The sequence below is a fragment of the Mus caroli genome, unplaced genomic scaffold (genome assembly GCF_978045245.1).
Source record: "Mus caroli unplaced genomic scaffold, Mus_caroli_1 scaffold_7, whole genome shotgun sequence".
In the NCBI taxonomy this organism is placed as follows: Eukaryota; Metazoa; Chordata; class Mammalia; order Rodentia; family Muridae; genus Mus; species Mus caroli.
The window spans coordinates 118,912,199-118,969,141 of NW_028227262.1; the positions used below are offsets into that span (position 1 = coordinate 118,912,199).

Consider the following 56,943-nt stretch of genomic DNA (forward strand, 5'->3'; position numbering starts at 1 on the left):
GTTAAGAGAACATGAAGTTAGAGGAAATGATGTGATCAAAATGGGATTTTTTTTTAATAAAAAAGGTAGGAAAGTGTAAAAAAGAAAATAACATAGCTCACAAGTATTTTATATGCAGAATATGTTTAGTATCTTCCTTGATCATAAAACACCCTAATCTTCAAATTGAATAAACTTGAATAAATGCCTCTTCAAAAGAAAGCTATCTAGAAGCCAATCCGCTCCCTGCTCTTCTTATTGTATAATTCTTTCTCCATCCAATGTCTCCTGTTCTGCTGGAGACCCTCCTCATTACTCATGTGGAACTCCCACCCCACAAAGCTTTTGTGGTTGCAATTCCTCAATGTGGCAGCTTTGGAGGAAGCCTAGGGAACCTGTAACAGGTCATCTTTGGGCTTGAGGTCCTAAGGGAACCTGTACCAAGGGATGATGCTTTTCTTGAGGGACTAGACTAGCCAGCATAGGCCAGGTCCCTTCCACTTGGAAGGGCTGGTTTTTTTGTTTGTTTGTTTGTTTGTTTGTTTGTTTTTGACAGGGTCTTACTATGTAGCCCCAGCTATCCTGGAACTCACTCTATAGACTAGGCTGGCCTCAAACTCAAAGAGATCCACCTGCCTCTGCTTCCGAAGTGCTGGGATTGAAGGCATGAGCCACCACTGCAGTCGTTTGTTTTATTGATTTTTATGTGTTTGTTTTAAGATTGTTTAAAATTACTCCTGTGCATGTGTGTGTGTTTCTGTTTGTGGGTGCCCGAAAAGGCTAGAAGAAGTTAGATTCCCCAGAGCTGGGATTACAAGTAGTTGTGAGTTACCTGGTGTGGGTGGGAGAACTGAAGTCTTGTACTCAAGGAGAACTGCAAGCACTTTTTACACAGCGTGCCATCCCTGCATCCCCAAGCTCCTCCCACTCCTTGCTCATAGTGGCCCACCCTTGTGCTTCCCATTACGACGTTCAGCATCACGAGGGAGGCCCTGGCTGGAAGATGAGATGGTGCTGGTGCCTGATCTTATAACTTCCGAGACCTGTGAGACACGGCAAAGCTCTTTTCTTCACAAATAACCTCATATGGGGTATTTTGTTACAGTCACAGAAAGTGAAAATGAAATCTGTGCAATCTTCCCTGGGAGCTGAGCATGCTGGCTCGTGCCTAGAGTTCCAAAACTGGGACTGGGACAGCTGAGGCAGGAGGATTACCTTACATTCCAAACCAGCCTCTAGGCTACATAGTGAGTTCCAGTTCAACTGGATTTATGTGAGGTCAGAGAGGGGGTGAGGTTGGGTTTGGGGGTATTTGGCATGAATTTCCTAATTTGAAAAAAAAAAGTCCTAACCTGGCTTTTCTACCTCCACCCCCAAGTCCTGGGGTTGGGGCAAGTGCTGCCTTGCCCGGTCTTCCACTATTTTTGGTGAATCTTTGTCTCAGTTTGAAATGCTCACAGGACTTCTCTCCTGCCCAGCCTTGATCCATTTGATATCTCTTGTCAGTGGTCTCACTAATTTAGCATCTATTCAGTGGCGCTCGACCTTCATAATGCTGTGGGCCTTTATTATAGTTCCTCATGTTGTGGTGACCTACAACCATAAAATTATTATTATTATTTGCTACTTCATAACTGTAAAAGTACTACTGTTATAAGTCATAATGTAAATATCAGAATTTCTCAATGGTCTTAGGTGATCCCCGTAAAAGGGTCAGTTGACACACCCCCACAGGAGGTTGTGACCCCCAGATTGAGAACCACTGAATACCATTCATTGAGGTTCAATAGTCCATCAAGACAGCACCCAGAATAGCTATAGGTCTATCAAGTCATCAGTGGAGCTTTAGAGCATCTGAAATCATCCAGGCATCCATTCCAACCATTGATCTACTTCATCTTCTATTCCAATTCTGCTTGATGAAGTGACCCCTCACTCCCCAGACCTAGCTCAGGTCTAACCATCTCTCTGAAAGTGAGATTCCTCTCAATCCGCAACCTCTGAAAGTGACCACTGAAGTAAGTGAACTTACTGGGGAAGAACTGTGGTGTGGGTAGATAAGAACCGTGAATGAGCAGGGACCAGAAGTATGAAGAGGGGGAGAGGGCCAAGGACACACCCTGAATGTGTGCACTGGCAGTGGGTTGAGTGATGGAGAAGAGGTGAGCCCAAAGCAAGATGGGAGATGAGGCTCGCTCACGATCCTTTGTCCTCTGTCTACACTGAGGGAGGCAGGAAAACCAGGGGGAACAGGGCCCTGCTGACAGCCTGAGCAAGGGCTGGGAGAATGAGCACCTCTGCAGTCCCTGGGGTGTATAAACTGACTGATATATAAACCAGAACACTAATACATTCATATACAAAGAGAACTCTTCCTGCCAAACGGACCAGATGTTCATGCTGACTGGTCAGCGCATTCTCTCCTATTGGAAAATCTACATGGGAAGCCAAATTATAATCAGGAGGTTGTTTGTGAGCATGAAATCAGAACAAAGGGAGGGAGCTAGATGAGTCCTGTGGCTTCCATGGGGATATAGGGTGGACTGCATGCTTGTGTCTAACAGTCAAAAAAACAACCCTTTCCCTTGACAGGGCTGGAGACATCATGACAAATGTTTGTTCCTTGGCTCCACTCTTCAGCACTCCCTACAGACTATCCCCCTCCTGTTCCCATAGTCTTGCTTCAGCTGTTAAGACCAGTGATTAGGTTACAGCTCTCCTTCACATTCCGTCATGCCTTGATTAGATTTCCAGGCTCTGCTGCATTCTGTTACTTGGGGTGACATTTGCAGGCATTTGGGCATGTATTATGTGTGGGTCTCATTGGTCTAACAATTAAAGAAAAATATTATCACTTTGGGAGATGATTTATCATCATGCCTTATCGATACACTAGATAGTAGATAAAAAGGTTGAAAATGTCCAGAGTAACAAAGGAGGCCGCTTTCCATGTGTCAGCCTCCTGTGTGTCTTCGCAGGAACTGTCACACTTCATTCTTGACAAATATTGAGCGCCTATCTAGTGCCAGACACCAAGCCAGGCATGAGGAATGTGAAGAATGAGGCCCGATGGAGTGTCAGGTAGGGAGTTGGAGAATGAAGGAAACAGATAAAGAGAGCACAGATCCCAGGCTGGGCTGTTTTCAGGCATGTGTTGGTGGCCTTTGAAAAGAGTCCATCGCACAGTCTGGGGTGAAGAAAGAGGTCAATCATGGAAGGCTCCCAGAGCGAGGTGGGCTCCTATTTATCCTGAAGGATGAGTAGAAGGTAATCAAATGATTCAAAGTCAGACTTACCAAGCAAGAAGCAAGTTCAGACAAAGGACTGATCGACAAGAGATGTGATGGCATGCCGTAAGGGCTGTCCTCCAGGGTGACAAAGGCTCTCAGGACGGTGAGAGACTGTCCTGGCAGTTGGTGAGAACAGAAACCTCCAAAGACTTCACTGCAGAGAATCACTGCGTGGCGAAAGCCTAGTATGGCTTGAATGTACCCTCCAAAATACCATTGTTTGGGAACTTGATAGCCAGATTCATATGTTCATAACATTTGGAGATGGGGCATTTGAGAGTGAGAAGGGACTGATGGGGTCATGAGAGTGGGGCCCCGTGACATTAGGAACTTCAGACTCTGTGCTCCTGGCCTCTCTTACCACATGACCCAGGGAGAAGGGTCCCGACAGGTGCTGAGCAGATGCTGGTACGGTGCCTTTGAACCTCTCAGCCCCCAGGGCATCTATTCTTCATAAATTACCTGCTCTTGAGTATTTGGTTATGCACGCTATAAATCTCGTGAGACATTGTTACCACTTGTACTTAATGAATTTTCTTTTAAAGACAATAAAAATTGATGGGAAATGTCTTTTGTATTTATCCTCATTTAAAAAAAAAATCATGCCGGGCGTGGTGGCGCACGCCTTTAATCCCAGCACTCGGGAGGCAGAGGCAGGCGGATTTCTGAGTTCGAGGCCAGCCTGGTCTACAAAGTGAGTGCCAGGACAGCCAGGGCTACACAGAGAAACCCTGTCTCGAAAAACCAAAAAAAAAAAAAAAAAAAAAAAATCATTCCCATTGTTCTTAATGTCTTTGTATTTGCCACAGTGATCCCACTATAATCATGCTTTTGCATGATTATGTTAAATCATGCAAATATATATAATATAAATTATATTAAAGAAGCTCTTTAACTTCTTTAATATTTTGTTTAATCCTAGACAATTGTCAATGAATTTCCCAAATTTTGTCTGAAGAATTTTTTTTAATTTTTAATTATTTTTTATTGGATATTTTATTTACTTACATTTCATATGTTATCCCCTTTCTCTGTTTCCCCTCCGAAAACCCCCATCTCATCCCCCCTCCTTCTGCTTCTATGAGGGTGCTCCCTCACCCACCCACCCACTCCTGCCTCCCTGCCCTGGCATTCCCCTACACTGGGGCATCGAGCCTTCACAGGATTAAGGGCCTCTCCTCCCGATGATGCCTGACAAGGCCATCCTCTGCTACATATGCAGCTGGACCCATGGGTCCCTCCATGTGTCCTCTTTGGTTGGTGGTTTAGTCCCTGGGAGCTCTGGGGGTGTCTGGTTGGTTGTTATCGTTGTTTGACACTATACTGTGAGCCTGCTCCAGTGTAAACTTCTTGCTAGGATAGACAGAGATTCCCAAAATTATGAGCCCAAATCAGTCTTCTGCCCTAGTAACCAACCAACCAACCAACCAACCAACCAGCCAACCAGCCAACCAACCAACCAACCAACCAAATGGTCCCCTGATTGAAGAATTTAGAATTGACCCATCCTTTTTCTGTACTTAAAACATATCCCTTAGTTTTCTGTTTTGCTTTTGGTTTTTGGAGTTGTTGTTGCTCCCAACAAGAAGTTTGCTATAACTGCATCCTTGCTCTTCTCTGTATAGTATTCTTTGTCTTTTTGAGTGCATCGACTTTGTCTCCGGGACTACACCGTGTAGGTGACTCTGATTTCTGCTTTCATTTGGCTGCACTTACAACGTTGAGTTCTCAGACTTGCACCTTGGTTGCCTTCCACTACTTTTAGAAAACCATTCTCTGCTACATCTCTGCCATCTACCTCTGTCTTGCTTGCATGTCTTCTTGAGGACATTCCGGTGATTAAAAAAATAATAATAATTAACTCTTGTGGGTGCATGCGTTATGTCTGTGTGTGGTTGTGCATATTCGAGTCTGTGAATAAGGGCGTGCCGGCCAGGAGCAGAGCTCTATCAGCGAAACCAAGTCCCTAGGCCCAGGATTTTTAATGTTCTTTTTTGGACTTCTTTCGTAGACTTTCCTGTGTTTCATTTTGGATGATTCTCTTGCCGTCTTCAAAGTCACGTCAGCACTGCTGTTGATATTAGAAAAATTCTTTAACCTTTTATAAAATAGGTATTTATTTAGTGCATGTGTATTTTGGTCCGCCTCAGTCTCTCCAAGAATTATTTGCCTCATCTCCAGGGGCTAGCTCAGTCCCTTCTACTTTACCTGGTCAAACACTGTCTGGCACCTTGGGAGGGCTAGGCGGAAGCTTATTCCCTTGGCGCTCTCATCTCTACAATGTGTTGGTGTTGGTGCTGGGTCTTGGGATTTAGAGATTTTTCTTGACCCACCCCATCCTGCCCCTGACACAAGCACCCCCTACCCTCCCTCTCTCTAATACGGCAGATGTCTGTGGGATTCCTGGGAATGGGAAGGCCAGCTTCCTTCCTGGCCCCAGATGTTTCCCCCCCTTAATGGGGCCCCCATCCTGATGGTCTGTTTTATCGCTTACATAGGAGTCCTAGGATATGGGGAATGTTTGTGCCTGTCCCCGGCAGTGACCGATCACTTCCTGAAAATCTACTCCACCAAGGTAACTTCCCTTGGCTACCTTGTCTTGCTCCAAGCTTTCTGTGAGTAACCAGAGGACAGGGATGGAGAAGAAAGTGGAAATGTCCTCTTGTGATAGGATCTGTATCCTGGTCAGCACTCTCAGAGAAACAGAAAGTCGGGTGTGGATATCGCTACCCCATTTATCTACAAGAATATTTTTCTGTATGAGGGGAGGAGGACAGGAAAGGAAAGAGTTAACTGGTTTATGTAATTATAGAGGTTAGCAAGTCAAAGAGAAAAAAGTCTGCACAGGGTGTGCAAGCTGCAGACAAAGGGAAGAAAGTCCAAAGGCATCTTGCTGGCAAATTCTCACTTCCTTACGGGTGGTCAGTTCTTTTTCTCTTAAGGTTTTCAACTGTTTGAATGGAGCCAAACCACAGCCTTAGAAGGTTATCTACTCTGCTCAAAGTCAACCAATTAATCTCATCTTTTAAAACACTTTACAGAAATACCCACATTAATGTTTGACCAAACATCTGGGTGCCTTGGTGCAGCCAAGCTGACACACAGAATTAACTAGCACTGGTTCACCCGTTACTCCACACGGCTCTGCTAACCCACATGCAGCCTAAGGGCATGGCTTTCTTCTTCCCTACATCTAAAACCAGAACCTTTGTGTCTAGCCTGACCAGACAGCGTGGGGATCCGCAGGACTCTGGAGTTAGTTATGAGCACGAGCTCACGTCTCTGAGGGCTTCGGGAAGGCATGATTTTTATAGAGGAGTTACTTTCCTATTCGTTGTGATGGAGTGATGTTCCCTTGAAGGTTTTTTTTGTTTGGTTGGTTTTTTTTGTTTTTTCGAGACAGGGTTTCTCTGTGTAGCCCTGGCTGTCCTGGCACTCACTTTGTAGACCAGGCTGGCCTCGAACTCAGAAATCCGCCTGCCTCTGCCTCCCGAGTGCTGGGATTAAAGGCGTGCGCCACCACGCCCGGCTTAAAATTTTTTTTTTTTTTTTTTTGGTGAAGGTTTTTTTTTTTTTGCATACTAATTATGGAAGCAGAATGTCTGACAGTGTATTGTTGTTTTGTTTTTACCGCGGATATAATCATGATTGTTTAAAAATTATGGACAAGAATTATATTTGGCGGGAAAGGGGAGGAGGCAAAGAAAGCAAAGAGGGGGTGCAAGCAGTGGCCTCAAGTTTTCACATGGAACTCTGAGTTCTAATGTTATTCTGACAAATATGACCATCTGACACATTCTGTCCTTATGGCTGCTCTACTGACATGCAGGCCCACTGGCCATTCCTTGTGCCCACAGTACGATGGGTGCCTCCCAACTCTCACTCTACCTCCATTCTGACCCAAGCCAGATCATCAGAGTGCTCTTGGTACTGGGTCTGTGACAGAACATTGCTCCCCCCAAAATTTCAAGCCAGAGACCAAAACCTTCCTTGTACTATCCTAACATCCTGGATTCTGTCACAGGTGGAAGATCTTCTGGGAAGGGACATCATGTCTGACATGTCCAATTCATTCTGTCACAGCAAGGCAGTCAGTCCATGTGGCCCTCTGTTCGGGATTGAACATGTCTCCCAAATCTCATATGTTGACAATCATAACCCCCGATTTATATATTTATACTTGGCTATGGGACATTTGAGGGGTACTAGGATCCTTAAGAGCTCATGGATTAATAGATGAATAGGGTATCCGCTCTGGCAAATAAGCTCTCCAGGGCATGCCCTCTGCCATGTTATGATGCAGAAAGAAACCCATCACCAGGTTCTAAGCGAGTGCCTCTAAGACACTATGCTCTTAGAGTTCCTGGACCCTAAAACTCTGACTTAAATAAATGTCTATTCTTTGTAATTTATCTGGCCTCTAACATTTCATTATAAGAACAGAAAATAGACAAAGACACAGAGGTGGCTTCAGAACTGCACAGTAGGAACATGGACTCTAACAACAACTCACCCAGAATATCACGTCTTCATTAGAAAGCAGTAGAGTGTGTGACTATAGATTTGGGTGTCCATCACTCTCCTTGGACTGGCTGTATGGATGTGTAGGCAAGGGCCAATGTCCCATTCAGATTTGGTGTGTTCTTCCTTTGAATACATTTCACGCCTTTCATGGGGTAGAGGCTCACTACTTCAGCCATGAGTTCTATTTCTTGGGACCCAGGAAAGGATCCCAGGACTGGATTAGACTGGGTGGAACTATTTCCTTAACATCTGGACATGTATGTCATTTAGGAATTAAGAACAAATGAAGCCAAGGAATGGAGCCAAGGCCCGTATCCAAAATGGAACATCATGAGACAGGTCTGGCAGAGTGGGGAGTTTGGACTTTAATCAAGAAATAGACTTGACACCCAAGGGAGGTACAGAGAACAGTTGGATGGAGGATGCAGCACTGAACAAGAAAGAGGTTCAGAGTAAAGGAAGCATACGAAAGGACCAAGCTGCTGGGTAGCAAAACGCCCACTTAGCTGCAGAGAGAGTCACCTGGGACTGAGTGGGCCCAGGGATACCTAAATACAAACTACCTGTCTCTCACCCATGCTGACCTTACCTGAGGCTCCCTCCCCTCAAACTCAATAGAGACTAAAAGCTCCTGGGAGCCCATACAGGGTTAAAACGGAGACATCAAACAAATGGAAGTTCATAAGAGTACTTCTAACTTCGGAGAAAAATAAGATTAATCAGCGGGAGTAGGAACTTCTAAAGAAAAGAATCAGAACTTCTTCTCTTACAAACAAAGCTTAAAGCTCTCAGCAATCATCACTGATTGCAAGGGTCTTGCTCAAGTGCCTGGAGAGTCTTTTACTGCCAAGAACTGCCGCACTTCACATAGGGGAATTACTCAGAATTCCGCTCTGGTCTAAATCAGCGGAGACAAAAGCCATAGACAGCTTTCAGGATGCAGCCAGCAGCACGAGGGAGCTTTGTTTCTTAGGGGAAGAATGGGATTTTTAAAGTATGGAATGAGTACATGATCACTAAGAAAATCTGTGAAATTCACAAAATGTCAACCAAATAAAACAAATATCTATATTTTGTAATCTAAACATAGCCTTTATCTTTTTTCATTTTTTCCCTAAAGATACCTATATTTTTTTTTCTCCATACATTTCAAGATCATATTAAGTAAGAAGTTTCTCTGCATTCTTTTCATTTGCTGGGTCAGGAGTAGCTCTCTCTTGACCTGATTATTCCTTAAAATATATGTGTTCACAGTTCAGTAAATTACCTTTTATGAATATGACAGTATATAGTTTAACAATTTTCTTTACTTGATGACCAATTAGGCTGGTTCTAAATTTTCAGTGTTATAAGTAAGAGTCCAGTTAACATTTATGAATGCCACTACCAAACATTATTCTGATTATCTCCTTTTGTAAAATTCTTAGGATATTAAGATTTAAGGATTTCTTTTGTAGTTCTTATTGAATTACTCAACAGGTCACACTTTTTTATATGCACATTAGCAGTATCCAAAGGTGTTTATTTCATGAACTACTGGGCACTATATGGTTAACTTTTTTTTTTTTAAAGTATCTTGTCGGTCAGTTGAAAAATGAGACAGCTCTTTGCCTTGTTAGACACACAAATGTTTACTGAATGTTATCGTTCATGGATTATCATTTGATAGCACTTCGCTATTTTTCATAGTGAGAGTAAACACCTTCCTTTAATGTTGATCCAGTTTTGACACCGTAGGATCTGAAAGGAATCTTGATGCTAAAAGCCTTTTGGTTTGTAGCTTGATACTTCCAAGGAGTGCGATGGAAGCGAGGTGTGGCTCTTTCTGCGCAGAGGCTCTTCAAGAACCTTTGGGCTCTTCTCCGTCAGAATCCAGGGGATGGAGAAGAACCATGTGTTTAAATTGCTCCATCCCAATAACAAGGTAGCCTCAGACTGAAGAATACACACTTCCATAATCTTGCTATATGCCATGTATGCTGCCCTAATTTGATAAACACAATGACCATGAAGGCCAATAAACTTTATATTTCCATACCCCCTGGAACAAGAGTTTAACAACAGTCTTACAATATGCAGGACATTACATTTTCTGTTCTTGGAAATTGGATTGTTAGTCTGTACCTTTATGAATGCATTATCACCCACCCATTTGCTTGATTTCCAAGTTGAAGGCTTTATAGCTGCCCTTGCCATAGCCCAGGTTCTCATCTTGCTTACCCCACTTCATGGACCTCTATTGCTTCACCTATAGCCTTCAAGTTTCTCCTTTCTTCCTTTCCTCTAACCTCTGGGCTTTGGCCCCTTCTTATTCCTTTTCTCCCTCATTTAGTCTCTGAGTATGCTTGCGTGTGCACATGTATGGAAGTCACAGGACAACTTGCAAGTAGTTGGTCCTCCCCTCCCCTTCCACCAGGGATTGACCTCAGGTCACTCACTTTGGCAGCCAGGACCTTTGTCCACAAAGCCATCCCACATGTCCGTTTCCAAATTTTCTACCCATAATCCCTATGGTCACTTGAAGTGGAAATGTAAGGGTTCTCTGAGAAGTCATTTGGATGGTGTTTTGCTGTGACAAACACATGAAGGAAAGTTTCGTTAAAGTGGACACAGGTGGGAAAGGCTAAGGCTGACTCATGAGGGAACTGTGTCTAAAGCAGACACAGGAGAGAGGATGTTCTAAAGCAAGTGCATAAAAGGACAGGTGATGAAGGATTCTTTGCTAACAACAGCATGTATTGGTCTGCTTTACATTGTGAGCTACATTGTATTGTTGATCTGCATTTGTCAGGACACCGTAGAGAAAAATGCACCAAAAAACCCTTCTAGTGGTGTGCTGCAGTTTGTTGCGGCTTCCAAGGACTAGGGCTGATTGAATGCATGTGCTTAGGCAAGAGCCCTGCTGAGGTAAGACGTGTGCTGAGGCAAGGCACATGGAGGACACTTGATGTGTGAAAGGTATAAATGGGACTCCAAGGAGTGACGGAGACAGAGCCTGGCTTGCTCATACAGTTAGCTGTGCAATACTGGTGGGTCTCGGTAGTCTTTGCTGACCTTCACTTTCCTGAGAGAGGCACAGTAGAGAACTTCTCCTGGGGTTCCTGATGGTCCCTCCTGCTGACTCAAGCTGAGGCTGAGGCCCGGCTGTCTCTGCTAGGTCTTGTTGTCACCACTGTCTCGAGACTTTACCTAACTGGACCCCTGGTGTATCCCTGAGGTATTTGCAACTGGATCAAGCTGCCACTGCCTGCTAACCTGTGAATTGAACTGCTGATTTCCAGACAACACTGAGTTGCTCCAAAGAACCTTTCTAAAGGTCCATTTCCCCCATATCCTTTCTTTTCTACTACCTCTGGTGGGTGGTGGGCTACAAGAAAGGTTAAAGCATTTAAGAACCATCGTTAAAAATAGGATTTGAAAAAAAAATTAAAGTTAGAGTTACTCCAACTCCAAGCTGCACAGGTGTTTGCTATGCAAAGATGTGATAAATACACCCTATCTACTCCCTTCTAACCTTTGCAGCCCCCAATCCTTCATTCTAGTAGAATGATGAGTGGGAATTTTAGAAGGGTTAAAGGACTAGACATGGTAAAGGGATGTAAGATAAACCTTGGTAGGTATTAAACACTAAACACAGTACAAGGGGCAGTTAGGACAATAGTCCAAGATCCTGGAGGTCCAGTCTGAATGACTTGATCCAAGATCCGGCCCTAAGAGCAGGTTCCTGAAGTTGCTAAGAGGACAGGGTATGAGAGACCACGTTGTTGACTAGGTCATCTACATAGACCCTGCCATAGTTCACATGGATGTTGTTATTAACACAGAGCTAGCCAGTATGAACAAACCAATGGAACCTTTCTCTATTCCTAGAAAAAAACGACTTAGAGCACAGGACAAAGGGTTACTGTGCAGTTTCTTCCCTGTAAAAGGAAATAGTAATTTTGATGGATTTGGTGGGACATTTAGGAGCCGAGTCAAACTGTGTGGGTAATTGTTTTGTAAAGGTGCTAGGACTTAATTTTCAGATCTGGAATGAGAACAGGTGGTGGTTGGTGGCAGGAGTCACAATGGTTTCCATGACAACGGGATCGGATTTTAGTCATCTTTCCCATCCTCCACAAAACATACTGCAGCTTTCTTCCATAAGGTGCTTATTAAATACTTGTTAAATGAATGATGAACCACTGAACGGTGTGTGCTCTTTGCAATTAAGGTTGCTGTTCTTTCGCTAGACTAAAAGCTTTTAGAGCAACAATAATTACTGCGTTTACTCATGATATTTTGCATAATTTGCATAATAACTTAAGACCTGAACATAATAAACTATGTACTCTCGTTCCAGTTGAACATCCCTGGCACAAATCATGTCCTCTGCCGTGGAAGAAGTAGCCCCGATGTTTGGTTAGAAAGGCTTTACAAAGGGTTGGGGGGACCTGTGGTGAATTTGTGTTCTCTCTCCAGCCTGAGGCCAGACCCCTCTTCTCAGGTCTGCGCAGGCGCCGGAGCCCCTCCCCCTTCCTTGCCGCGCTCAAGCAGGAGCTGGGCGCCAAGATCCAAGCTGCGCTAGCGGGCGTCCCACGTTGCCCTTGGCAACCATTGAGCGGCTTCTCGCTCTCCCTCGCCCGGGTCGAAGCAGTAAACGAAGCCTCTATTGGCTGGCCTGGGCAGCCGAGCCAATCGGAAGAGAGGTTACAGGGAGGCGGCTGAGTTGGGGCTGGAGGGGGGTAGGAAGCTAGATTAGTGGCCAGACGTGAGGCTAGAACCCCGAGCGTGGTCGGTTGGAGCAAATATGTCTGCCCGGAGGCACATTGGGAATCCTGAGGTGAGGGCCAGGTCCGGACCCGAGAGCCGGAGGGGGCGGGCGCACCGGAAAAGGCGCCACGTGGGCAGGGACGAACAGCCGGCCACTTCCGCCGCCCGGAAGGCGGGAAGTGGCCAGCGTGAGGAGGGGGCCGAGCGCAGGGCCTGGGGCGGGGCAGGCCGAGGCTCCACGTCAGTGGCACCCGCCGATGCCGGCCGTGCTCGCCCCACAAAGACCCACCGGACACCGATGTTTGAGGCTTGGAGGAGCCAAGTACAAAAAGACACAGCCCCTGCCTTCAAAGAGTTTACAGTCTAGGAGTGACACCTGCAAACAAAGTAAAAATCAAAGACCCCCCCCAAACATGGAAGGAGGTGAAGGGGCCCATCAGTTCTGAGTGGGGGTACCCCAGACCAAGCCGCCCTTGCAAAGGGAGCAAAATAGGGCCCTTTGTTCTCCTTTACCGTCAGTGCCCTTGTGCATTTGTAGCAGATTAATGTCACCCAGTGTTATTTGACCCTTACCAAACAAGTAACCAGGCCTACAAAGATAACGACAGAGCCTCTACAGTAGAGTTCAGTCTAGTGATGGGAACCGGTGAGCTTCGGGAGAGAGATGTAGGCGGAAAGACAGCACTCAAGCTGAGAGAAGGAGGGGCGTTCTTGAGCTGAAAAGGCCCCAGCCCATCAAGGCCAGTCGTGAGTCAGGTGAAGAGCTTGCTAGAACACCCTGTGTAAAGCTACGGAGAGCTTCAACTCCGACCAAGTCCCAGTAGGATTCCGCAGAACAAAAGGCAATTTGAGAGGGGCCTTCTGCACCTTCATAGCAAACACCAGTTGTAGGTCTTGGATTTCTTGGTGAATGCCTGGTGTTTTCGGAAACTGTGGCATGTGTATTGGAGTGCCAAGATAGTAATGTCTGTTATTTTATTTTATGGTTTTGGTGGGGGGTTTTGTTTGTTTGGTTGGTTTTGTTGTTGTTTGTTTGTTTCTGAGACAGTCTCACTATGTAGCTCCTGCTGTCCTGGAACTCACTATGTGGACTAGGCTGGCCTCAAACTTAAAGAGATCCACCTGCCTCTGCCTCATAGATACTGGAATTTAAAGGCATGTGCCTCCACTACTAAGCCTTGATAGTGATGTGTAAATATTACACAGTGTCACTTACGTTTGGAGTCTAAAGTCCAACTCAGTGAAGTAGAAATTAGAATAATGGTCACCAGAAGTTAGGGATATAGTGTCTGGGACAAAGAGATGCTGGTCGCAGGGTAGAAAGTTTGTTAGGAGAACTAAACTTTTGAGATGGGACAGCAGGGTGACTAAAATATAAATTTAATGTACATCTCAGATTAGCCAAGAGAAAATTCCGAACCTCTCCTCACAACAAGGGAGGTAATGACGATACTTACTAACTTAATTTAATAATTGCACAGTGTGTGCATGTCAACCTTTTTTTCCTAGAAATAAATTATGTTTTGTCAACTAAAATAATATCAATATTAGATGCCTGTGATGGGGGGGTGGGGTGGGCTGGGTAGTTCAAGATTGGGGATACCATTGTCCTGCCTATTGGTCAGCACGCAAGAAGCTTTTAAGGAGTTTTAGTCATGTGCTCAGACTTGCATTTTAGGCACCATCATAGCCACGCTGTGGTGGATGGAGTTGGACAGGCCATGGCAAGGAGCGGAGACATTGATGCGGTGGTTATGTGGCCATATGTCTGAACTGATGCTAGGAAGTCGGGGCAGAATGAAAGAGAACTATTAGGTATAAAACCCACCATCAAGCATGATTGCCCTTGAGAGAGGGCATCAAGGCAGATGACTTCCATCCCCAGCTGGGACCATTCACAGGCTCTCATGAAGGAAGCCGGAAATATAGGACAAAGAGTCCGTCAGAAGAGGAAGGATGTAAACACTTGCTGTCTTTACTGCCTTCTTTGAGTGGAGGGCCGCTTCCAGGAATTCTTGAGAAAGAATGCATATGTGTTTTTGTACCCAAAATATCCTATCTAAAACTGTCTCCATTCTCCATTCTTCTTCTTCTTTTTTTTTCCCTGAGTGTGTGGCTGAAGATAGATTTCATGGTTGGAAAACAACATCTTGAAAACATTGTGCTGTGACCCAGCAGCCAGTGTGTCTGTAGAAAAATCCAAAGCCATCCTGTTGCTTTGTGACTTGTTCCTTTCAGGAAGCTTCATTTTGTTCCCTGTGTTAGAACACTTCACAAAAGGATCCCTTGTGATGGCCTGTTCTCATTCACTTTGGTAAACACCAGAACCTTATATCTTTCTAGTCTGTAAATTTTTTCTTGAGTTATTTTACAGTTGACTTCATTTCCTCCACCTTCTTTCTCGGGTTCAGCATTTTGATATTATACCCATGTAAACTGGTTCTGATTTTTTTCCACGTCTATCTCCTATTTTTGTCTTTCTGCTTTAAGAAATTTAAGTTTATGTTGGGTGATGGTGGCTTACACCTTTTATTGCAGCCTGATCTAGGACAGCCAAGGCCCTGCCTTGAAAAACAGGGAGGGAGAGAAGGAGGGAGCACGCACTTTATTTTCTAATTCTTGTATTGATTGTGATTTCTGCTGTGTTTGTGTGTGTGAGAGAGAAAGCCTATATATGTGTGTGAATATATGTATATATGTGTGAGTTTTATGTGTATGGGTATATGTGCAGGATCCATGTATATAGGTATTTGTGTAAGTGTATGTATGTATATATGTGTGAGTTTTATGTGTGTAGGTATATGTGCAGGATCCAAATGTATGGGTATTTGTGTATGTGTAGGTCAGCAACTTCGGGTACTCCCCTCAGATGCTGTTGATCCTGGGTTGTGTTTGTTTGTTTGTTTGTTTTTGAGACAGAGTTTCTCACTAGCTTGGGATTCAGTTGGGCTAGGCTGGCTGACCATACATCTCAGATCCATCTATCTCTGTCTTTTTAGCACTGGGATATCACCCCAGCCTTTTCACATGAGTTCTGGGAACCGAGGTCAGATCCTCAGGCGCCCAGCCATCATTCTTCTGAGATGTCTCCCAGACCCCCGTCATTTTCATTTTTAAGAGCTATTTTTCCCCCCGATGTTCCTTTTTTTTTTCAGTTGTCCCTTTTTTTTTAAAATATTTTTTATTAGGTATTTTCCTCATTTACATTTCCAATGCTATCCCAAAAGTCCCCGATACCCTCCCCACCATGTTCCTTTTTTAAAGGCGTTATTTTTATAGATTTGCAGAAAGGTGTTAAAATAGTACATAGGTCTCGTGTGCCCTTTAGTCAGCTTTCCACAGTGTAGTACGCCATCAGAACTAGAGTATTAAAGCTTGTACAACTTGTGTATAGTTGTAGGCTATCTCACCACCTGTGTGCATATGCACAGAGCTACAGTTACTTCATTACCACAATAGCTCCCTCATGGCACCTCTCCCAATCACACCCGTTTTCCTCTCTTACTGCTCTTATCCCTGGCAACCACAAATATATGTTTTCTGTTTCTGTATTGCCAGCTATAGGAATAGAGTCATCCAGTGTACGACCTTTTCAGATAGCTTTCTCTTTCTACTCAGGATAGTGTCCTTGAGACACCTCAGGGTGATGCATGTAGTTGACTTCTTAGTTGTTGACGAGTACTCTCAGTGTGGGTAGTCTAGTACTCTGTAGTCTGGATACACTGGTTTGTTCACTCATTAACTCATCCAGTCAGTGTAAAACATTTTGATTGCTTTCAGTCTGGGACTATTAGAAATAGAGATTTCAGCTTTTGTGTGGACATTAATCGTCATTTCTGTAAGATAGATAGGTACCCAGGAGTACAGTGGCTGAGTTATATGGTAAGCATATGTTTAGTTTTCATAGAAAATGTTGTGTGATTTTTTTTTCCAGAGAGGCTGTACCACTTTTCATTCCTGTTAATAGTGTATGAGAATTTTAGATTTTGCAAAATGTTAGTAACATCTGATATTGTCAATGTAGATACATCATGTTATTTCATTGTGGGATTAAAAACGTGTGGGGCGGGGGTGGGGTGAAGGTAAGAAGACAACTTATGAGAGTTGGTTTTTCTACCATGTATGTTGCCAGGTTTGGTGGTGAGTGCCTTTACCTCCTGAGTCGTCTCGCCAACCCTCATTATGGTTTTAGTTTGTAGTCTCTAATGGACACAAAGGCTGGCAATCTTATCATGTGATTATCTGTCAAGTAGAGAACGTCTTCAGTAAAATGTCTTTGTGGGTTTTTTTTTTTTTTCTTTTTTGAGATTGGGTCTCACACTGGAGCTCACTGTAGTCCTCCAGCCTCAGCCTCAGCCTCAGCCTCAGCCTCAGCCTGATGAGTGCTAGGATTACAAGTATGAACCTCCCTCCACACTCAGCTTCCTGCTAGAATGCTTGAGCCTTTTATTTCCTTTTTGTTGCCATTGTTGCTGACTGAATAAATATTGGGGTTGTTTTTGAACAACAGATAATAATTAGGATTAAAATTCCTTACTGCCTTTTGTTTTTCTTGGAGTTTCTATATACCTTTACTTTGACTCTATACTTATGAATGTGTCTACATCATTATCACTGTAATTGTTACTATCAAATTTTATTTTTCATTTTTATAATGTAGGAAAACTTCCTACATCACTATCACTATAATTTTTCCATAATTATCTTTTCCAAAACTTTCTCTCTATATACTATACTGAAAATTTTATGCCAGGTGGCAAAGGGAGATTTGTATTGTAATTTTGTTTTCCATAAATGCTATATTGTACATATGGTGTTTTGACTTACTTTTTTTCCCCACTTAACAATATGTCTTGAAGCTCTGGGTGCCAGCTGATCCCAGTTCTGGTAAGGACTGCCTTTGCTTATAGATGGCTGCCTTCTTAGGGTGTCCTCACAGTGGATATAAGGAGAGAGATGTTCACTAGTGTCTCTTTTAAAATGTTATTTTTGTGTTTTTTAAAAGTTGACTTGTGAAGCCAGGCACAGTGGTACAGGCCTTTAATCCCAGAACTCAAGAGGCACAGACAAGATCTTTGTGAGTTTAAGGCCAGCCTGGTCTACACAGTGGGTTTCAGGACAGCCAGGGCTACATAGTGAGTCCCTTCTCAAAAAAACAGACAACAAAAAGAGTTGATTCGTGGGTGTAGGTGTGGTATATGCAGGCACAGGTGTTCATTCCCGTGAATATCTGGTCAAAATTCAGCATTTAGAGTCTTGTTCTGCTGCTCCCCGCCTCCTGGTTGGAGACAGTCTCACTGAACCTGGAGTTCATTGCTTGAACTCAGCTGGCTGGTCCGTGAACTTCAGGAATATGCTTAGCCCCATCCTGGTTAATACCCTGTTGCCCATGGCTCCCACCATTAGGCTTACAGGTGCATACATCCCGTCATGCCCAGCCTTTGATGTGAGGGCTAGGGACTGGAGCACATGTAAGCACTTTACCAGCTGGCCACTTGTGTCCTTTCATAACGACACCGATACTGTCCTCAGATTTCTTTTAACCCCCTGCTGTCCATTTATGTCTCTGAGTAGATTTTAGAAGGTGATGGAGATATTTTTATTTTTTATTGAGAAGAGGCCTGTTGATGGTGAGCAACAGATGGTGACATTTACCAAGATGGGCAAGGGGTAATTGTCAAAATACAGTGGCGAGTCTGTGTGTAGGGTGGCCCAGCTCCCAAGAGCTTTCATGAACCCTTACTCAGCCACTCTGTTTATTTCCCATTGTAGGGGACACCTGAGGCAGCCGATTCTTTGGCCTGGGCTTTCCCTGGCACTTATTCAGCTGTCACAAGCCAGTCAAGTCATTTTCAGTTGTCAGTCTTGAGTTATACGTGGCCTGTTCCTCTGCCAGCCACGTAACTCCCTATTCCCTAGAATTCTGCCTCCATAGTCACCAGCTTCTCTGTGGGTCTGAGCAGGGTAGTGCTCAGTCACCATCACTTCCCCCTCTTTCTGCATTCAGGGTTGTTTATATCCTTAAGGTATTTCTTAATGAAGTCCTTACTGCAGTTTTGGGAGGAAGTGAAAGCCGGTGTGTCTGTTCTGTCTGTTCTCACTTCCAGACCATCATTGTCACCACTACCACCACCACCATCATCATCATATTACTTCCTTGTATGTTTTCTGACGTGCTTACAAGAACGATAAGTGTGATAAAGTTGCCTTGCCTAATCCTCACTGCCATTGTCAGCCACAGTAGCTCCACAGACACTTTTGAATAAGTGAATATATATCTGAAACGGAAAGAAGAAGTTAAGGGTAAAATCACACCATTTAGAGATTGGAAGTGTGTGAAAGGAAATCCGTGTAAATCTGACTCAGAGAGTGTCTACTGAGTGAGAAGATGGAATCCTGAGAAACACTGTAATTAACGGAATGAGTCATGTATCAGTGGGATGTTGAGGAGAGATTTCTGAAGCCAATGCAGTAGAAACAGGTGGAGGTTTTGTTGTTGTTTTTAATATTCTCTCCTGTGGTATAGGTGGATCAAGAAAGTTTCAGAAAAAGTATGCATTATGTTTGGCGAGTAGATTTTTGATGTTAGCTAGCTGGCATGAGAGCCATAATCAAATGGTGGGGACAGTAGTCACTGCAGTGGATGATAGTAAAGTCCAAACAGAGTGGTGACTTTTGCCAATGTTAGACTTAAGAATCTTGGCAGAAGAGAATAAGGGTAGGGCACTACACCTGTAATATGTTGATTTGTTACAAATAATACCCTTACTTAGTAGCTTGATAGAAACTCTTCTTTCTTTCTCTTCTGGCTCTGCTAGATGGTTCTCATGAAAAACTCATGTGACTTTGCAGGCAGCCTGAAGCTACAGTTTCTTGAAAACCTCCATTTATATGTATGTCCATCAATGCAGTCTGTTGGTTGGAGATAATAAGCTCTCACAAATGTCCTTTTCCCTGTGACCTGCACCTTTCCGTACTTGGTGGCTGAGTCCTAAGAGCAAGTGGCTCAAGAGAGCCAGGTGAAGCTGTACTGTCTTTCACCAGTGTGTCACTTCCCTCGGCGTCCCAGGGTCACCAGAATCTGGAGATGAGGAAAGCCATAGGCTTCATCTCTCAGTCAACAGACTGAAAAGCCACAGTCTACTGGGATGGGAAGTTTTGACTCCATCATGAGTAGTAGCTACTGAGGAAGCTATCAGTGTACATGGAGTCTGGGCCAAGATGGCTGTTTTATATTAACATAACTGGGTCAATTAAGACACCCATTTTTAAAAGTTCCTCTTTGAAGAAAACCTATTTTATGTGAGATTACCTAAGGACCAGTACTCAGTCCCCTCATTTGTGGACATCCAGGGAGGGAGATTCTGAAGCAAATGTACAGTGACATAAAGAAAAAAACAGAAGTGTGCCAACCAGCATATGAGTCCTCTGTAGAGAGACGGTGAATCAGAAAAGCACCTGTGGTTCAGGCATCTACTGCCGGTGGTTTTCTCTGTGTTATTGTAATTTTTCTTCAGAAAAGTCCTGTGCGAACTTTTCATTAATCTTTCTTTTCTAGCATTCATATCTTTACAAAGCTATGTTTTACTTTGCATAGTCTGTCGGTATGCAAAGCAGTGTTCTACTAAAATACTGTTGTGATTGTATCTCTCGGAGCTGGTCTCTAGTCAGGCTCATCATGTGGAGCCTCCCTCTCCAGGTCCAGGGTTATCACCCACGATCCCACATACTTACTAATGGCTATTGAGGTTCGGAGATTACATAACCCTTTGGAAATTTGGTGGCAACCCAGGATCCCAGCATACACAGAATTTTTCACGGGGCTTCATGACATTCATGAAAACGCACCAGCGAGCTCCCATGAAAACCCTGACAGGAGGTCAGATTCACAGTGGCTAACAGTTAAATGCTTAGTCAGATGTCAAACAACATAGGACATGCTTACTAAATGAAAGGAGCAGTTGCCATTTTGCTTTCAACTTTCTTCAGCAAATAGAACAATTTGTTTTTCAAACATCCCCTTAAAATGGCTTTGCTGTTAGAATTTATTTCCACTTGGAATACTTTTTCCACCTCTCTTATTATCTAGTACCCATTCTTCCACGAAACCTGTTTTCTCAACCCAATGTCTGAATGGCCTTTTTTTCAGACTTCTAAGAGCCTCAGATGGTGTACTACTCCTGTGGTACTGATATGTGCATGGGCCTTCATGTTTTGTGTGTGTGTGTGTTTATGCATGTGCCTTTCTGTGTGTTGAGTTGGGGGGGCTGCATCTTACAAAGTTGCCCTGGTTGGCCTAGAACTCACAATCTTCCCACCTAACCTTCCAAAGGTGCTGGGTTACAGGTGTGCAACATTGTGCTCAGCTTCATTGTATTTGGCGGGCATTTCCATTGTAATAAATACTGAGAGAGGTACAAGGTTGGGCCCCTGTTTCAAGGTGGACAATGGTCAGGGCATGTAGTCAAATGACTTCATCCTCCTGGGGTCGATTTTGGTCATGGTATTTATCACAGACACAAGAAAGTGACTTAAACACTGCCTCTCTAGTGATGTGCCCCTTTGACATATTTGGTTATTTCCAAAAAGCCTGTAGTAATTTATAAACATGAACTTTCCCAACTTCTTGAACTCTCTTGATGAACTTCAACATGACTGCAGACCTTACATCTTTATTTTAAATATGTGTGAAAAGTTGTCCTTCCTACCTGGGCTCCGGGCCTCTGCTCATTCACCTGTAAGTGTCCTTAAATCTCTCCTTTCTCCTCCCATAACACATAAACAATGCCAGGCAGAGAGAAACAGAATGAGTTCACCTTGGCAACTCTGGGGAGAAAATACAAAAGACCATCTGGCTCCTTACTGCCTCCACCCCTTCTCAGACCCTGTCTGACCCTTTGATTTTGTTTCTGCCCATGTTACTTTTACAATAACTGCTCCCATCAGGGCACATCAACAATGACCTGGTGGTTTGTTAATCCAAATTTGAGTGTTCTGTTGCTTGATCTGGATTCCTGTTTGCCTGCTCTCTTGTGACCTCTTGTTGTTGGGTTTGACAACTTTGTTCTGTGTTGGTTGCTTGCTTCTTCCAATAACTCTTCTGTAATTTGTGTAATCCACTCTCTTTGGCCTATTCTGAATCCCAGCCAAGGCTTCTCTTCTCCACCTGAAGAAATTTCTGCTCAGTGTACACTGTGTTTCCCAGAGTGACATTGGTTAGTCCCATGGCTTTGGTAATTCCCAAATCGTTTTTTAGCCTGGCTCTCTCCTGATCTCTACATCCATATCGCCAGCTTTTTGGTAACCTACAAACATCTCATACTTAATATGTCCCCAAATGTCACACATGATGCTTTTGCAAATATGCTTCTTTGGCTGCCTTCTCTGGGGCTTATGGTGCCCCTGCCCTCTTTTGTACAGTGGTCTGTGAGCAGCCATGTTGACTTTACATTTTAAAGATGGGGGCACTGGGCAAGCACTCTACCACAGAGCTACAATTCCAGTTCCCATTTCAAAGATTTCTTGAAACTTCTTTTTAGGGCTTCCTATCCCTTAACATAAGTCTCTCAACTGGTTTTTATACTTTTCTTGACTATGATCATATTCTCCATATTGTGCAGATCAATCATCCCAAAAGATAAATAAGATCTCATCACTCCTCCCTAATCCTTCAGTGGCCTCCCATCATCTTCTCTTGGGCTCCTCAAGTTCCACACTGTTGACATCTGGGCTGGCTCAGTGATATATAGGATGTTGACCAGTGTCTCTTGTCTCTCCTAGGAAATGCTAGGGGTACACCCTACTACTCTGTTGTGACAATCCAAAATGTCTCCAGACCTTGATAAATGTCCCTGGGCACAGAGCTGGTGAAATTGCATCTATTAGAGTCTACTGGTTGACAGAACACCATGCAAGTGCCTTAGGTGTTTTGGATAAAAGGCGCTTTGTGATGTCCGCCCTGGCTCTGTTCTCCAGTGGCATTTGTTCTCTCATAGCCCACAGTACCCATGCCTTCCACTGACCACTAGATTCCTTGAGAAGTCACCTGCATGTTGTTTTCATGCTCTTCTGTATGTCAGGGCCTTAGAGGGCCCACTGCTACTTTTGACGCTTGACTAATCTCTACGACCTTCAGAATTTGGTTTAGCAAATACCTTCTAGGAAGCAGTTCTTGACCCTTGGTCTTGTTAAGGGACTGGTCTCGAGTTCCCATCCCCCTCTGTTCCCTCTCTTTGTTCATCACATTGACACCTATATATCGGCAGGCAGGGAGCAAGAGCTGATAGCCAGGCCTGTTTTTGCCTCTGTGTCTCACATAGGGACCTACTTCTACTAGGCACTCAGGAATAGATGTCCTTGGAATGAATTGTACTAAGTCTTTGTGGAAGGAACGGTTAGTCTCCTTTGAAACAGCTTCTGCTCACAGCACTTTCAGTCCTCACCATTCCAGCCTGTGTATGTCCTGGAAACAAAGCCAGTTAGTTGGTCAGTAGGTCAAGAAGCCGCCATCCCAAAGGCAGGAGTTTTCAGGAGGAAAGTGTGCCTCCTCTTTAGAGCCTGTGGTACCCTGCTGGAAAAGCAGCACACAGAGCTTAATGTCGACTTGGGTCCCAGATCAGGCTGAGAAAGTGAACTGAAACGAGAACTCTGGAAAGAAACCTGACATTTTTCTCCAGCAGCATATGGATTTCTCATTAGTCCATGTAAGGGAAAACCGGGGGCGGGGAGGCCTCAGCAGCTGCAGCTGTCCACACTCCCTTCCCGTACCATCCCACCCCACCACACCTGCTCCCCAGAGGCACCCTCACTTCTCAGCTATTTTGGCTTAGGTATGGACAAATCTCCATGGTTCAGCAGAGACCAGCCTGGAATTTTTCAAAAGAAACTCTGCTAGGAAACAAAACAAAAGTAAAAAACAGGAAATATGGTATAGAAATGATAAAAATATAGACTGGGGGGGAACAGTCCCTCAGCGTAAGATAAGTGAAACAGTGTGTACATGTGTGTGTGTGTGTGTGTGTGTGAGAGAGAGAGAGAGAGAGAGAGAGAGAGAGAGAGAGAGAGAGAGAGAGAGAGAGAGAGATTTTGCTGGACTTAGTTCACTATTTAATTTTTCATGATATTGTCTGCCTGTGGAAACTCCACCTAAGTCTCTCTCCATGTTTGTATTCCATTCTTTCACCATCTTTGTCTTGGGAAAGTATTGAAACTGACATCACAGTGGCTTGCTCTTCTAGGCAGCCATTACAGATCACAATGAGAAACGGGTTTTCCCCCATTTTTTCTGAGGGCAGGTCAGCTTAGTGCTTGCAAGTAGTAGCAGAGGAGTGGTGCTCAGTGTTAAGTGTTGTCCTTGCCTGGTGAGGAATGAAGAGCACAGACAATATAACTGGCTTTTTAATAGCATGAAGGAACCCAACTCTTTACCCTGAGGGCTTTGTTGTTGTTGTTTTCTTTTCTTTTTTGTTTGTTTGTTTGTTCTTTTACCTTTCAGGTAATTGAAGTGGCAGACGGTGGGGCTGAGAGTCTTATAGTGTGGTTACCTGGCATGTGAGAAGCTCTGGGTTCAATCCTCAGTGCTAAAAAAAAAGCAGATGGTTTTATGTTTCATGTGGTGAAAGTAAATTTAATTAAAAAGTAAATATACTTACCTTAAAAACAAATTAGCAAGTGGAAGTTGTGAGGAGTTTATGTACTTACTTGGCAAAATTAAAAATGGATAATTTTCTGTAGGTGCCCCAATTTTGTTTTATAAGCTTTTAAAAAATGACATTGTGTGTGTATCCTTGTATGTGTGTATGCCACAGTGCTGAGGTCAGAGGACAACTTCCCAGAGTTGGTCCTCCCCTTCTACCATGTGGGTCTTAAAGATGGAATTCAGGTCATTGGATTGGTAGTAAACATCTTTTCTAGTGCCTCTTGGTCTCTAAAATCCAAAAACATTGGCCAACAGGTATTACATGAACCACAGAAGTGGACTAGGCTATATATTTTTTTTACTGTGTAGGCCATTTAGAAAGGTATTCTGATGTGTGATTCATTTCACAGTCCTCCCAACTGCATGCTTGCCCCTTGCTGTTTTCAAAGGGAAGTGATACAGTCTTTGTAAGTTTGATATTCTCTCCTTAGGAACTAGATAGGATGGTTCAGTCCTCAGACAAATGATCACTGACCTACTGTAGCAATAATAGATGTACTTATGTCCCACTCACATGAGTCGGACATTGTCCCTGTCTTCGAGAAAATCCTAGCTCAGGGGAAAGCTGTAGTTTCAGAGGATGGGGTGGGGTCCATATTTTGCCAGCCAGGGGGCAAGAGTGCCTGTTTCCAGGCAGCCTCACAGTGGACAAAGGTTTTGCCAAGGAGAAGCTGAGGAAAGGCACTTTGGGCAGTTATAGGGTTGTAGGGTGGGGAGGAGAGATCCCCACGGGTGTAACATGGGGACATATGAGGAAGTTACCTGTACAAAACACATGCATGCTTTCCGTATCTCTAGACCAGAGACAGGCCAAAGCAAGAAAGCTCTTTATTCTGAGCTTGCCCTTCCTTAGTGGCTTTTGCATTCACCACAGGAATTTAATATGGGGGATTGTCTGCCCTTGGATTCACAGAGTTAACTACCAGAACCCAGCATAACACAAGGCAAGTCTGACATAGACACCTCTGCCGGCCATAAGCTCACCCGAGCCCAACATGAGCCTCAGCTGCTACAGAACGAATGCCATAGCTGACATCTGTGGGGCTCCAAAGAGCCTACAGAGGGGACCCTGGCCTGCCAGCATCTGCAGCATCTGGATCCCGCTTGCCATACTATAGGGAGCTGTGGACAAAACCTAGAAGTGTCCCGAGGAGAGGGCCCTGAAGCCACGCGCAAAGAATAACCTTAAAAGAAGACAGCAGAGCTACCTCATTGGAGGACATCCTTTTTAAGGTTTTCTTCTTTGCACACACTACTCTGAGGATTGTTTTGATAAAATGTGGAAATGTTTTGATAGAAACAAGGTAACTACCTACACCCAAGGAAATGTCATTCTTAAAAGTCCTGCATGGAAGGGACAGTTGATCCTCTGAACCTCACTCATCTTTAGAGTCTGAAATTTTAGCATGTTCCTCACGTTAACTCCCTCCCTTGTCAACTTTCTTCTTTTGCAGTATCTGACCAGACGGATACCACAGAACCCAAGGTATCAACATGTCAAGTCAAGACTGGATACTGGTAAGTAAAACTCAGAATCAGAATTAAAAAAAACAAACAAAATCGCTTCTAGGCCTTTTGGCTAAGATCAAGTGTAAAAAAACAAACAAACAGAAACCTCCTAGTAGCTATTGATAGACAGGAAAGTGCCCAGCAGACTGGGATCGGCCATAGCTGGAAGTGCCTTGTTGCTTTACCTGATGTCTTTGAAAGTTGTTTTTAGACTATCAGTAAAAAATTTGCACTCACGTAAACTCAGTTGTTATTGCTAACCCCATTAAAAGTCATCTAAATGAAGAAAAGGAAATCCTAGGAGTTGAAGCCATTGTTCAATAAGTTACAGGGCTGACCCTGAGTAAACACCAGGAGGTCACACTCCATTTTGGAGTACCTTAAGTGTACTCCATCAAACTGACAGCAGCAGATTATACATGTGTTTGTTAGGTCCAATGTTTGCAGAGTGCCAACTGCACATGTAAGTGTGGACTCTGGGAGACAGGAGGATGGCTGCAGGTTGTGGCTTTTGCAATTAGAACCCCAGGCCTCACTCGAAGTCAGACTGCCTTGAATAAGAAACTACAATAGCAGCTGAGATTGAATTAGTGCTACCCTTCAGTGAAAGGCAGGTTGTAAGAAAGCCGTCCTGATCATTTCCAAAAGGTTCCAACATTTAATATGCACTACAAAATCAGATGTTAAGTACTGCATTAAAAATTAAAATTAATTTCAGATACCATTATTAAGTCAAATTTTGGTTATGGCTTGAATTGAAGAGATAGAAGGGGGTGGCACAAATTCTTATTAGATTTCCATGAGAAAAAACTTATGAAGGTATAGATAAATTAAGATGTCTGGAATAAACCTGGGGTCTTAAATATTTATTTTATTTTACTTTATGTATTGTGGTACAAGAAAAAGAACTGAGAAAAATCACAAAATCCAGTCTGCATCTCTCTGAGTTCTGCTTCTGATGCTGCCCAGATCCCAGTGGATCTACAGTCTTGTGACGGTTGGATTGCTTGTTTCTTTTTCCTTCAGCCTTTGCCTCACAACTCAGTTTTCGGTATCTGAAGGCACCTGAGGGAGGTAAAGGGGAGCTGCCTTTGCTCCCATGGCCTGCCCCTCTCCCCAGGCTTCTTGCAAATCACTGTCTTCATTCGACACTTCCTCACTCGCACAGATGCAAACGTTTGTAGTGGACCAGATGTGCATGTACTACTTCTTTGAAACATTACTGTGCTACGCAGACATTTACTCTTATACATATCCTGGGTGATGGGCAAGTAGAAATATTATTACTGTTTAAGAGGAGAAAATTGTGACCTGGATTTTGTGATTTTTCTCAGTTCTTTTTCTTGTACCACAATACATAAAGTAAAATAAAATAAATATTTAAGACCCCAGGTTTATTCCAGACATCTTAATTTATCTATACCTTCATAAGTTTTTTCTCATGGAAATCTAATAAGAATTTGTGCCACCCCCTTCTATCTCTTCAATTCAAGCCATAACCAAAATTTGACTTAATAATGGTATCTGAAATTAATTTTAATTTTTAATGCAGTACTTAACATCTGATTTTGTAGTGCATATTAAATGTTGGAACCTTTTTATATCCCGAGAGTTTTTAAATGCTTTTTGTTAATTAAGCTTTTTATTTTGAGATAATTGTGGGTTCATATGCGCTTGTAAGAAATGAAATGGAAATTCCACACACCCTTTACCCAGTGTCTCTGAACCTGCACTGTTGCCATGGTGATGACAGCATCAGTAGGTACAGCCAAGCTGTGCGGGGAGCATCGCATTGCCATGCCCGCCGAGGCCGCCACGTGCCCTTTAGGAGCCCTGCCCACGCGTCACTCCATCCCTCTGTGAACCTCACAACTGCAGATTTCCAGTCTCTCATTCTGTCTTCTTCCAAGTGCTACATGTATGGAGCTGCATGGAACACAGCCTTCCACTTCTCCATCTCTTTCCCTGCTCTCTGTACATGTATATCGCTGAGGAGCAAACACAGAGCCTTAAACATGCTAGGCTATTGCTCTACCGCAGAGCCACGCTCAGCCTGGGTGGGCTGTTTTCACAGGGCCAAACTTTGTGGAGCTCAAGTGTTGTTGTATAAGGGAAGCTTGTTCCTTTGTTACTGGCTGGTATTCCCTGGTATGGCTATACTTGATTTAATCACTTACTGGTTGAAGGATATTAACACTGTTTCCAATTGGGGATAGTTTTTTTTTTTTTTTTTTTTTTTTTTTTTTTTTTTTTTTTAAATGTGGTGTAGGTATTGATTTACAGATTTTTGTGTGAGCAGGTCTTAGTTTTTTGTTTTTTGTTTTCTGGAATAAATGCCTAGAGCCACAGTTGCTGGGTCATATTGTAGTTTGGTTTGATTCAATTTGATTTTTAGTTTGTTATTTCTCTTTTTGAGACAAAGTCTCAAGTAGCTCAGACTGGCCTCATAGTCCTTCTAGAGCTCAGGCTGGCCTTGAATTCCTGATCTTCCCGCCTCCCCTTCCAGTTTTAAGAAACTGTCAAACTGTTTCCCAGAGTGGCTACAGCAGCAGGAGATGAGTGATGACAGCCTGCACACCTTCACCTGCAGTTGGCATCTGACATCACACTCTTAGTTTTACCCATCCTGATGAGGCTTCTCAGAAGCATAGCATCACCCTGTCACGCCTGCCCAGGAGCTCAGCAGGAGTGTCTGTGCACCTGCTTGTTTTCTGTCATCTTTGCTGAAAGCCCTGCTGCCTGGATTACTTGCATTGTTAGCATTGACTTTCCAGTTCCGTATGTAGTCTAGACACCCAGCCTTGCGGGTGGCATGGTTTGCAGGTATCCTTTCTCCGTCTGTAACTTGTCCTTTCCTCTTTCCATCTTTGAAGAAGGAAAGCTTTTCATCTTGATGAGGTCCGTTTTTATCTGTTTTCTCTTCATAATCATAATCCCATCGTCTACTTTAAGAACTTTTGGCCTAAACTACATCCCAGACACCTTTTTTTTCCCCTGAAAGTCTTTAGGTTTTATGTTTAAGTTCGAGATACATTTTGAACTGCTTTTATGTAAAGTCAGCTGATTTAGATGAAGACTGGCTTTCTAATTTAGGGGTGTCCTCCTGCACTGACACTTTCATCTTTGTCAACAGTCAGGAGATATGTATGTGGGTTTATTTCCTGGTCTCTGTGTTGTCCCTTTGATCTATATATGTAGCCTCTTTCTAATACCACACAGTCTTGATGAATGTAGCCTCACAGCAAACTGGATACCTGGGGTGGGTTAGCCTCATTATTCTCATTCCATTCTTCTTTGCAAAATTCTCTTAACTATTCCCTTGCCTTTCCATATACATTTTAGAGTAATTTTATTCACATTTATAAAAGGGCTGATTTTTTTTATACAAATTATTTATCAGTTTGGAGAGAATTACCATTTTAACTATGCTGAGAACTATTGGCCTGTTTTCTGTTTCTGGGGACTTGCCTATTCTGAGCACTGTATAGTGTAGTGCATTCCAGGCATACTCATGCCACAGCATAAGTCAGCTCCCCATTCCTTTCCGTTGCCAAATAATGTCCTTTTAAATGGGTATTCCACACTTTTTGGACATGGTGTGTTTTAAAAGCATCAGTATATGCAAGTTCTTGTGTACATGTGTTTCTAGTTCTCTTGTGTATATATTGAGGAGTTGAATTACTGGTCATATGATACTTCCTTTTTTCTGAAGACATGCCAAATTTTTCTAATCAAGCCATACCACTTTACCGTGCCATCAGCAGGGTGGGAGGGGTGTGTCCTCTCCACACCCTCACCAGTGCTTGGCCCATCGTCTTGGTTAAGACTGCCACGATGGAGTATCTTACTGGATTTAACTTGTGTGCTGCTGATGACTAACGATGGTGAATACCATTTTGTGTGCTTACTGGCACTTGTATATTTCCTATGGAGAGATGTCTATTCAGATGATTTGCTCATTTTTAAAAGTGGTTATTTTTCCACATTGTAAGTTCTTTTGTTTATTCTGGATACTAGACTCTTAACAGAAATATGATTTTCAGATGTATGCTCCCATGCTGTGGGTTGTCTGGGGTTTTTGTGGGACTTAACTAAAGGGGTAAATTACATCTACCCATCTTCCCTAGAAGCAAAAGTCTCTCAAACTAGTTCTATAATAGCTTTTGGAAGGGCCAAAATATGCCTTATTGCTTCAAGCCCCCAAATATTTTATAGTCAGTATGGGAACAAAATCCTGCCCTAGCATTTGATTTGGTGTGTGTTTCACATTTAGCCATCAATCAGCTTTAGGGAGAGATCTCTAGTGTTCGAGTTTTCAAATATTTTTGTGTGCGGAACTTGTGGGTTATATGGACAGCCTGCCAGCCTTTGGGGGCTCTCGGGCACAGCAGCCCTGAAAACTTTATTTTGCCCAAAGGTTAGCATTGCCATAGGTAAAAGTGTTGAGGAGTCCTCCTTAAGAAAACACTAAGAGGAACCTGAGAGCCTGTGCTGCAGGGAGAAGGTCTCACCTTGGCACGTTTTTAAGCTCTGCAGCCAGAGACATGGAAATGGGCAGAATGAATGAGCAGTTCTCATCTCTAGGCTAAGTGGGTGAGCCTTTAATCCTTTCTTATGAAATAGTGATTAATTTAGAATCATTCATGCACACACAAAATCAAGAATTCTGTGGCATGTCTTGTATTCTTGAAAGGCTGCTCCCTTCCTTTTGGAAGAGGCTCTTTTGTCTCTGTCCTCCTGAACCCACTTCTCACAGAAACCTGTGCCCTGGTAGCGCTGTTGTCGACGTCTCAAAATTACACTGAGCTTCCAGCACTGCTTTGTGTCATAGGTGCCTAGGTGGATCTCCTCAGGCCCTCCAGACTGTGCCTGGGGCTGGCCTCTGAGGCTCCCTTGCGGGCATTTTGTCCTGTCCCAGCTCTATGTTCTGCAGCCACAGACTGCACTGAGCGTATGCTCCAACCCTGCTCGTCTTGGCTCATTGCAGAGCCGTCGCCCTGTGCTGTTTTCAATCTTAGGCATGTCTGCAGCTCTAAAATCCCGCAGCCCTCCTCCACTGGTCTCCGTAGCGTGGTTTTCACTTTTGTGGGTGCCACCTTCCTTTTGTTACATCTGCACAACTAATCCTTCCCTTTTCTCTTCATTAGTCTCTACTTTTCCTGAATATTCGCTAATAGTTTTGATCTTAGGCACTCAAGCTCATTACAGGCTGCACACGCTTCATTTTTATTTGGTATTTGATTTGTCTCTTTCGTCAAAGGAATGAATGTATGTGAAAGGCTTTTACAAACCAGAAAGCTGTAGACCCACATATAACTCCCCTGGGTTAACAAAGGCTCACTGTGCCCCTTTTCACGCTTCCTGCTCCTTCTGAGCCAAAAGAACTTCTCCATAGAGGAGGGAAATATTGAGGAAAAAAAATGAAGCCGTGGAGCTGTCTCTTAGCAACTGAATTCCTGCCTTATAAATCTCACCCTCTCTAGATTACTGCTGCTCACAAGCATTTGCTTTTGTTACATGCTCAGTACAAATAACATTATTAAATTATAGGACCCCAGTGGGGAAAACCTCAAAGCCCTGAGTCGCTCGGTGGATGATTGTGCTCCGGCTTTGCATAGGCTACTGATGGACTTGTTTCTTTCTCTTGATTCAAACTGGGGAGCTCTTGTTAGACATCCTTCATTGCAACTTCAGTGGTAAACAAGGCAGAAACCAAATACCACCTTAGGCATTTCTAGGCTACCTGAGTCGGTGGCTCATACGTGTACCCTGTAATATAATTGTGTATCAATCAAGTTGTACCTCATCATTTAAAGAAAGTCAGAAAATTGGGTGTGTGAAACACAAGCCAAATCCGGATGGGATCATTTACATTATAAAATAACTTACCCTAAGGAATTTTAAGACAGCAGAGTTTTGTAGTCTGTTCTACCCAGCCAAGGTTTTTTAGTGTCTCCTACGCTAGAACACAGGCGTGAAGCCTGTGAGTGTGCTTATGGATGTGCACAGATAAATAGCCTTGGGCTCTCTGTTGAAGAAGGTAGATAAGGCAGTCCAGACAGTGATAAATGCTTGCTGCAGGAATGCGGGGAGGGAAAAGCTACTTCCTGGTGGATAAGCCAGTGTAGGGCCATTAGAAAATGAAGGTTAGCCGAGCTCAAGGAAAGCCATTAAGACTGTGCTGGAAAAGCCGGCAAGCCGCTGGCACCCTCCCCACTCGAGCTAGGAGCTCCGTTCAGTGTTGGGCATTGGACAGCTGCTGAGCTTTTAGTTTCCTTTGTTTGGCTTTTTAATTAGTCTTATTTAGGAAAATTTGGCAATAATACTTGATTTTTTAAAGTCTTAAAAGATTAGTTCTCTGATAGCTTTTCAGGCTCCTCTGGTATAAAAGACATGTTTGTAAATAAATGACCTATGAAGTTCCTCTGTTTCCAGTAATTTTGTTGCAATTAGATGTAGTAAGAGAAAGCACTTACTTAACACACTACTAGCAAACTGGTGATAAAGTGCCACTGTTCATACTTACTGGGTCATTACAGGGCCTGGGGACAGTCCTCAGTGTCTCCTCTCTCCAACTGAAGCCCTGTGGAAACCCTCCGCTGTCTTCTCCATACCTGGAGAGGAGCGAAAGGCTGGAAAGAAAAGAGCCTTTGTTACTTTGTTACTACCTCTTTTAGATTTGTTCATAATTTCCCCAGGTATTTGTGAAATACAAGAGGTTTTTTATTTCCTGCCTTTTTCCTTCAGTAGGAAAAAGAAATGATGGGGGCGTGGGGGAGCCCTTGCTTCTGAGCGTCCCAGGGGGGGGGGGTCTGCTGATATAGGATGCAGTGCAGTGCAACCCACAGGAAGTGTTGACAGTGAAGAAATTAACTTTCAGGAACAGGCACATAGCTGAATGGTAGAGCATTCACTTAGTACATATATGGCCATGGGTTCAATCCCCAGCACTGTAGAATTTTAAAAAACATACACATATAAAAATAAAGTTCAGATAGTTTGTTAGTAGAAACAGTATTAGTTGTAACTACAGTATTTTAATAAAAGATAAAATCAATGAGGCTGGCTGTTGTTTTCCATTCCTCAGGGAGTTTGTAGCATCAGATGGTCCTGTGATCAAAGAAGGAACACTTCCCACAGTTATAATGTTTTTAAAACCACAGGAGAACCGTGGCCATAGCTTAAGGTAGAGTTCTTTCCTTGCATGCAGGATGCCTGGGGTTCAGTCTTCACTAATAGTTACAATAAAACGCCAGTAGAAGAGCCAGGTGGGTCTATGAACCATACAAGAAACCAGGAGGTTGGGAACACTAATCCTTGAATAATTGCTAAGTTGCTGCATTGCTGGGCAAATTGATGAGGCTTTTTTTTTTCTCCAAGCTTTCTTCCTAGATTGCCTAAAGCTCCCCCAAACCTAAAGACACGGCCACTTCAACCACACACGGTGAAGGAGACAGGAAGAGCCCGTCAGTAGGGTGCTTGTGTCAAGTGTGTTAAGGATAAGACTGTAAGACGCAGAACAGCAAACTAATTGGCTTTTTGTTCAGAACCTCATTGTGTTGACTGGCAAGTCCACACTTGAGTTCAGAGCTGCGGCAGGAAGACGGGTGGGGGTCCAGGAAGAGTTGATGGTTTCTGCTGTGGGATTCCTGGGTCAGCTCTCTGGTCAAAAGGCTTATATTAGACATTTAAGGAATATTGGTTTTTTTCTTTTTTTCCCCTTTGTATATCCTCCCCCCCTCAAAAGTAGGAAGAGAGCTTTGATCCAAGAAAGAAAAACCCAAAGCTCCTAAAACAGATTTACTTAGTTTTTGCCTGGTTCTTAGTAGCCTGGGAGCATCTTCTGAAACATACTCAGGCTCTCTCTTGAGAAGGCGTTAGGCCTCCCAAGAAGCCCCAATTGCTTGTGAGCTTCCAGAAAGACACCATCTGAGTTTAGGAGTACACTGCATCCTTACTATCATAATAGAGAGTGTGTCCTAAGATAAAAACAGGCTAAAATAATGATGACAGTAATCATAAACAAAAGCCTAAAATTGTGGATTTTTATTCTGTGATGAATCCATGGTAAATTTTTAATAACAAAGTAAGTATGGTATAATTTCGAAAATACATTTGGGGGTTTAAGACAGGATTTTTTTTTCTCAGTTTCTGACCCAAACATGAAGAAAAATTCAGAATAGTGCTTTGCAGTACGAGTTTATGTCATTTATTAAAAGCATTAAAAACTTTGATCAGAAGTTAGGCTGAGACTCAAGGTTTAAAGAGAGGCAACGCTGTAGAAATGAAAATTATTTTGAGTGTTTTTCATTTACCATATTTAGGTGCAAGATGGAGCTTGCCATGTTAAATCAAATCAAATTGCAGCACATTCAGTTCAAATAATAATAATAATAACAGCTACGGCTTGAAAGCTAGAATTTAATTCATTTGGAAGCCAGAATGATCAGTTTTAAAGCATGAAAATGCTCCAGACCACCTTGGCCAGTGCTGAGTACTGTAGAACCAGACCATAAAACATGAGGGTTGGACGTGCTCCACGGCAGTGGGAACCTCAGCACGCCAAGCCCATGATGAGCGCTAGTGCCCAGATTGTGTGGTCTAGTTCAGGCTGCAGCATCAGCATGAATAGTGAGACACGCCGTGGGGGAAGGGAAGGGGAAGCCACAGAGACAGAGTGGAGTGGAAAGAGTTGCTTGGGCAGCCACAGAGGCAGATTTTACACTTTCAAAGATGATTGCTTCTTTCTTGTCTTCCTCTGTATATCTAACCACAAAAGACTGTGGGGGTAGAAGGAGGAAGAACACCTCTAACTCTAAAAAGGAAACACAAGGGAGTGTGGGCTATAAAGGATCATCTATATTGCCTGAGGCTGAGGAGGTTGAGGAGGTGCACAGCGAAGGGGAGCACTTCATGGGTTCCCTTTCCCTAGCTGCCGCCACCTAACCTGAAAGACTGTAGAACACACACACACACACACGCACACACACACGCACACACACACACACACACACACACACGCACACACACACACGCACGCACACACACGCACACACACACATGCACACACACGCGCGCACACGCACACGCGCACACGCACACACACACACACGCACACACACACACACCACACACACACGCACACACACGCACGCGCACACACACACACTCACACGCGCACACACACACGCACACACACACACACACACACACGCACACACACACACGCACACACACACACACACGCACACACACACACGCACGCACACACACGCACACACGCACATGCACACACACGCGCGCACACGCACACGCGCACACACACACACGCACACGCACACACACACACACGCACACACACACACACACACGCACGCACACACACGCACGCGCACACACACACACTCACACGCGCACACACACACACACACACACACACACACACACGGATCGTTTGCCGGTTCTCCCAAGTTCTCTAGTAACAGGACAGAGGAGCTGACGGGGTGCTTACTCTCAGCCTCATTTCACAATGGTACTCAGTTCCCAACAGTAAAGCATAGCTAAGATTTGCCTTCTCTTTCTAGGTAACAGCATGACCAAATACATTGAGAAGCTAGAAGAGATTAAAAAAAGTGAGTACCGTTATCGATGGCTTTGGAGAAAAGATGGGACTCTGTAGTCATCTATCAGCTGATGTCAGCTGGCCGTTGCTTCTACAGTGGCCATGTGTGGCGGGCTTTGGGGGTCAGGTGAGCCTGGCAGACACCCCTGCGGCTAATCAACTTACACCCTTAAGGGAATCTTAATGTTAGAATGTGGGGACAGCCACAACCCAAGCTTCTGGTTTTGTTGGACTGCGGTCTGTGTGGTCTTTTTATCTGATGCCCAGTCTTCTTATTCAGTCCATACCTGAGTCAGGGTAATAATAGCTCTCTTCATAATGTTTTCATAAATATTCGTAGGTGAGTGTTCATGACCTGACCTTAGTGTTCTCCATTGGCCACCCATTGCAGTCTGCTTTCTTTTAATTAACAACCGTATTTCACGCATATCCCTTTTAGAAGCTAATATTCTGCAGAGATCTCTGACTGGCCTCAGAATGCATTGCCCTCACCAAGAATTGTCATTTTTCAATCTGTGTCCAAAACCAATCAATATAAAATTTAAATCCTGGGGCCAGAATTAAAGAAGATGTAAAGCCTCTGTTTTCTAAGATGGATCTGACTGGTGTGAAGTAGGAGAATCCAGAGCCAGGGTTTTTGGCCTATGACAGGAAGAGGTTGTCTTACCTCAGTTCAGGAGTTGGCTCTGCTAACATGCATCTTCTTGGGAGGGAAATTACAATTCTGAAATACACCAGAAATTATTTTTGATACAGCAGATAATTTTAATTAAAAAATTATGCCCCATTTTAATTGCACAGTGTAAGAGATCCACAGTAGATGCAGCTTGGGGGCAGTTTTCTGCACTCTTTATTTCCCTACACTCAGCTAGAAGATCCGGTTCTACAGAGATTTTAAAATACACATTTAATATTAAATAAGTATATGGTTTCAGGCCCTTCTTATTCACTTTACATGATGTCAGTTATATGTCTTAATTAAAATGCATTACATTTCTGAACTATAAAAGAAAATCCTGTTTACTCACCGACACTGCCCTGCCATTATTCTCGGCGCACGTGAGGCAGGCAGCACCCAGCTGGCCTGCTTCTGTTAGGGGCTTGTGTGCTCCTTCAGCTCCTTTCATCTGAAGCTAGATGTGAGCTCACATGTCCTTACCAGGAGGTTGTCCCATAAGAAATGGCCTGTTGCACTCAGATCAGCTAAACGTTGTTTTAAAACATTTCTTATGAGCACAATGTGGTTTTCGGAGTCTCTGCCTTTAAATGGAGACTGTGTCCTGCAAAGAACCATTCTTGGACTCAAACCCTTGAACAGATTCCATCCCTCCTTCCTCCTGATGCTTTGTGTTCATCCCGACAGAAGAACTTTAGATTCAGGTTTGGCACCTACATTCCCCCTCATTTTCTGTTGCAAGTGTTCTCTAGGGTCTGGAGGGAGGAGAATGCTGCCTTGTTTCTTGACATCCTAGACCCAGCTCTTTGCAGGCCTCACCTCAGATACCACATTGTGAAATCACAAACCTTGTTCTGTTACTCTCTTTGATTTGTCTTCCTCTGTGAGTTCAACTTCCTTTTCTTTGCTAGTAACTCGTTTTGACAGAGCCTTGGAAATGCAGAGTTCTTTGTAATCTGAACATTCTTTGGGCTGTACCTGGAGAAAACGATGCTCTCTGCCATTGACCATTAACAAAGCCCACTCTTGGGGCCTGGTGGTTAAATGACACTAGTTGGACCCAGTGTGAAACATCCTAGATAGTCAGGTCTCTGTCCTTCCAGTAACTCGAGAGAGGCTGACTCAGCCCCTCCACTCACTAGAGAAGCACAACTCGATCGTGTACCTGAGCTGGGGTGATCTGTGTCCTGCAGAGTCTGAGAGGAGCCCAGGAAGCAGAAGCCCCATTCTTAAAGCCGAGTTCTTTCTTGAGAGGACAGACTAACAGAGTTGTCCAAGCCTTCCTTTTTTATAAAATTTAAAACTCCACATAAGGCTTTGACTTGATCTTGTGTCTTCGAGTAACCATGTCTGACAGTCCCATTGACGGCTCTCCTCAGCCAGAACCAGGTACGTGATGCCCAGGCTACATGATGTGGAGGGCTCCAAGGGCTGTGCAGAAGACCGCTGCAGACTATAGCAATGCATGGTATTTACCTTGTATAATCTCTGCTTAGCTAGAGGGGGTTTTAATGCATACTTTTTATACTTACAGATATTTCAAGCTATGTAATGATTCCAAAAGAGTACCAATGGATAGATGTCAAAATCTAAGCTCCTTGAAAGATATTGGCTCTCCCATTTTCTAATTTATTGCTATTTTGATTTACAAAAATGACTTTGGGTGGGCTGGTTGGTAGCAATTTGGAGGAAATATTGTAGCAACTTGCTTGTTCTTTTAAGGACTCTACTCAGCCTGTTGGGATTTGCATCCAGGCACATTTATTAACCATTTTATCCAGCAGAAGCTGCTCTAAGAACTTTCTAGAAATAATAGTCTACTTGCCAAATTGCTCTCTTCAAGACATTTTAAAATAGAGAAGTTTTAATTCCCTGCAAGAAAGAGCCATACTATATTTAACAGATGGCTAGTTTTAAGGTAGTATTATTTCCGGACTCTAATTATTAAAATATTTGGTAAATCAGGCTTAGATTACCCTCCAAAGCAACCATCCGGTTTGTGCTGAGTTTTTGGGGAATTCATGGAACTGATTAGTAACACCAAGTAAATGATCTTAACCACCTTTAACCCTTTCCTTTGTTGCTAGGAGTCCTGGTCTATGAGACAGTCTATGAAGGCCATGGCAATTATCCAGCTAACCTTTAGTAATTCTGAAATAATGACGTGTTCTTTAAGGAGTCCTGGGCACCAGTGTAAAAACCATGAACGGGAGGGAAGGATAAAGGCGGGCAGAGTTCAACAGTGTACGCTTTAAAATTAGCATCATTGTTAGAAATTTTTCAGGAAGTGAGTTTCTGCTGAGAATCTTCAGAGCAGATATTAGAAAGGTGAGGTTGAGTTCTCATGTTTATTCGCTGAGATACGAAGATGTGGTTTTTTCTTTGTTTGAAGACAGGGTCTTGCTGTTAGTTCAGGTTGGTCTTGAACTCAGGATTCTTCTGCCTCTGCCTCCCAGATGCTGGAGTTACGGAATGTTCTACTATACCTGGCTGATACAAAGAGCTGTTGCTATAACAGTAGAAGCACCCTCACTTGAGTTATATTTCAAAACTATAAAGATGATACTGAGCGAATACTGATTGCTTAGATTGGTTTTGATTTGATTTGATTTTCGTTGTGGTAAAAATACAAAACATAATTTACCATCCAGATCATTTTTAAGTGGGCAGTTACTGTAGAAGTGTTGTATGTTCTTGTTGTTGTACTGTGTACCTCCAGAACACACACACATAGACACACACTTGTGATGTTTTAGGTCTCTGGCATAGTTTACAACCACAGGATAAAATGATTGCTCTCTTTGAAGTCAGAGTCAGAACGGCAGGGTATAAATGCCTTAGCAGCTGTTTGGCCTGAGGCAACTCAGCTTCTCCTAGTCTCTGTCATCATTTGTAAAATGTAGACATTTATCCCTTGCTCTGTTCTGCCAAGGATTTGAGGCAGCTCACAAGAATGCACACCACACAATGCGGCCATGCCATGGCGGAGGCAGCTTAGAGGAAGGCAGGCTCCTCAGTCAGCCGAGGCACGGGAGGATGGAGAAAATATCACCTTTCCTCTTCCGAGCACACTGTGAAAACCAAATGATCTGTGTAAAAGCACACTCATAACTTGAAAGTGATACCATATAACTTGATAACTGGAGAAAATGTGTAGCTCAAAGAGAGCAAAGTGAACCCACAAAAATGCATGTTGTATTTTGCTCTTTCAGATTATAGATACAAAAAAGATGAACTTTTCAAGAGACTAAAAGTTACCACTTTTGCCCAGCTGGTAAGTGTCATGGTTTTCCTGTTGGAGAAAAGAGGAGTTTGTGCTGTTCTATGGGAGCATTTCTAGGTATCCCTGGGGTCTTTTTGCAAAGAGTGGTTTCTGATTATTTCACTGTGAGGGAAGAAGTTGGTATGTGTGGGGGTGGTGTTCACAAAAGGATAGTGTGGCATTCCTCTCTTTAAGGGTTGCGTAAAATAAATACATCTGCATTCTATTCTTAGTGACCAGATCTGTGGTTTAGGTTTTATTCACTTTTATTTTATTTACTGATTAAAAAAAAAAAAAAAAGCCAAAAAACAACAACAAAACAAAACAAAAAAACAAGTGCCTCCCCTTGTTCTGTCCCTGAGCGTCTTTCCAAACTGCTCTGCTGTGAGTAATTTCCTTACTTTGGACAAAGCATTTTCTGAAAAATCATTTCTCCCCCCCAAAAAAATAATGGACAGGGTATTCTCTATCACCTCCAACCAAGAGGTTTACCAGTGTGACTCAGTTTGATCTGCAATCCTATGGACAGTGCTTTAAAAATGGACACTGTGCTAAGACATGTCCACAGTTCCTTTTATTTCTCAATTGCACAGGGAAATGTTGACATCATTTTGTGTTGTTATAAGTCAGTATCATGTTGTCAAGAAATATGCTATGTTGTGCTGAACCAGACTCTATAAAGATGAGACTTTAAACTCTCAGCCAAGTTTCTCATCCTAACTGATCCTTTTGGGCTTCTGTGTTGATGTTGACCTAACATTTTTGTTTGTTTGTTTGTTGTGCTGTTCATGTTTAATGTTTTAAATGAGTTTTGCTTTTTGTTGTTGTTATCTTGGGTTTTGTGTGTGTGTGTGTGTGTGTGTGTGTAACACTCATCTGTGGGATAATTACCACCCTGATGGTTAAGAGGCCTGAAATTCAATAAGATTTGCCAGTCTGGACACTGACAGCGTCTTAAAACAAGATGTCTTTGATGTTTGGAGTTTCCCGCTCTTTTGTAAAAGACAGAATCGCCTTTGTTTAGAATAAAATATGCACACATCCACAGGTTTCATTCTTTTCTATCAGGTCATTCAAGTTGCTTCCCTGTCAGATCAAACACTGGAAGTGACAGCTGAGGAGATCCAAAGGCTCGAAGGTAATGGGAACTGAGGACATTGGGAATGGACAGATTGACCACAGCCGGAAGTGCTCAGCCTGTCCATTTATTGTTGTGTTCACAGGGACTTGGGTCACTGATACGTCTGTTTGCAATTAGTCACTCTCAGAGAAATGCTGTCTACTGCCCTAATTATTCTTGTTTCTTTTTTAAGAAATGTTTTCTGACACACAGTTTCACTGTTTTAAATGTTTAAATATATACTTTTTCCCAGCAAATATTTCTAATGTCTTCTGCACACACACACAGGTTACAGAATCCGCGTGGTAAAAAACTAAAAAGCTGAGCAAACATCTCTGCTTCCATGGGATTTGTAGCTGTCCTGTGCACACACAACTATGCACATGTGTCAAGGAGAATGATACAATGCTACAAAATTACCCAGGTTCATTGAAGGAAGGCAGTGACCATTTGTTAAATGTGTATCACTGGGCACTTTGTGTGAATGTTATTGTTTAATACTCTCAGAAACTATCAGGAAAGTGCATTTTATAGATGGGAAGTCCAAGCATCTGAGGTTAAACCCCGGGTGGCATATCTGGTGAGTGGGTGGAGGACACCAATCTAAACATCTCCAGTAGTCACTTTCTCATTGTATCACCAAGGGATTCTGCAGAATTCCTTTGGAAATATGTGAGATACCGTGGGAGTTCTCAGGAAGGATGTTTACCAGTTAGACAGAAACAGGCTTCCTGGAGGCATCTGAACTAGGCCTCAAAGGGGTGCGAGTGATGGGGGCAGGGAGTGAGCAGCCCAGCAAAGCATGGACATGAAAAGCCAATGTGTATGCCGGGAATCTGGTAATCCAGGCTGGCTCTGGTCTTCAGGGACAGTAGATACTGGGTTTGAGATAAGGCCAGGAAGATAAGCAGGCTCCAGATTTCCTTGCTTAAATACCAACTGGAAAATAAAACCTGTCTAGTTGTACACTCTTGAAAGGAATACACAGACTTCGGGTCTTGATTTTATCCTGAAGTACCCTGCAATCAATGTGTGCCTGTTTACTGAAGAGGAATGCGTTTGTTAAGGTTGATGTAGGTCAGGAATTTAACTTCTGATTTCAAGACAAGGTTCTCAGGAAGTCTGAACACTGGTTTTGTGCAACTCAACTGCCATTGCACTGGGCTGGTTTTTGTTAGGGAGGATAAAGAGAATCTGAACACGACGGGAATTTATCTTTGACAGATGCCTCTCACCCAGCAGAGGAATAAGGGCCCATTGTAAGGGAGATAATTGCGTCTCCTCATACAAGCACTCCCAATTTTAACCGGGTTATATAAGCACCTAGATTTGGCCTTTAATTCATTGTTGAGATTGGTGCCCCAGAACATATGGGCACATGCAATTTTCTCTTCCGAGATAAATTTGCAGAGCAAAATAGGCTCTTGTAAAGTCAGATGGCATAATGTGTGAGTAATATTAGTGTTTCTGCAGTGCACCACAGATGATGGTGCAGTCAGACATGCCTGAGAACAGACTGTTCTTGTGTATGGGTTGCTTGCCTCTGAAGAATGCAAGCCTCGCTTTTTACAGTGCTAGTGCTTTTTCCCGACTTAAAAAATATACTTCAGGATGGCAAAAATATATCCGGAAGAAATATGATGATGATGATGATAAATAATACTCGGTGTTGATGTTTGGGTCCCTTTCCTGCATCCCCCACCTCGCCCTGGCCAATGTGTGCTCTCTGTATATAGCTTTACTTTGCTCTCCCTTAACATTTTTTTCATGCATATTTTCCATATCATTAAACAGACTTCAAAAACGGGATTGTACAAGTTGTGTTCTTGTCTATATCTGTTCTTGGGACATACATCTTAATTTAATTATTCTACTGTAGGGTACACCAGGAATTGTTTCTGATTTGTCACTTTGATGACAGAGTGCCACACTGTATATGTGTAAAAAGGCACGTAAGTCTCGTCGCTCCTTGAGAGTGAGTTGCTGCCAACGGTTGAAGGTAACCACTCCCACGCCACCCCCAGTGTGGTCTGCCCTGCGCTCGCTTGCTCATTCCTGTCAGGAGTGAATGGGAACGCCTTGCCACTAACACGGAATAATCATCCCTTAGAAACTGCTCGCTCATGCACTGGATAAAACTGTAGCTAAGTGGATTAATTTCTGCGGTAATGAAATGGAGATGTCTGTATATGTGTATGTATGTGCCACGCACATTCATTTATTGGACCTCTCTCTCTTAAAAATATTTTTATATGTTGTTTCCTATTTTTTTCTAAAACAATGCTCATCTCGTTTTCTTACTGATTTGTGAGCACCCTCAATAATTAATGTCTTGCTACAACAGGATCTGTTATAATACCGTAAATAATGAGAAAAACCTTTGATTATTTGTAACAATTTCCACTAAGAGCAGTATTAAAGATAAAAACTCAATTCTGACGGTCAGGAACAGCCACAAGTGGCACCTCTTTACTGAAGTCTTCCCTGAGACCAGAGTAAAACTGTGTCTGAGACCAAGGAGCTTAGAAGTTCTGAATAGATACTTATGGTGGCCTTAGTCTGAATAGATAGATACTTATAGTGGCCATAGTCTGAATAGATAGATACTTATGGTGGCCATAGTCTGAATAGATACTTATGGTGGCCATAGTCTGAATAGATAGATACTTATGGTGGCCATAGTCTGAATAGATAGATACTTATGGTGGCCATAGTCTGAATAGATAGATACTTATGGTGGCCATAGTTATATTTCCATATGAATGTTTCACTGCTGCAGTTACTGTGAGATCTTTTGGGTTTCTAATCATTGTACAGAAAAGATGTTCTATGTGGTCAGCAGCATTTAAATCATAACCTCGGGTTTATGTGTCCAGTTTCTAGGCATATTATCATATACAAATTCAATTGTAGTCTTCTTAAATAGTTAGGCCTTTTCTATATCTTCTTTAACTGTTTTTGTTAGAATAGAAAATTCCCAAATGTTGTGGCCTCATTTCCCCCTCTACATTCTTAAAGATTATTTGAAGACACAGAGAGCTTTGGTATATGTAAACTGTATCTATTCAAATTTAGTGTATAAAATTTTAACCTGAGAACTTAAGCAATATTCATTAGTGCAGATAAAAATATCAATCCTAACCCCATCACAAACACTTGGTGCGCGCGCGTGTGTGTGTGTGTGTGTGTGTTACTAGGGGTCAAACCCATGGCTATGTGCATATTAAATACACACTCTTCCCCTACCCATAAAAACATATTTTTATATTGAAAAAACCCATTAATTTCCAACCCAGAATTTTACCAAGTGGCTTAAAGTATTTTGTAAATTTCTTTTATGTCTGTTTTAGCAGACAACAGCTGATTCTGATATCTGCTTTTGCCTTCAGTTGGTACAATGTGCTGTTTGGGTTGAAGTCTGTCAAGAAAATCTGGCTCCCACAGACCTGTAGTTAGTCAGGAGACAGAGTATTTCCCAAGCCCTTTCTGTCATTTTATGCTTTCTCAAATACTACACTAAAGCCTGTCAGCTGGTTCATCCTCCCTCGCTATTTCCCTCTGCAGCCCTCTTTTCCTTCCTTCTCCTCCCTTCCCCCTTCCTTCTTTCTTCTTCTCTTCCCACCCTTTCCGTTCCTTTCAGCCCACTTCAAACTCCTATCCTCTTGCAGTACAGGCCTGCGCCATCTCAGCCAGCTGTGTCCTAAGGGTCTGCTATAGTATGGCTTCCGACCCCTTACCCATGGGCCTTTGTGCCCTGTTAAAGTCCTTTGCTGTCTCAGGGGTTCAGTGCTGCTTCTGCCTGTGTGTGGTTTCCTATCTTCTCATTTTTCAGCTGTCATTTTCCTGAGTTATGGAAATCAGAAATGTGTTACTACAGGGGGCAGGGGAGATTTGTCATAGTTCACCTCTGGATGCCAGACACAGATTCCAAAATTCTGGGCTTTGTTCAAAAGTTAGCCACTGACAAGAAATACCACCCATTGTTTTCTTTAAGAGAATGTTCACTCAATTCATCTATGAGACATTGTCTCTAAAATACACAAGTCTAAGGACCCAGATTTTCTTACCAAAAAAAGATGCCTACAGCAAAATAGTTGTCTCAGCCACAGCCTAGCAAGCCTTCTAATACGTATCCCTGACATTGTCATAGTATGTGGGTATCTAGAAAACTACCATCCCGTCTTTCATCACACAGCATATTCCTACTTCAGAGACAGAAGTCTCTCTCTCTCTCTTTTTTTTTGAACCAGGGACTTACTCTGTAACTCAGACTGGCCTGGGACTTGCTGTGTAGCAAGAGCTGGCTTCCAGCTTACATCAGTCCTCCTGTCTCATCCTCTGAAATGCTAAGACTATGGCTGTGAGCCACCACACCCATTCAAGGTGAGATTTAATGAAAATGATTAATCACTGTTTTATGAAGGGACACTTTTTAATATGACTGCCAAATTTATTTACTGTAAGAGCTTGTACAACAGAGAAAAAATATGACTGCTAATAAATGTGGTGCCACTTCCTCAACGCTTACCGGAGTGCTAGAGTTTCCACACTGTCCTCTTTGTACCATTAGAGCAAATATAAATACAGTTTTTTAAAAAAAATGATGGAGTGTAAATTTAGCTCGGCTGGTGGAACCCTTGCCTAGTGAGTTCTGAGCAAGGTTCTGTCCTCAGCTGGAGTGGGGGTGGGGACAGAAAACATCTTAAGAAATAGTTTTCACCTTGGGGAACTCCTGGGGTTTCACTGCATTTTTAGAGCTCCTTGTGTTACAACTTTTAGAATAACTTACTGATAGTGATGTGATTTTTTAAACTTTGTATCAATGGAAATAATAAGTTACTTCAAAATCTGAGATTCCATTTGATTACTGTTTTAATTTTTAAAACTCTATATTTGTTTGTGGTGTGAGTGGGTGGACACGAATGTCACCATGTGCATGTGGAGGTCAGAGGTTAACTCTTGGGAACTGGTTCTCTACTTTTACTGTGTAGATCCCAGAGATGAAGCCCATGTCATCAGGCTTGAAGGCAAGCGCCTTCGCCCGCTGAGCCATCTCACCAGCCCTAAGCATTTCTTCATTGCAAATTTTAGACAATGATTCTGCAACTTCAGAGGCTGATACTGAAATCGCTGCCAAGACAAATGGGAAAGGGAGCCCTGAGGAACAGTCACCCAGCCCTGTCCAGTTCATCAACAGCACGGGAGCAGGGGACTCCAGCCGTTCCACTCTGCAGAGGTACTTGTGTTGGGTCTGTGCATTCACTTGGCATTGTTCTCCTAACTCATCTCAGAGATGTTTACCCCGAGCAGAGCCAGCAGCAATGACATTCCTTGTCTTCATCCCAGACCTAGGCATCCTTTCTACTTAAATGCTGCCTGAGCCTTCTCACTTTGTACTGAGCTCACATGGACGCGGATTAATAGGCAAGGATTAATGTTCACCTCTTGGTTCCCTTCTGCGTGCAGGCGGGCTAATTAGCATCTAACTTTTTCATGTTCTGGGTTTCTGCTCTGAGTATGAGTTTTGTCCTGTCTACTGAAGCGCATATTGTCCTGTCTACAGTAAGAAAGACACAGAGCCACAGAGTCCCCTGGCATGGGACAGGTACAGAGGAAATTGATGGCAGCCACTGGCATTTGTGCTGAAACTGCACATGGCTCATCCTTTGTATTCACAAGGACCTTATTCCGTGCGTTACTTCTCACAAATGTTAACTGTTGGTTATAAGTAAGTGCTGGTCTTCAACACAGTATAGCTCAAAACCATCTTCTGACCTCTGGGGCTTCTGAACATGTGGTGCACATTCTCTCTCCCTCTCCCTCTCCCTCTCCCTCTCCCTCTCCCTCTCCCTCTCCCTCTCCCTCTCCCTCTCCCTCTCCCTCTCCCTCTCCCTCTCCCTCTCCCTCTCCCTCTCCCTCTCCCTCTCCCTCTCCCTCTCCCTCTCCTGCTCCCGCTCCCTCTCTCTCTCTCTCTCTCTCCCTCCCTCCCTCCCTCCATGCCTCCCTCCCTCCCTCTGTCAATATTAACAAAGAAGATATTTAAGCCACCAGTGCTTCCACCAAGAGTGCAGGTTCTTATCAAGTAGGGTCCTCTTCCCATTTGCATCATTGAAATGTGCACTGTGTAGTATGGAGTCACATTGTTTATTGATTTAAATGAAGACAGTGAGGTCCTATGATGGAGAGGAACTAGGCAACACACAGATAACCGGTTCATCAGCGCCTTAGATGTCCGAGAACAATATTATCTTCATACTTCTTTACAGTCATTCTGCTACTTGCCATTTTGTTCACGGCCCCTGGTCTTGTTAGTCCTCTGATGTTCTTGTCACATTTTCTCTATGACATTAAGATGGCAGCTCATGTTTAATGACCTTAGAAACAGAGCTGTCAGCAATGAACTCCCTTATTTTAATCCCAGCTCTTCCACTGTCTCATTATATGAATGCCAATAACTCTAAAAGCCTCTTCAGGCTCCTCATCGCCCTGTGTAAATTGGAAGTAAGTGCAGATAACTATTGAAAATAAGGTTCCGTGTCCACACCGGATAGGTCGTTGTGTAAGTACAGTCACGCGTCACTTAATGATGGGACATTCTGAGGAACATGTCATTGGGTGATTTTTTTTTTTCCATGATGGAGCATCAGAGAGTGTACTTAACTAACTAAAATGACTCCCGTATCACTGCATATCATCTTTGGGAGTGCCACTATAGTCTGTCCACATTTGACCAGATTGTCTTCATATGGTCCAAGACTGTACATGAAACATGTAAAACATTGCTGATACTTTATATTGTGTTTAACATAGAAATCATTTGCATTTCTCTTGTCCTGCAAACCTTATTCTCCGAGCATTTATCCTGCTGGTTTGACTGTCCTCTCTTTCCTTCTCTAAATGTTACCTTTGTTGCTGAGGGCAGCACGTGCCCTATCCTCTGTACCCCCAGTCCTTCAGTGACTTGGCTTCATCCTCTGAGTGAGGAGAAGAGGAGGTACACAGTAACCCCAACTTGGGGTCCAGTAGTGGAACAGCATCTACAGTCCTGCCTTCTGGGCAGAACTGAGGCACTCTGCCCATTTCCTTTTTCTTTGGGGTGCTCTTTGAAAAGACAAGGCTCTCTCATCTTTCCATTCTGAAGACATGCATTTGACCTCTAAACCTCTGACCCCTGATTTGTTTCTGGTGAACTTTTTTTTTTTTTTTTTTTTCTGCTGACAGCGTCATCAGTGGCGTTGGGGAACTGGATGTAGACAAAGGGCTCGTAAAGAAAGAAGAACCCAATGGCAAAGACAAGCCTTATCCGGACTGTCCCTTCCTGCTGCTAGATGTTCGAGACAGAGATTCTTATCAGCAGTGTCACATTGTCGGGGGTAAGAGAGAAGGGGCCCCTGTGTCCCAGAAGCAGAGCCTAGCCTCATTCCAGGAAGTGTAATGCTAGCACGGGGTCAGCAGTCAGAAAAGCCGTGCCAGCTCCATCATGGAAACCCTTGGTGTGAGCACCTCTGTGACCTCTAAGAGTAGCTGACTATGTCTCCCGGGCCCAGGGTACAGTGCAGTGAGCAGTGCCATCGGCCTTCCTCCTCTGTTCATGCAGCCCTTTTTCTTTTCTTTCTTTCATGAAATATTAAGGTGTATTTTGGCTCATGGACTTTGTATTTAGCTCTTAGACCGTAGCCAGCTGGGAAGTGGGGTCAGACTGTAAGAGAGCTCTAGGCTTTCTGATTGTGTTCTTCTCTTTGTAGCTTACAGTTACCCCATTGCAACTCTATCCAGGACAATGAACCCCTATTCAAATGACATTCTTGAATACGTATCCTTTGATGTATTCTAAGGCATTGGATATTACCGAGATTTTAAGACTCAAACTTAGTCAAGACTCAAACTTGACCGTGAGCCACGTTCCTAGTGTGAAAACTGCAAGGGACCTTTGGCACTAACCAGGTCAGCATATTTAGATTTTGGGTTCCTAGCAGCTGCTGAGCCTCCTAACCATTCAGACAGGTCCTTTTAACTCATGCTTTGCTCTGCCAGCTGAGCGTGTATAATCTGTTGAAAACTCTGAGACTATGGTTTCTCTGAAAAGCTTGCCCAAATTAAACTTAAGAAGTAAAGATTTTTCTATTTTCTTTTAAATTTTTTAATTTTTTTCACTCATAAAAATCATACAAGTAGGAAAAATACTGAAAGTGTTAAAAAAAGAAAAAGTAAACTGCCCTGTTATCGGACAATTGAGTGTCAGCTGCTACCACCACACTGAGGTATTTTGTTTTAACTAGTCTCTCTATGTGTGTGTATGATTTGTCTTGAGAAAATTGACGTTTGTGATTTCCCCGTGCTAATGTACACTGTCTGGGAGCCCCAATGTTGACAGTATGTCGTAGCTCTTTGTGAGATCTACTTCGGAAACTGCCCCTTGATTTTGGAAGGTCAGGTGGATCTATTGTACTGTGGTAAGGAAGCCTTCCTTCAATGATGTATTTGACAAAGGAAGTGAAAATGGAGGCTGTAACTTTTCCTTTCCAGTATTGTAAAGGTAAAAGGGTAAAAGGTGTCAAGTATACAACTCATGCTGTCAGCACTTGAGTCCCCGTGGTTCCAGAAGCAGAGCGGCCATGTCTCATGTGGTTTCTGTGACAAGGTAACCGTGGTAAGAATGAGGTCTGTGTCCCTGCACTCTGCAGGCGGAGCCTTGGCTGCTCAGTGTTGTCCTGTAGCATTGCTCTGTTGTTGGAACCTTAACTCATCTCACAGAAAAACGCCCACGGCAAGATCATCATCTTATACGATGAGGACGAGAGGCTGGCCAGCCAGGCGGCCACCACCATGTGTGAGCGCGGGTTTGAAAACCTCTTCATGCTTTCCGGGGGTGAGCAAAGTTGCAGTCTGTCTTACAGGTTGGGTTTCTACACTCAGCTGCCCTGCCAGACCCACACTGCCTCCTCCAATGCTCAGTGCTAGGACCCGAGTGCCAGGCACAGAGAAAGCTTTGCTCTCTGAGGGAACTGAAGCCAAGTGAAATGTTCTCTGCTTCTGTCCGCACGTTGGGTGGGTTTTGTTTTGCAGGGAAATGGAAAGTTCATGTTTTTCACTGTAAGCTTTGTTGATTTGAGGCTTTTATGGTTTTTGAGAAAGGATCTTGCTACATAGCCCAGGCTGGCCTCAAACTCTTAATCTTCCTGCATCAGCATCCTGACTGCTAGGATTAAGGCAGGCACATGTTTTTAATTCCTAAGATAACAGCATCACTGCGGGGTTCTGTAAAAATACTAAAAACTTGAGCAAACAATTTCCTATGGAATTCTCAGCTGAATTCCATTTCTAGTTTATTCGTTGACACAGCAGTAAAGGATGATTTCAAATCTCTAACCTAGTGGTGAAGGGCTAGAAGACACAACACACAGGCCTCTTGCAGCTTTGCTGTGGCCTCACTATGTTAATCCTGCCTTTCCTGGTGTTCTCCTATGATAGGTCTGAAAGTCTTAGCTCAGAAGTTCCCAGAAGGACTGGTCACTGGTTCCCTGCCAGCCTCTTGCCAGCAGGCCCTCCCTTTTGGTTCTGTCCGGAAACGACGTGGCCCCAAAATGCCAGCCCTGCCAGCTGAGAACAAGTGGAGATTTACCCCAGAAGACTTAAAAAAGATAGAATGTTACCTGGAAGAGGACCAGGGACCAGCAGACAACCCTAGTAAGAGGCTCTGACCTTTGTTTGTGTGAAGCTGAGCTGTGCTCCTTTGAATATCCCTCGTCACGTGAAAAATAGTTTTCTATCCATGTTCTTAAAGTGCTTGGGGCTCTGTGCATGACACAGGTACTGGGGGAGGGGCGGCACTGGTATTGGCAAGCACTGAGTGTTGAGAACAAGCATGGGGAGCCTGTGTCTTAGGCAGAGAGGACGCATGAGGTCTGGGCACTCAGGTTCCTTCCTGGGAGACTCCCTCCAGTCTCTGCTTCTGGGTTTGCTTAAAGCCCTGCCCAGAGGCCCTGCCTTGCCTTCCTGTCTTTGCCTTCTGCCCCCTCTTCTCTCTCTCCTCAGTCCCCCCTCAAGAAAGGGGTGAGAGACCAGGTTTGTTGAGGATAAGGAAGGGGAAGAAGATTCTCTCCATCCCCACCCTTGTTCCCAGCACCAAGCTGATCTCAGGGATGAGCAGGAGATCACCCCTGGCCCACAGGGGATGCTGCACCCCGAGGGCGTCACTGGCCTAACAGTGGCCACAGACTCAGCAGCAACATTAGCTTAAAAGTGGTCTTGGCTGACTTCCCCTGGAGACCCGTCTTGCGGCCCTGCTCCCTCTCTCTCTTGCTCCTTTCAGGTCGACTGAACCAGAATAGCTCTGCTGGAAAAGACTCGAAGGTGGCCGCCGGCCGCGGTGGCCAGCACCTGCCCACCAGCTCTCCTGCCGGCCACTCGAGCCCCCGCACGCTCACCAGTGGTCACCTGCAAGGCAAACCCTGGAAGTGAAGGCCTCTGTTGTTTACTCAAATAAACGCCCCCTCCTTTCGGAACCCTCAGCGCTCCCAACTTGGTCCTTTTCAGAACTGCTGTAGAGAAACAGCCATGCTACACGGGCTGGACCAGGCCCACTTGTCCATCTGTAGCTCCACTCCCTTCACTCAGGAAGGAGTCTGACAGATGACCACAAAAACCAGAGGCTTGGCAGGCTCTAGTTGCCCTCCATTGTTTACAGAAGATTCATGTCTTTCGAAATTGACTAGGAAAAAAGAAAGATACTTTCTTTTAAATAAGGTCCAGCCTGTTTGGTCTGTAACCAGTGTTGTTCTGTAAATAATTCAGTCACATCTGCTGGTGTGTTCTTCCCAGCTAGCTTTTTTCATTCACTGTTGATTCATGAAAGATTCTCCAGGTGGGCCTGGCATTGGCCGCTGTCCCCACAGGTGCAGATGAGTTCTTGGTTTCTGCAGCCCACAGTCCTCACACTGAGTCTTAGCTCGCTCTGCAGGCTGCAGGCTCTGCTGGGCATTTGAAGCTGAGGGGTGGTCTGTGAGCATGGGTGCATCTTGCTGGTTTAGCAGAGAGGCTCTATGCAAAATGATCCTCTCCTTAAATGGTTTCCTGGGACCACAAAGATGTGTGTTCAGCTTTCCTCACCAGAAGGAGGGCCCAGTACAGGGAGGCCCCAGCAACCTGCTGGTCTGTGCTGAGAGCCTTGGAAGGCCACCACAGCTGTCCCCTTCATAATGAGCCTTATATCAATTAAAATTTCCCATTGCCTGATGTGAGTCCAGCTTTGTTAGAGGGATAGAAATCACAGTCACTTGAAAGCATCAGCTTCACGCGGACAAGGGGACACACAGGTGAGGGGGACTCAGGAGTCCTTTGTCGGGGCTGACAACCCCTTAAGCCCTTGCTTAAAAATACAGTATTAGTCTAATTGAGTAATTAGTGCAATTTCCTGCTTGCTTTTCATTCTCAGACTGAGCTGTGATTAGGAGGCTGTGATTATAGATTCTGGTTTTGGCCAGAATTTTGAATCGGCATTAATTGAATTGCTAGATGACTGACATCCATTCTATTTAATTGGGGGAACAAAAGACCTCAGGTAAGGATGAGGCCCATGAAGTCAGAGGGAAGGACGAGCCTTGTTAATTTTTATGGTCTGTGATCGTAGCTGTGATAAGGGACTAAAGAATAAATTGTGCTCTTTGTCATGGCAACCAGCTTCTGAAAAGCCAGCTGAAAATTGCCTACCCTTAGGTGGTTACTGCTGCTGGGTGAGAGTTGCCTTAGCAGTACTATTTTCTCACCACTTTAGGAAAACAAGGAAAAGGCAAAGGCACACAGTATTTCTAGCAGGGTGGCTGTGTTTGTAAGAGAAATAAACGTAATAAATATCTCATGGAGACATATGGAAAAATAACTCAGTCATCCTCGCCCCGCCCGCTTCAGAGTGTGTTTATTCTTCTCCACTTGATTTCCAGAGTGCAACATTTTCCAATGCTTTAGAAATCAAACAAACCAGGGACATTGTTCAGATGTCAGGCCGTGCCCAAATTTCCACAAGATTCAAGAATCGTGTATAAAATTCAGCCAACGTACACATAGCTTTAATGAGGAGCCTGTCGTGTTTCCCCGTAAATTTATTGCCTGAGAGCTTGGTTCGGCCTTTTGCTAATGCCAACATGCACTGGCTTTTTATTTTCTTTACAGCATAGATCAAAAAATGCAAATTTTTCCACACTCAACTTTCCCCTAGCATGGACAAGATTTTCAGTCATCTCTGACACGTATACATTTTTAATGAAAATACCTTTCCTCGGTGACAGAGTTCTGGTTTGCCAGTTTAACATCAGCCAGGCAGGAGGTAGACCGCTACACCCAATTCTGTTTTGGAAGTCTCTGTCTGTTCCTGTTCTGCATTCCCGCCAATGGATGTTAGTGTTAGAAATGACTGTATATACGTACAGAGACTGTTTCTGCAAAGCTGTTAGAATTGCTGTGTATTTACTGGCGTGGTCTAGCAGGCTGAATGTATTTCCATGTGTTTCTCCATAGCTCTTTGCCCTGTTGGCAAGAGTCTCAAACTTCCAAGAGAGCTGACCCCTTCTGCACTCAGTGTTCCTCTCCAACACTGTTGCTTCCTAACGTTCCACTTTACCAGTTTCTTCATTAGATTATTTGACATGTATTATTTAAATGATCAGTGATACTTTGTGCAATTATGAATGTTGAAGATTAAAGAACGTAGTTACTAATTTGTCGTTTGCTATTAATGTGCTGAAACCTGCCAACTTCTCTCTTCCTTTCTGTCAGAATGATTTGGGGGAGCCCCGGGAGACTAGAGTGATTTGAAAATGTACCTCTTTTTACTGCATTTCCCAGAAAGGCGTATGTTCTTTGCATCAGTGAATCTGGAAATCATTCCAGTTTAGAGCAAGAGACCATAGCTTTCTAGTCGGGAGACCCGTGCTTTTCCTGGAACCCAGGCAAGGCCGGATTGCTACCTTGGCTGACTATCTCATGGCTTTTGTGTCGGTTGTGTTGGGGACTAGCTTGCCCCCTTGTCTTGAGCCTTGTGCGCTCTGTGATATCCTTAGGCCAGTGTCTCCTTAATAAAATGTTTATCTCCCCAAGGGGTATGTGTTTAAGAAAGGGAAGCCATTTAAGGGGGCACAGGCTATTTAAGAGGTCAGGCAGGAAGGAAGCCAGGAGACAAAGGAGGGAAGATAGAAGAGAGGCAGGAAGTGGCGGGAGAGAGGAAGGAAAAAGCTACAGTGTTCATTCAAAAAGCGGGGTGGGGGGACATCCTGGGCTGTAACCTCAGGCTGGCTCTATTGAAAATCCGTGGAATGAGTAAATAGCCTAGGAGTGATTTTCTTTTTTCCTTCTCTGTGGTGGGAAGCCAGAGCCAGCAGTCATATTGGACTTGGTGTAAGCAGGAATTAGAATAAATAATGTCCGCAGGTTGCTCAGAGACTTTTTCCTGTGGTGCTATTTAAATTCTACAGAACTTAAGACATTAAGCTACTCATACGCAAGCAGAAAAGAACCAAACCCCCCTTCTCTTGCTCCCTTGTGGAATATACGCTGTCAGGGTCCTGGTCTGGGAGAAATATGCCAGTGATTTTTCCTTGTTGGTTTTTGTTCTCGCCAGGTTGTTTATTGTCTACAGAGTCTGTCTTTTATGTTGTCTGACATATTTGGGAACATAACCAATTTCAGTCTGCCTGCACATAAATCCATGACTACCTCTTCTTGTTCAACCCTGAAGATACTCAGTCATTAAGAATATTTAACAAACTGTTGAATGTCTTTAATGTGCATTTTTGTTCTTCATAGTTCTTTCAAGATCTAAGCCCCATAATACTTCTCTCTCCAAAACAAAATTAGGACCATGTGGATTATAATTCATCAACCAAATTATGTGAGCATGTTGAATACTTATATCAATTCAATTATTTTTGTTAACAAGTATATTTTTCATGTAAAACGTGATAAAACAAGGCCCAGTGTGCATCCCAGTGTTGAGAATGCATTGGGGTAGTTAAGCCTTTGCAGACTTTTAGTAATTATTGCAATCAGGGGCTGGAAATGGCTCACTGAGTAACGTGCTACCTGTGCAAACGTGGGAACCTGAGTTCAGATCCCAGCACCCACACAAAAAGGACAGGCATGCCCATACCTGCAGTCCCAGCACTGGGGAGGCAGAGACAGAAGGGTCCCTGGGAGCTGTGCCAGGCCAGCCTGTTTGCCAAGCCAGCGAGCTCCAGGTTTGGTGAGATAGGGTGAGTCTAGCCCTGCCTCATAACACAAGGGAGAGGACAGCTGAGAAAGACCTCTGGCCTCCATGCACACACATGAGCACACCCATGTGAACATGTATGTACACATATACCACAAACAAAAATCACTGAAATTATAATGCCAGCCTTAAATTGGTACCCAAGTCAGATAAGAGCATTTAGAAATGTACCAGCAGAAGTACAACTGGCTTAAATTCTGATAGACCAGGATTCGGCACACACTTTTATGTGCATTCACGAGCCTCTTTATTTGTCCCACTGGTCCCCTCATGGGATCATTGGTGCTGAGTCCCCTTGCTGGAATGAAAAGCAAATTTTCTCTACCTGGACTGTGTTGAGGCTTCTGGTAAGTTGTGTAGTAAACAGAGGTCAGTGACTTAAGGGCCATTGACTGCTAGACCACATTTTTACAAGAAAATCAATATTGCTTCCCTTTGAAATTTAGACAAGACGCTGCTCACAAGGGGTCCAGTTCACCTACTCTGTGACAGTAGCCCTTAGGTAAATATTCAGAATAAATAAACTATCAGATCTGTGGCTGGTTCAGGTGTGGTGGTCAGCCTGCTGTTTGAGAGACTGGGGAGCTCATTATCTTTTGTCCCTTGTACAGCTTCCTCTTGTCTAGGCATTTGTCGCCAAGACTTTCTCCCCTCTTCAGCAGATACCCGGAGAGTCGGCTTATATGGGCTATTTCCTATGGGTTTCCCTATTTTCACCGTCCTCTTAGTGAGTCACCTTCAGAATCCATCATCACAGGGACCCCCCACCATCTCCATCTGAGGGTTATTTTCTCTTCTGATTCAAAACTCAGAGATTCGAGATTCGGATAGTGCCAGCCATTTGTGATAGGCAACACGCACTGGTTCTCTTCGGTATGTTTTGACACATGCAGTGTTCCCAGCAGTCCAGTGAGATGGAGACCCCTCCCCCCCCCCATTTCTAGAAGAGGAGACAGGGGTAGGCTGCTCACACTGTATTATGGACTAGATGAGAAGCTGGTACCCAATCCAAGAATGGTGGCTCCCAAGCAGAGCCCAGTGGTCTCTTGGCTTTGGCTCTGCAGGGGAGACTCAGCCATTTTCCAAAGTCTCCCTGAGTTCTCCTCAGTCTCCTCATGGAAATGTAACGTCTGCTTGGCTTCGGCTTCCCTGCCTTCCTCATCAATGAGATGGTTCTGGAAACTGGCTTCTTCGATCTACTTAGGCAAAACGCAACAGAGCTCGTTGCAATAGCTGCCCCTGGGAGTGTTGTCACATTGCCATGGTGGTAGGGGTCAGGGGTCCTGTCTCCAACAACAGTCGCATTTTTATTTTAAACGTTTCTTTTGTTTGTCCACAGACACATGGTAAGCTTTCACTTATGGAATGAGAGTAACAAAACCGTAACTGACTATGGAGGGGATGTAGACCACTGCCCTCGTTGTCTAAACTCTTCGCGCAATAAAGCACGCTGATGTGATTGCTGTTTAAATCTCTTCTTCCTTGATAACATTTCTGGTTTAGGCTGACACCGATTTCAAGAACTGGCCAATGGCCCCAGACCCATGTTTCATGGGGAAACAGAGGCACAGCTGCAGCCTGTGTCAGCACAAGCCTTACCTCACCACATTCTCCCCCAGCGCAGCTGGCACTGTGGCTGTGGTTAAGAGGGACTTTTAATTTTCTCCTTTTACTTTGGCAGTGAACACTTGGCCGGCTCCATCTCTGGGGTTTTTAGATGATGCTCACAGTTGGAGTTGCCAAATGAATGCGGCTCCTGAAAGCTTTGGGGAAGAATTCATTTCCCTCTGACGCGTTCTCAGGTTTGATGGGGCTCTGTGCCTTCCCCAGAGCTCTTCTTGGCCAGGACACTTGCAAACGTTACGGCTGTTCATCTCAAGTTCCTCCAGGCAACATCTGGGGCTTAGCATGTTCACAAATGATGTTTCCCTAGTCCTTCAAGCAGGAGTCCCTGTGCGGCTTCCAATCTACCTAGCCCCTCTTGGCCTTGAAGAACAATTGCCAGGATGATGAATAGCTCTGCATGGTGAGGGCGGGTGAAGTCATATCTGGACTACATTCAATGACACTTTAGCTGCAGGCCAAAGCCAGAAAGCTAAACACCCGTATCAGAGTGCTAATTCAAGAGACTACCTAAAATCTTCTCATGGAGTAGTGATGGCCCCTGGGCTTCACTGAGAGCCACCTGTAGTGGCCTGAGAAAGAAGTGGAATGAGTTCACTTGAAATAAAGCCCTCCAAGGGGCCCTGGA

General features: G+C 43.8%; 1 protein-coding gene across 4 annotated transcripts; it reads left to right on the forward strand.

Moving 5' to 3' along the window:
• The first annotated feature begins 12,497 nt into the window (after positions 1 to 12,497).
• Cep41 (centrosomal protein 41) lies at positions 12,498 to 53,145 on the forward strand. 4 transcript variants are annotated; one of them, XM_021164732.2, is made up of 11 exons: positions 12,498 to 12,615; positions 25,698 to 25,761; positions 35,337 to 35,384; positions 39,263 to 39,324; positions 40,381 to 40,450; positions 45,524 to 45,668; positions 47,654 to 47,805; positions 48,178 to 48,245; positions 49,187 to 49,301; positions 49,904 to 50,119; positions 50,745 to 53,145. In XM_021164732.2, exons 1-11 carry the CDS (start codon positions 12,583 to 12,585, stop codon positions 50,891 to 50,893), a joined length of 1,122 nt encoding a protein of 373 aa, XP_021020391.1. In that variant the 5' UTR covers positions 12,498 to 12,582; the 3' UTR covers positions 50,894 to 53,145. The 4 variants fall into 4 exon arrangements, with proteins under 4 accessions (XP_021020391.1, XP_085696881.1, XP_085696882.1 ...); XM_085840755.1 differs by having other exon boundaries at positions 49,187 to 49,262; XM_085840756.1 differs by lacking the exon at positions 12,498 to 12,615 and adding an exon at positions 12,872 to 12,932.
• The last annotated feature ends 3,798 nt before the right edge of the window (positions 53,146 to 56,943 follow it).

Excerpts from the sequence above, each read along its gene's own strand:
- Cep41 (XM_021164732.2), top strand. The coding sequence starts at position 12,583 with ATGTCTGCCCGGAGGCACATTGGGAATCCTGAG. Across the intron at positions 25,762-35,336 it reads CAAGTCAAGACTGGATACTG|GTAACAGCATGACCAAATAC; the intron begins GTAAGTAAAACT and ends TTCTCTTTCTAG. Across the intron at positions 50,120-50,744 it reads GGGACCAGCAGACAACCCTA|GTCGACTGAACCAGAATAGC; the intron begins GTAAGAGGCTCT and ends TGCTCCTTTCAG.